The sequence below is a fragment of the Podarcis bocagei genome (assembly GCF_964188305.1).
Source record: "Podarcis bocagei genome assembly, chromosome: 16".
Lineage (NCBI taxonomy): Eukaryota > Metazoa > Chordata > Lepidosauria > Squamata > Lacertidae > Podarcis > Podarcis bocagei.
The window spans coordinates 38,086,905-38,158,993 of NC_138142.1; the positions used below are offsets into that span (position 1 = coordinate 38,086,905).

Sequence of the window (72,089 nt, forward strand, 5' to 3'; positions counted from 1 at the left end):
TCTGAAGTTTCATATGTTTTTAAAGGTCTGTTGAGGGACCTGAACACTGTGAAATTATATTATCATTGACCGTTGTACACTGTGTCAACCCCGCACCTGATGTTTCTCCTCAGTTCCACACAACCACTTCAGCAACGATGTCTGCCAAATATAACCAATGCTTCGCCAGCTGCCCTGCCTCCACCGTCACGATTCAGCCACCTCCCTTTGTCCTGACCATCCCTGGGCCAGCTCTCTACTGCCCCGACCAACCACTCTGCATTGAGCAATACAACCCCTGTGCTCGTATGATTACCTCCAATGAAGGAGCAGCCTTTGGTGGATATGGTGCAACCTCCCGTCTGAGTGCCACAGGCATCTATTCTCAGAAAATGCAGTCCGGAGGCCTGAGCGGATGCAGTCCATGCCAGCGATTCTAAGCTCCAAAACACAGAGCACAGAACGAATATTGTGAAGACCATGGAATAAGAAATCAAAATGTTAGATCCACTGAAAATTCAAGTTGTTGAAATGTGTCTCTCGACTCTTTCAAAATAAAGTATTCACTGCATCAAAACTTCCAGTTTCCTGCTGTTGTCATATATTTCACATATATACAGTGGTACCTCGGGTTACATACGCTTCAGGTTACATACTCCGCTAACCCAGAAATAGTACCTCAGGTTAAGAACTTTGCTTCAGGATGAGAACAGAAATTGTGCTCTGGTGGCACGGCAGCAGCGGGAGGCCACATTAGCTAAAGTGGTGCTTCAGGTTAAGAACGGTTTCAGGTTAAGAACGGACCTCTGGAACGAATTAAGTACTTAACCCAAAGTACCACTGTATCAAGCTTCTGTTTAAAAGTGAAACAGAAATAATCTATTTGTAGGGAACTAAATGCTAAAATACACAGTTTCTTGGAAGCCCCTAAGAGTTGATAGTGGATTGTAGAGCTGGCCCTTTCGTTAGACAGCAAAGCAATTGCCTCAGGTTGAAAGACACTCAGGGTGACAACACACCCAGCAATTCTGCCTGAGTCTCCTGAACAGGGGAAGGGCTGTAGCTCAGTGGTAGAGCATTTTCTGTACATGAAAGTGGTTGCAGGTTTAGTCCCTGATAGTTCCAGTTAGTGCTGGGAAGGACCCCTGACTCACAGTCAGCCATTGCAGGCAATACTGAGCTACATGGTCCAATGATATCACTATATATAATAAAAATATTATCATGTCATCATGCAGCCCACATTTGAGGAGCTGCAGTGCCACATCAAAATTTTGGATTTGTGTGAAGTCAGATAGCAACCTCTGCTGGAAATGCTTGCTAATCCTGAAATTGCATGAAGTTAGAGCAGGGGATGAGAGAAAAAGTAAAGGCAAGTTGTACAACAGCAGCAGTCGTGGTATGACAGTGAGAAGGGAGTTAGACTGAGAGGGGGAAAGTGGTGGTTTAAAACACCATCAGAAGTTTGAATAAAGCAGTGATGAAGGAACACAGAGGAAAACCATGGCTTTAAACAATAGCAGAGATCTGAATAAAGCAGGGATGGAGGACCATTGCAGAACTTTACAGAATTAAACAATAGCAGAATTTTGAGTAAAGTAGCATGGAGTAATTGAGGATTCTGCAAACTTTATTTCTCTCACACATGTGTGCTAGAGATGCGGGGACAGAGGTAATGAGGAAATAAACTGTCCCCTTTCTCATACTTCAAAACTTTGTTGTTGTTTAGTCATTTAGTTGTGTCCGACTCTTTGTGACCCCATGGACCAGAGCATGCCGGGCACTCCTGTCTTCCACTGCCTCCCGCAGTTTGGTCAAACTCATGTTCGTAGCTTCGAGAACACTGTCCAACCATCTCGTCCTCTATCGTCCCCTTCTCCTTGTGCCCTCCATCTTTCCCAACATCAGGGTCTTTTCCAGGGAGTCTTCTCTTCTCATGAGGTGGCCAAAGTACTGGAGCCTCAGCTTCACGATCTGTCCTTCCAGTGAATGGTTGGTGTTTTCAAGGCTACAAACATGAGTCTGACCGGACTGCGGGAGGCAGTAGAAGACAGGAGTGCCTGGCGTGCTCTGGTCCATGGGGTCGGACATGACTAAATGACTAAACAACAATTTGGAAGTAAGTTAGTGTTCATCTCATCTGAATGTCTTTAAAAACAAAATTGCTAACTAATGTGGAGACGTGTTTGGAAGGATGAGAACCTGTCAGGCTTCCAGGAACTGGCTTCCTCCCCCATGGCTGTAGATAAGCAGAACAAAGGAAAAGGAGTCTTCTTACCAGTTAAAAACTTTAATAATCACAGCGAGAGGAAAAAAACCACACATTTCCTAGTAATGGCGGTGCTCTTAATTCCCACTCCCTTCTGTCCCAATGAACCTATGTCACTTCTATGTCTAGAAATCTGAGCTTGTCCCCTCTGTGCTTTCTGTTCTGCCACTTTCTGAGCCCTTCTAGACCTTGGGGAGGGCCGTGGAGGAATGCTGTCTAGAGACTGTGAACCTGTGAACCCTTTCCCTTCCAGTGTTTCTTCTCCTAGCTGTTCACCATCCAGTATATCCCAGCTTCTGCCTTCTGAACTATGTCCCTCTGCAAACCACTGTTCCAAATCCATACTGTCCTCCTGCTCCTGGGAAGATTCAGGATCTGGAGCAGGGAGAGGCTCCCACCATTCAGTGGCGTAGCGTGGGGGGTGCCAGGGGGGCCGGCCACACCGGGCGCAACATGGGCGGGGGGCGCGCTCGCACTAGCAGCTCTCTGCCCCTACTAAAATCCACGAGTTAGGGAGCTCGCTCGCTCGGCTTGGCGAGGAGGTCGCGGAAGGGGGAGGGCGAAGCCTTCTGCTGCGGGCAAAAAAAGGAGAGGAAGCCGGGCGGGCGGGCTGGCTGGCTGGCGGGGGTCTGGCTGTGCCTGCTGCTGCCGGGCTTTGACAGCTTGGCGAAGCGGAGGGAGAGGAGCTTTATGGTAATTGCGGCTCTCTCTCCACTGGCCGCCTGGGTAGTGAGCCGAGCCGAGCAGGGAGTCTGGCGAGGGGGCGGGAAGAGACTTTTCCACCTCGCCTGGTCAAAAAGGAGAGCGGAGTCTCCTCAGGGCGCTCTCAGGCAGGGCAGGGCAAGGCAAGCAGAGCGAGGAGGAGAGAGAGGGGAAGGGGGGGGGGAAGCAGCCAGGAAACGCTGCGGTGTGGAGGAATCAATTAAGGAGAAGCCTTGGAGAAGGGGAAAAAAGGAAAGAAAAGAGGCAGCTCCAGGAGAGCGCGGGGGAAAGAGAAGCCTCGCTGCTGCTGCTTGGGAGAGTAAATTACTGTACTTGCCTTGCCCCGGGTTAGGGGGCGCAAATTAATTGCCTTGCCCCGGGTTAGGGGGCGCAAATTACTTGCCTTGCCCCGGGTGCTGATAACCCACGCTACGCCGCTGCCACCATTCCTCCTCAGTCCAGCCCTCCGCAGCATAGTCCCCGAAAGAAACAGATCCTCTCATTCCTGCCCTCCAGCCAGCTCTGCTGGCTAAACCTGCAGGTGGGCATGCAGCTGGCAGGGTACTTGCTGGCTGCAGGGAGCAGAAGGCTCCAAAACAGGGCATTCTGGAGGTTTTCCATAGATTCATAGAATCGTAGAATTGTCAAGTTGGATGCCCCACGAGGGTCACCTAGTCCAGCTCCTTGCAGTCCAGAAATCTTTTGCCAGTGGGGAGAGGTAATGCTGGGCTGAAGCCCAGTGGGTCTTGAGCCAGGCTCACTGGTATCACAGTGCCAGGTCTGATTGCTGTGCCAGCTCAAGGATGGCGGAGTTACTGCCCCCTTCTCAACCTCAGTGCATTTGGATGGCAGAGCGACACTTACTCCACCAATCAGTAAAGCCTGAGTGGTAGTAGTGTGGTTTAAATGGCAGGCTAAATTATCTGAGTAAAATAATCTTTTCTATCCAGCCTTGAGATAGACGCTTCTTTTATGATTGTTGTTTCATTAATGTTTGAGAAATTGCAGAAATTCCTGAAATAACCACTGAAGTCTCCAGAATTAGCCCCGTTAAACAAGGTGGATTGTCATTTCAAACCTCTGACTGGTTGTCATCTTGCAGCTGCCTGGCTTGCTGTTGCACAATATCGGAAGAACGTAAAGGGCTCCATGTAAGCTAATTGTTATAAACCGGTTTGGTGAGTTGATCTGGTGGAAAAATGAACAGTGAAACTGCATCTGGCTAAAGGAATGAAATAAAAAGATTCTTTTGAGGCAGAGGGGTGCTGCTTTATTGTTTATGCAAGCAAAGAGGAAACAACAGACATCTCCCCGAAGCATAGAAAACTTTCTGCCTGCTATAACATTGCCATTTTGGATTTTGATACTTCCTAAACTGATGTTTTTTTTGTTTTGTTTCATTCATTTTACCTTACACTCTCTTTGTATCCTCTCTGATATGAGGAGGGAATAGTTCTATGCTTTTAAAATGGAGTCAACATGTTTCTCTGGAGCAGTGATGTTTGTATCTGGTATTAGTAGCAGTACTATTTAGAAACTGCCTTTAGAGAGCTTTCGGTAGCATGCATATATTTTAAATGAAAAAGCAAATGCCAGTGTCAATTTTTAAAGGGGGGGGGAATTGCTCTCTAGGGCTATAAATTGCTTAAATTTATCTGGGTTGGAGAAACATGATCCACAATGAAACTTTAGCAGCCGTGTTGAAACAATGAATAAGAGTTTAAGGATCCAGGGCTGCAAGTCTTGTAATTTGAACGTGTATCTGAGAGTAAATAAATCTTAATGAGCACATTTGGCACTTTCCCCAAACAGCCAAAATGCTTAAGATTTAAAAAAAGAAGAAGAAGAAAAAGTTGAGATGAATAGAGTCTTTTGATGCCAAAAAGACACCCAAGTAAGCACCAGGTGATATTTCCTGGAAATAAGTCAATGGGTTGAACTAGTAACTTACTGTATTTGATCACCATCCTCTGCCCCATTGGAAACTCTAAGACAATGCCGGGGAATCTTTGCCTCTGCAATTGTTGCTAAACTACAACCCCCATCCGCTGTAGCAAGCATGGACAAAGGCTAGGGATGATGGGAGATGTAGTTTGGGAACACCTGCCCTAATATGATCCCTTATTAGACAAAATATTATACCATTGACTTAATAGAAATAGCAATAATATCCTGGGCTGATCTAGGAATAGCTCAGCTGTGGTCTTCATTCAGACCTTTCCTCAGTATTGTTGGTATTCATCAGAAATCACTTGTGACAAAAAAACTGGGATTGCCTTAATTGCTGTTTTGTCCTAGATAGCTCATATCTTGGGAAACAGAGTTTCCAAAGAACGGATTCTACCAATTAATGTGATGTCACATAAAATAACTCTTTTGCACCCATTAGAAAATACTAAATGCAGACCCTCCAAGTGTCCCTATTTTCCAGGGACAGCCCCAGATTTACAGAAGCCGTCCTGGTTTCAGATTTGATCCCTGAATGTCCCACTTTTCCTTAGGACATCCCTATTTTCATCAGAGAAAAGCTGGAGGCAGTGCTAGTGCGAGAGCCAGTGTGGTGTAGTGGTTAAGAGCAGTAGAGTCCTAATCTGGTGAACCGGGTTTGCATCTCCGCTCCTCCGCATGCAGCTGCTGGGTGACTTTGGGCTAGTCACACTTCTTTGAAGTCTCTCAGCCCCACTCACCTCACAGAGTGTTTGTTGTGGGGGAGGAAGGGAAAGGAGAATGTTAGCCGCTTTGAGACTCCTTTGGGTAGTGATAAAGCGGGATATCAAATCCTAACTCTTCTTTTTCTTCTTCTTCTTCTTCTTCTTCTTCTTCTTCTTCTTCTTCTTCTTCTTCCTCTTCCTCTTCCTCTTCCTCTTCCTCTTCCTCTTCCTCTTCCTCTTCCTCTTCCTCTTCCTCTTCCTCTTCTTCTATATTCATCAGAGCAAAGATGACGGTAGTGCTATTTTTTCTAGAATTTTTCAGATTTGATCCCGGAATGTCCTGCTTTTCATTAGGACATCCCTATTTTCATCAGAGAAAAGCTGAAGGCAGTGCTATTTTTCTAGACAAAGAGGTGCTGGAACTCACCATCATCACCCTTCCTTTTCCCCTTAGAATGAAAATGGTTTCCCCCGAGAGGTGCCGGAACCGAGCTCCAGTGAGTTCCAGCTGGAAAAAACAACCACTCTGGTTGGAGGGTGTGGAGTTAAATGACCACCAAGCCAAGGAGACAAGTAACTATGCAATATTTACAAGCTATCTTAAGGCAGCCCTGTCTAGGGAAGTGTTTTTTTTTTAAGGTTTAATGTTTTATTATGTTTTTATTAATGTTGAAAGCCACCCAGAGTGGCTTTGGCAACCCAGTCAGATGGCGGGGGTACAGTGGTGCCTCGCAAGACAGAATTAATTCGTTCTGCGAGTTTTTTCGTCTAGCGAACTTTTCGTCTTGCGAAGCACGGTGTCGGAAAAGTTTTGGAAAAGCTTCAAAAATCACCAAAGTCTTCAAAAACCTCAAAAAAGGCTACCACACCGCGTTCTATGAGTTGCTCCTCGAAGTCAAGTCGCAACTGTATTAACGGTGTTAAGAAAAAAGGAAACAAACTTGCAAGACGTTTTCGTCTTGCGAAGCAAGCCCATAGGGAAATTTGTCTTGCGAAGCAGCTCAAAAACCGCAAAACCCTTTCGTCTAGCGAGTTTTTCATCTTGCGAGGCATTCGTCTTGTGGGGCACCACTGTATTATTATTATTATTATTATTATTATTATTATTATTATTATTATTATTATTAAATAGGACATCCCTATTTTCATCGGGGGGGGGGGTTCCTCTTCCCATGATGTCACTTAAATCAGACTTAAATCCAAACCCAAGAGAATTAGAATCTTGTTTTACTTTTTTAAAGAGGGGCACAGCTCAGTGGTAGATCCAATGCAGATGGTCCCAGGTTCTATCCTTGACTGGGAATGTCCCCTCCTTAAAACCCTGGAGAACATCTCCCACTCAGTGTAGACAATACTGAGCTAGATGGACCAGTGGTCTGACTCAGTATGAGGCAGCTCCCATGTTCCTGGTATTGCTGTTCTGTGTTGTGGTTTATTCATTTCCCCAGTGGAACACCATCTGGGGTAGAAACCAGAAAGATCAAATGACACTACAAGGAAACTGCAGGTGTTGATACAATAGGAAGTTTTATTACTATTACTGAGAAGCAGAAGCAAAGAACCTTTCCATAGTTTCAGGTGGCAACCAAAAGCCAATCCAGGGATGGAGGTTACTTAAATGCAAACATTACTAATGAGAAAGCAAAAGATTGCAGCCAAAAGATTGGGAGACATATGAGAAGTCCATCAGATATCTGCAAGTGACCGAGCTACATAATTTGTTGGGGGGTTTTGTTCCTTTTTTATAAAGGAAATGACACACAATAGTGCTTTTCAGATTGGGTGGAACCTTGGGTGAATCAGAAGCTGCAAATATTATCAGCTGGTCTGTTCTGGCTAGGAGTAGGATTGAATACATGTGAACTTATGCTGACAAACTCAGAAATTCTGAACATCCCAGTTATGAATGAAATTTTCTGATTTTTTCCCCACAGTCGTCTTCGAATGTTCATTCTGTGCCTGAGTTGAGGGTCCTTAGAATCTTCGGCAAGGGTCACTTCTGGGTAGCGACAGCGGAGAACAAAGGCTGGGGGAGATGGCTGCACCAGCGGAGATGGAGGCACATCCCACATTTCCCTCGCAGCACAGAGCGGGAGCACAAGGGTTGCATTGATCGACGCAGAGAGGCTGGTCAGAACAGTGGAGAGCTGGGCCCGGAATGCATATAGTGAACGGTGGTGGCTGAATGGTGACGGTGGAGGTAGGACATCTGCTATAGCACTGGGTCTTTCCACAAGACATATTTTCTGAATGGATCTAAGGAAAAGCATTAAAATAACATAAGAAGAGTCTGCTGAATCAGGTTAATGGCATATCTCGTCCTGCGTCCTGTTCTACCAGTGGCCAGCCAGATGCCCCTATTTTTATCCAACAAGCAGGGCCCAAGCACAACAATATCTTTTTACTTCAAATAGTCATGACTTCCTTCAAAGGATCCTGGGAAATGGTGGTTTGTTATCAGGTTCTGAGAGTTGTTAGGAGCCCTCTCTTCCCCATACAGTACTATAATATTATAAGTGATTTGATTTTCCTCTTCCCAAGGAATGCTGGCAGGAGAAAATGTGCCCCCTATTAACTCCAAGCACCTTAAAAAGTACAGTTCACAAGTTTCCTTATTTTTCACGAGATATTATAGTGCTATAACTGTATAGTGCTGATAATTTAGGGTCAGATAATTTCATTGGAACTAATATGAATAGGGTTTAGTTAACTGAATTCTAGTACTTTGCAATGAACAGTTTGCAATGTGGTAAAAGTTATTGTCATGGGATACCATCCCCCAATGACCTGGTTATTACCGAATTATTGCTACTCATTACATGACAGTGTAATCTCCACCCATTTGCTAAACTACCTGAACCAATATTCTTGAATTTCTGCCCTCCCTTCCACTCAACAGTACCCAGTCTCAGGTGTCCCCTGGCTCCCCGTGGACACCAATACCAACCAGAGGATGAGATGGTTGGACAGTGTTCTCGAAACTACTGACATGAGTTTGACCAAACTGCAGGAAGCAGTGGAAGACAGGAGTGCCTGGCATGCTCTGGTCCATGGGGTCATGACGAGTCGGACACGACTAAACGACTAAACAACAACAATCCAAGTCATAGGGGATTCCTTACAGGGACTCCCCAGAAAACTTCAGGGATTGAGCATGGATACATTAAAATCAGTACATCAAAATCTAGATCACCTTGCCCTCTAAAACAAAGTAATCCTGTTGAATCCCTGCCTGCTTTGACCTCAGCATACATCTTCACATGTCCCTCCTAGGTCCTACCACCCATTTCCATCTTGCAGTATCCCACAAAAGAACCACCAAGAAAATTAGCATTCAGTGACTAAATTTATCCCCAAAAGCTGATGGAATTCAAAGATTCTGAATATGCTAGAATGCATCTTGGTTAAACTTACCTGATTCTTCAAAGAGCAGGATTCAACTGGAGTGTCTCAGTGTTGGAGGAGGCTGATGTTGTCTCCTGACATTTCAGGGCTTTTTATACCATTCCTTTCCAGAAGGTCCCAATTAACTGCTAGCGTCATGTCCTATAATATAATATCCATCCTGTTCCAAGGTGTGAGTTCACCATCCATACTCATTTGTCCTGCCTGGTGTTTCATCCCATAGGCAGGATCCTCCCTCCGGAAATTGCTAGAGTCCAAATACTTGCAAACCTGACTTTGGAGAATACTGAGCTAAAACAGCCTTCCTAGCTCAACAGCTCAATTTCATGGAATCATCCATTTGGAAAGGACCCCAAGACTCATTTAGTCCGAAACCCTGCAATGCAGGAGTATGCATGTGTCCCAGAATAAAGATACATGCCCATTCACAGTGATAGGATGTCTACCACCACAATCACGGGTTGGCATGAGACAGGCTAGCTGGCACTTCATAGCTCTAACCTCCAACACCATGCTCCACCAATGCATCCCCTGCCTCAACCACCTGAGCCAAACACCTCCCTCTGCTTAGGGATAGGCCCAGCTGTTCTCCCTGGTATATCAGCTTATATTCAGGATTCTCCCACTGAAAATTGCTAGGGTCCCCTGCCTCAACCACCTGAGCAAGACATCTCACTTTGCCTAGGCGTAGGACCAGCTATGAACATGAAGAAATTCACCTTATTTGGTGGAACTCCCCCATTGACACAAGTAATGGCAAAGATGATGTTGGGAAGCTATTTGCATCCCATCTCGGTTGATTAGAGTGCAGTGCTGATAGCCCCAATGCCATGGGTTTGACCCCCATACAGGCCACGTGCATATTTCTGCATTGCAGAATGTCGGACTAGAGGACCCCTGGGGTCTCCTCCAACTTTAAAATCCTATGATTCCTTGATTCTATGAAATTGGGCTGCTTTAGCTCAGTAGCACCCAAAGTCACGTATAATGGTTGGGAGTTACTCGTGCGTAATCCTGCTCCGTTTGAGCATCGGATTGCCTGGTTAAACCCTCCGGACTGCACAGCCCATCTCAGCGTGGCTGCCCTTAGTCACTCGTAGAATCTGTCTCTGTGGCCGTTTCTTAAAGCGTAGCCAACATAAGAGTTGTTTGACGCCCAATCGTCTCCGCCTCTCACTGCGCGGGAGTCTCCTGCGCAGGGTGGGCGTGGGCAGCGGGGTGCTTGGGCTCTCCTCGCTAACTTCCAACGAAGAGTCCTGGAGCCCCTGCACCACCCTGTCCCATTGCACTCCTGGATCCCTGGTGTTACACTCGTTCTCTTCCCCTTCTTCCCAGCTGAGTCTCCCTGTAGCGCTGGGACCTTCCCCTGCAGAATCAGAGACCCTCTGCTTCTCCCGTGCCTCTGGTGGCAGTTCCCTGACATCACGTTTGCAAACATTTGGACCCTAGCAATTTCCGGAGGGAGGATCCCGCCTATGGGCTAAAATACCAGGTGGAACAAATGAGAATGTGGAGTGAAATCACACTTTGGGACAACCTGGATATTGTAGGATGGGACATGATTATAGAAGTTAATTAGAACCTTTTGAAAAGGAACAGTATAAAAAGGCCTGGGATACAAGGAGACACCATCATCCTGCCTCAACACTGAGACACTCCAGTTAGTCCTCCTCCTTGAAGAATCAGGTAAGTTTGGTTAAGATAAATTACAGAATGTTCAAAACCTTTGAATTCCAACAGCTTTTGGGTCGAAGTGGATATTAGTATATATACTGAGCACAGAGGAGGCAGGGGATCAAGAGTATTATTTATTCTGTACTCTGGAATGCCTATGAACATCCCAACAATGCTATCATACCAAACTTAAATTTGATGAATCTTGAGAATGTGGTGTTTAAAAGGTGCTTAGAGTTACTAGGGGGTCCATTTCCTCCTCTCACATTTCCCTGGGAAGAGGAATTGATTGTTGAATCTTCTGCAATGTACAGTTACACCACTGTCACACCATATTAAAAATAATGACTCTTGGGAACTGTCTTATTTTGGGAGTGGTTAGAACTGTTGAGGCAGCCATTTCCCCCTCACCAGGTTCCCTGGGAAAGAGGGACTGCTTGTTAAATCACCCTGAAAACTGAAGCTCAGTGAGGGGGAGAATGGTCGCCTAAAAATTCTCACTAAATAACCATTTCCCAGGTTACTTTGGTGTTAAGTAGAAATCTGCAAGTTGAAATGTATACAACTGATGGGGTCTTAGCCATGCTCCTTAACTTGAATAGATGTGCTCTGCATATGACTGGCATGAGCAACTATCCAAGGTAGTAGGTTTGTCTATATAAATAAAAAAAGTAGGACTAGATGGACCATTAACCTAATCCACTAACCTGATCTAATATTATTTTAATGTGTTTCTTCAGATCCATTCAGCAAAGATGTCCTGTGGAAAGAGCCAGTGCTACAGTAAATGCCCCACCTCCACCGTCACCATTCAGCCCCCACCGTTCACCATATCCATCCCAGGCCCAGCTCTCCACTGCTCCGACCAGCCCTCCTGCATCGAGCAATGCAACCCTTGTGCTCCTGCTCTGTGCTGCGAGGGAATAACCCGCATGGGATGTGCCTCCATCTCCACTAGTGCAACTCCCGCTTTCATCTCCCCCAGCCTCTGCTCTCCACTGTCGCTACCGAGAAGTGACTGCAACCCTTGCCGAAAATTCTGAGTGCCACCACCAGGCACCATGAGAAGCAGAACATAAATTGGACGAAATTCAAGGAATCAGAAATCAGGAAATGTCATTGAAAACGGGGATATTTAGAATAGTTTGAATTTGTGGGAATGGGGTTGTATGTCCTGCTCTGAACAATCTGGCTGAGATTAATTGACATGATGTACTTGGCTGCATCAAATTCAATAAATCAATGCATATTAAAATAATTATGGTTATTCAGTTCATTTCTATATTACTTTATATTTTGAAGGGGGAGAAATCAAATAGTTTTACATTGAAATATCATATCAAACCATTTGGAATAAATAATTGCAGAAGAAAATCAGATATAACATACACATTCAAAGAAACATAATTAACAGCAAAGTAATGTATTAAATATTTTAAAAGAAAGAATTACAAAGGGAAGTTAGATATACAGTGCACCATTAAAATAGCAGAATTGGCCTGGGAATAAAATATTATCTCGAGTATAAAGCACATTTGCTGCTTTTGCTGCCAGTCCTGCCAATGGCTGTTCATGGTGGGTGGTGGCTGTGGAAGTTCAGGTTTGATTTAGCAGGTCTTCACTCAGAAATAGCCAAGATGGGCTCTCACCTCTTCAGCAGCCTCAGCTTTTGTAGCTCTGTCAGTCGGGGACATATCCTTACTTAGCCGGGTGAAAAAATTCTTCTTCTTCTCTGGAGATCACTTGTAGCTGAGCAAGATTGTCTTCCATGAACATGGTTTTAACAGTGAGTCCATAAGTGACTGTGGAGGCCAATTCTGGATCCACACATCATTCCACACTGGGGACATTGATTACCGGGTGGAAGTTGATCACAGTGTGGATTTGCAAAGCGTACCTTCCTCTTATCATGTTTCTCCCTTGCATCCTGAGTTCGAGTGTCTTCAAAACCCATGACACCTTTGGTAAAGGCTGTTCTCCAATTGGAGCGCTCGCAGGCCAGTGTTTCCCAATTGTTGGTGTTTATACTACTTTAATAAAAAAAAATTCCTTGAGACAGTGTTTAAGCCTTTTGTTGACCACCAGCATTATGCTTTACATTTTTAGGGATTTGCCTTGAGGCAGTCTTTAAACCTCTTTTGTTGACCACCTTAGCCAGGTGAAAAAATTCTTGCAAGAACAGAGCATCCAACTGCCCCCAAAATGCTGAGACAGTTACAAAAGCCCTTAAGCCATCATAGCTTCTCACTATGTTATGTAGAGTCCCAAATTCCAAATTTTGCTTAACTGCAATTTTTCTCATGGCCCCTTTAAGAGTAGCTTGGCTCCCCATCTTCCGTCCCTGTCCATGGATATGGTATAAAAAGGGGAGGGGGGCTAAGAAACTCTTCAACCACTTGGAAGGGTGCATTATCTCGGCTTTATGTATTTGCTTAAAACAGACTCGTTCATTTCCATATGCCTGCCTCAAGGTGTTTGGAAGGGAGATCTGCCATCGAATCTGGGGAGGAAGAGAGTGGTGGAGCCCCAGCCTAACCCAGACAGTCTTTTCATCTGTCCCTGTAATATTCAGAGGGTTTGAACTCAGCGCGCCTTACTTCCGAGTAGTCATGTATAGGATTGTATTGTAAGGTGCCCAGCCTGCCATTTTGCAAACCCACAAGGCTTACCTCAAACTGTTAACAACAAAGCGTGGGACAATTGTGGGTTGTTTTCTATCACTCCTTTTATTTAAATTATGCAGGTTCTCTTGGTTTTTAAAATGGCACAGCAGGGCCTTTTGAGGGGTCATAGAATAATAGAATCTTAGAGTGGGAAGACACTCAAAGAGTCATCTAGTCCAACCCCCTGCAATGCAAGAATCCCAACTAGAGCCTCCATGACAGACGGCCATCTGTCCAGGAAGGAGAGTCCACAACCTCCAAAGGGAGACTGTTCCACTGTCAAAAAGCCCTACCTGTTAGAAAGTGTTCCCCCCCCCCTGTATGTTTAGTCAGAATCTCATTTCTTGCAACTTGAAGCCATTGTTTCGAGTCCTACCTTCCAGAGCAGGAACCATTTACAGTAGACCATGATGGAAAAAGAATCTGCAGTAAATTCAGGTGTTTGGATAGTGATATTTAGCAGGAGAATTGGGATAGTTAAAGGCAAGACCCTTCATAACAGCTGCATTATCAGGATTTTGTGTCCCAACTGTGTCACCTAAGCAGTTAGAAAGTTTATGGATTTACAGTAGCACCTTGGGGAAAGGAGCTTCATACTAAATTTCTCTGAAAATTTGAAATGAACACCACCGGTATTTCTCATATATATATCTGCTGTGGGGGAAAATATCCTTTCCTACTTCTGATTGAGTCAGGCATCAAAGAGTGCAAAGATTTGGTGCTGAGAAATACTGGATACACTTACTAAATTAGTGAATCGCAGGCTTGCAAGAACAGGAAACAAGATCACTTGGGGAAATTGCCAAAAAAAGGCAGCGGATTTGTAGCCAAACTGCACCTTTCTGCAATGGCAAGAGATCCAACTAGTGTGTGTCATCAGTGAGGCAATCTCACTTGGGCTGCTCTGTGCCTTCAGTTGAAAGCACGATGCATTTTCCCCTCTTCTGACTCTTCTGACAAGGCTCTAATTAAACACCCAAAGTGTTCTCCAGCATGCAACTGCCAAGGCTTTTCAAGCAGTGTTTTCATTTCTTTAGCCATTCACCCTTACAGTATGTCCCTGTTTGTTCTTCCTCATCTTTCACCTCGTACGTGGAGTCCTCCCTTGGCAAGTTGCTTTTTGGCCAAAGGATTCCCGGAGGTGGCTTTGAGCACGGCTGAATCAACGCAAACTCTGGAATGTCACGTGCCATGTGAACACAAATCGAGCCAAGCTGGAGAGGGCTGTTGAGCTTCTACTTTCAGGCTTCCCAAGGGAAATTGTGTTGGCCACTGGAGGAACAGCGTTCTGGACTTGATGGGCCTTTGACCTGATCCAGAAGATTTTCCTTACATTCTTAGGAACCAGTCCAAAAGCCCCTTTGGTCCACCTTCCTCTTCTCACTTTGGCCAGCCAGATGCCTCTGGGAAGCCTACATACAAGGCATGAAGTCAATAGCCCCATCCCACTCTACTTCACCAGCAACTGATAGCCAGAGAGACCTACTGCCTCTGAAGCTGAAGGTCATATGGCCATGGCAGTCAGCAGCTACTGATGGTCTTCTCCTACACACATCTCTCTAATCCAAATGTCAATGGGATTTTACAAATTCCTGGAGGATAAGGCTTCCAGTAGCTACACATTACAATGATTATGTTCTGCCTCCACCATTGCATGCAATATACCTTTGAATGCCAGTTCCTGGGAATCCCAAGTGAGGAGAGATGATGTTGTGATGAAGCCCTGCTTCGAGGCTTCCCATAAAGAACATAAGAAGCACCCTCTAGGATCAGGCTAATGACTCATCCAGCAGTCTGTTCTCACAGTGGCCAAGCAGATGGCCCAATGTACGCTCGTGAACCACTTCTGTTTGAGAGTTTCCCACGGGAATCTGGGGGGGCACTGAGAGAGCAGGATGTTGGACTGGATGGGCCATTCATTCACATAATGAATTACACCCCCAAACACATGAAATGTATGGCCATATACCTATTTTTTAAACGTGCTACACAGAACTTCACCATACTAGACAAGTGTGAGTTTCCCCACATTGCCCAAACACCTAGGTAATGCCTGATCTCACTCAGGAAAGAAGGACAGGCGCCACAACAAAGAAGAGTAAAATGTTTGGGCAGATGCCGCTTATAAAGTCTGGTCCTGTTCTATTGACCTCCATGTGGCTACCCCTGCTCTCCCCCTAGGTAAAACCATTCAAGTGGCAAATTCATTTTCTATTGAGGGGTGGGAAGAAGCTTTCACAGCTGAGACACTAAACAGAGGAACACACACACACTGAAAATGTGTGTATCAATCTATTATGACAGAAATAAATCACCCCTCTTTGGGTATGACTAAGTATACTTCTGGCTATACTTGCCTACCCACTCTGACACACTGGCAAAGTTGGCAAATGCTCTATAACTTGTCATTTATTTTTCCAATCATCCAATAGCTATTTGGGGGGGAAACCAAACCAAACCGGAAGCACTATGGGATTCTGAATCAATTGTAGTCACTGTATCAGTGTTGTATCTCTCAGCATTAATTCCAGAGGCATAATTTGCATCCCTGCAACAATAGAAGAAAAAATTATCTATTAGGATTCCCAAGTAGCTCCCTACTTCTCCTCATGAGGCCTTCATCTCCTTTCCCAGTTTTAACAATGAGCCTTGTTCCTTCCTCAGTTGAACAGATCAATATTCAACTAATTTCCCAGTTGAGGAGCACCGGGGACTTAAAGAATATCAGGTACTGAAGGTTCTACCTGCAGAAATAACATTCAAATATTCAGATCCACTGGAATTAATGGACCTAAGTAAGTCATGTTCCTCAATGGGTCTACTCTGAGTAGGACAAAAAAATGGATTAAACTGAAAGTTATTATGAATCAGTTAGTTAAGTCCATTGATATCAATTGGTTTAACTCAGAGTAGTCCAGTATGAGAAACAACCCATAATTGTTATGATTAAGTTAGTGATTAATGCCGGAATTGAGTTCCTGTGAGTTCAACCTGAGAAAAGCCCTGGGTGGGACTGACATTGGATTCAGCCTACAAGCAGTTTCTTAGCTGGATGTCCTGGCAAGCTAGTCAGAAGAGGGGAAATAATATCGCTGTCAGGGACTGGGCAGAGGACGAATGGCGGAGACCGCCTTCCCAGCCTGACCCTTCCAGAGAAGAAGACGACGGTACAGAATCACAATGGGGCACTATTATACCACTTTACAGAGTCATGTCTTCCCTCAAAGGATTCTGGGAGCCACTTTTGAAACGCTGGACCCATAGCAATTTCCAGGGAAGTGACCCAACTATGGCATGCAACATCAATAACAAGGAAGAAGATATGTGAATCATAACAACACTCATTGAAATTACTTGGAAGTGACTCAAGGAAAATGCTATTAGGAATTAATTGGAATCTTGTGAAAATAAAACTCATCATTGTCTCAGGATATATAGATAAAAGCCCCAAGCAGACACAGCAACATCGCCAGATTCCCTCAGCACAGAGACACTCAACTCGAGTTCTTTTCACTGCAGAGCTTGGTAAGGTATGCTATAATTCATTTTAAGTCAAGGCCTTTGGGTAAACTTGGAGGTGGAAATGAAAAAGAAAAAGAAACTCTCAAAGTCCATTTCTTTCCTGTTAAGGTGCACACCTTTTTATTTCAACTTTTTAACCTGTTCTAAATCTGTTTAGGCGGAAACTTAAGGCACAGAATGTTGGTGATCAGTGCAGAAGGGACACCTTAGTGTGTTGGTGATGCCTACTCAGAATCTATGAATAGTTTTGTATGATTTAGCAGAAGGTGAACAAGCTAATAGAGGGGTTGTAGATAATAAAAAATAATAATAATAGTTTTATTATTTGTACCCCATCCATTGGCCAAGATCTTGATGGCAAGTCTCCAATAAGCTATCTATATATCTATATCTATATCTATATCTATATCTATATCTATATCTATATCTATATCTATATCTATATCTATATCTATATCTATATCTATATCTATATCTATATCTATATCTATATCTATATCTATATCTATATCTATATCTATATCTATATCTATATCTATATCTATATCTATCTATCTAGTCTATCTATATCTATATCTATCATCTATCTATCTATCTATCTATCTATCTATCTATCTATCTATCTATCTATCATCTATCATCTATCTATCTATCTATCTATCTATCATCTATCTCTCTATCTATGTCTATCTATCTATCTATCTATCTATCTATCTATCTATCTATCTATCTATCTATCTATCTATCATCTATCTATCTCTATCGTGTTACATTTAGTTACAGTGGTACCTTGGGTTACAGATGCTTCAGGTTATGCATTTTCGGGTTGCGCACCGTGTGAAACCCGGAAGTACTAGAACGGGTTACTTCCGGGTTTCAGTGCTCACGCATGCACAGAAGCACTAAGTTGTGCTTTGCACATGTGCAGAAGCGACGAATCACGACCCGCAGGTGCTCAGACGTGGCACTGCTGGTTGTGAACGTGCCTTCGATACAGATCACGTTCGCAACCTGAGGTTCTACTGTATCTTGTTTTGTTTTTTATGGGGTTTTATCCAGCTATATACTATATCATTATATTACTATATAATAATAGTTTTAATATTTATACCCCATCCACTGGCCAAGATCTTGATGACAAGTCTCCAATAATCTAGCTAGCTAGCTATCATCTGTCTATCATGTTACATTTAGTTACCTTGTTTTATTTTTTTAATGTGGTTGTATCCAGATAAGTTATATTCAAGGTAGGCCAGTTGATATAAATGAGCCAAAGGCAGCGGTAGCCAATGCAATGTTCTTCAGATGCTTCGGCCTAGAACTCTGATTGCTCCTGGCTATATTGATCAAGTTGGCTGGGACTGATGGGACTTGTAGTCCAGAAGACCTGATGCAGACATTGCTGGCTATCCCTGAATTAAATTACTCCTGCCCATTGATTTCAGTGGGCCTATTCTGAAGGAGACTGAAGCTGGACACATGGAGGGTAATGGTATCAATGGCTACTAGCCACAATGACTAGGTTCACCCTCCACTATGAAATGCAGTATAACTCCGTTTAGCAGCAGCTACGAATCACAAGTGGAGAGAGTGGCTATTGTAATCAGGTCCTGATTGTGGGCTTTCCATTGGGGCCTCTAGCCAGCCACTACGAGAACACGAAGCTGGCCTGGATGGGTCTTCGGTTCTAAAATGTCTGTTGGAGAACCAGAACACTGTGAAATTGCATTAAAGTTTACCCTTGTACACTTTGTCCACTCTCCACCTGATGTGTCCTTTCAGATCTATACATCCACTTCAGCCAAGATGTCTTCCAGATGGAACCATTGCTACGCCAGCTGCCCTCACTCCACCATCCAAATTCAGCCACCTCCCTTCCTCCTCACCATTCCTGGGCCAGCTATCCACTGTCCCAACCAACCTTTCTGCATTGAGCAACACAACCCTTGTGCTCGCATGGTTCCCTGCCATGGAGGGGCACACCATGGTAGACATGGCTCAATCTACAGCCGTCCAACTTCTGGTTTGAGTTCAACCAGCATCTACTCCAAAAGATATGTGTCAAAAAGTGAGGGTGGATGCAGCTCTTGCCAGTTAGAATAAACCCTGAAGCCACCAACCACAGAATGAATATGAGGAGGACCATGGAGCAAGAAATCCAGATGTTGGATCCACTGTAGACATGAGTTCTAGAAATTTATGTTCCAATATACAACCTTCTAACTTAAAGGACCCCCTTTCACATCTGCTGAGGCAGTCACCTGCGCATGTCCTCAATCCAAGTTCAGCACTTTTCATTCTGAATCATGTTCTAAGCCGGGAACATTGTATTCTCATTGGGCATTGATGAAACCTGTGTTCTCGTTGGTGGTGCCTCACTATTGCCCTGTTTTAGCTGAAGAGGTGCCCTATTTTAAGTGCAATGTTCCACTGTGATTGCAATTGTAGGAGAAGAAGAGTGATAAAGTCTTTATCGTGTGAGATTTGTCCATCAATACTCATCTAACAATGTTAGGCTATTATTATTATTTTTTTAAAAAAATGTACTTGTGTTGCTTAAGTTCTACTCAATGTTTGCACGAGCTAGTCCTCCATGTTGTAACATGCTGGTCCATGTTTCCATTTAAAACAAACAAACAAACAAACAAACAAACACACTATCTGTTTTTGATGCTGCATGTCTTCATGTGGAGTCTGATTTGGCACTCTGTGTTACCTGAAATTCAACATGTGGAATTGTGTGTCTCTTCCCAATCAAAATAAATGCTTTACTGCATCAAAACTCCAGTTTCCTGCTGTGTTCATGTATTCCTTTTGATATCCAGATTCTCATGTGCTGATACTTTTAAAGGTGAAAAGTAACTACTGGATTCCCCCCTCCCCCCCCAAAAAAAATTAACAATATGTGAAGTCCTGTGAGGAACAGTGTAACGACCATCTTTCTGTTGGAAGTCTCACGGGAGATGGGAGACAGATGTTGATGTTACTGGTTTCCTGTTTCTTTGTCCAGTTATTCACTGACTCTCACAGAGTGCAGATGCATATTCTTTTCTGTCCTGCGTAGTTTGAAATAAACATAGCAATGTAGCTCATATTTCTAGCTGGTCTTCTGCTGTCAGGGTACTCTGCGTAATGAGGGAACATGCCTGAAGCCTCATTAAAGGCTTAGGTCCTTAATCACTGTCAGAGGAGAGCTTGATAGATTCCAAAGTACGTCATGGGGGAGAGCCATTTCAGCTCTGTCGTGAGGAACCTCCGACATTTTCCTGGTCCTGGTTGGTGTCATCTGGCCTCCCCCTCGCTGCATCTTTTCCCCCCTCATAGGACATGCTGCTCATCACAACACAAGTCTTATTGGGATATGCCACTGTGTCAATATATCTTCTGCAATAAAGAGTCATTTTAGAGTTTCCTATGCAGCAGAGTGTGAGGGTTTAATAAGTGGGGAGGAGTTCTTCTCCAGGGAATATAATTTGATACTTACTTAGAAGACCTTGCTTATCCTGCAACGGAGGGTAGGACCCGTACCAATGGATTCAAGTTCCAAGAAAGGAGATTACGACTAAACATTAAGAAGAACTTTCTGACTGTAAGAGGTGTTTGGCAGTGGAAATGTCTCCCTTGAGGGGTTGTGTACTCTCCTTCCTTGGAGGTTTCTAAGCAGAGGTTGGATGACCATCTGTCATGGATGCTTTACTTGAGATGCCTGTATTGCAGAGAATTGGACCAGATGAGCTTTGGGGGGTCACTTCCAACTCTGCAATTCTATGATTCTAAGATTTCCTTAGGCCAAGCTTCTAAAACTCTCCAGCACGTTCACCATGTGGAAGAAAGAAGAATTCCTCTTAAGTAGACTTTTTCTGCACGTCTCCTGAGCACAACGAACCAAGTTAGTCTCTCTGTGTGCTGTGCTGTAATTTGTGAATAGTAATGCATTTGCCTGGCCCTGTAATTACTATAATTATTTGAAATCATTTCCCATGGCCATTACTTAACTCAGTCGGGTTAAGGAGTAATGTTATACCTCAAATTTAGAGTCATTAAATAATGTTATACCTAAAGGCTTCACTACTTGCCTGATCATCCTCCTTCCAGGAAGGGATGTTGCAAGCTCTGTCAATCGCATCCAGTTGCAGCATGCTGGGTCATTTATGAAAAACTGATGTCTAGTGCACATATATAATTTTCATTATGTCCCTGGCATCTAAGGGGAGACTGAAAGAGCCAATTTGGCAGGTCTCATTTGTAACCATCATTAGCAACCATCATTTGCTACTCAGGTCGGTGGGTGAGCAAAAGAGAGGAACCTGCGGTGTGCAAGAAGCACCAAGATTGGGCGGGTGGGCAGGCAAAGGAGCAAGAGCTAGGGCACGAAGGGAATATCGAAAGCTGGCGGGTGAGATAGATTCCCTGCTTTCTCTTCCCAGAACGCTGCAGCATATGCTCTTGAATCATCTCATCTCCCTCATGGCTGTGGAGAGGAGTTTGGAAGTTTTTCCTTTTCCTTTACTGTGTTTGTGTCAGGGATTCGACAGAGGAGAAATGGTGGAGACCACCTTCCTTCCAGATAAGAGGAAGACAGTTCAGAATTACAACAGGGTTTGAGGGAGGTCACAGGTCAACGGAAGATGAGGAGGAAAGTTGGGAAATAATGGGAGAGGAGGAGCAGGAGGAAGAGCAGCTGGCCGACACATTATCACTAGAAAGCATTCCAGAAAGCATTCCAGAAACCAGCGAGCCTTAAAAATAGGAGAGCAAAAGTATCAGAGACAAATGGCCCTAAGTGGCCACCGTAAGGTGGCTGGTGGTGTTGAAGATTGAGGAAGTGGAGAGAAGGGGGATGGAGATTTATTTGGAGCAACACCATTACTCAAAGAGGCTGCATTTCTCAGCCTCTCTCTGTGAAGACTGAATAAAATACTTTAGTAAGAACTTTCACTGTCTTATCTGTTCCTGGCAATCTACTGTGTGGGGATCGGATTCCTTGTTGCCTGATGGAACATCTTCCACATAGTGTAGACAATGCTGAGCTAGTTGTGTGGGACCCTGAGTGCAACAGATGGACCAGTGGTCTGACTCAGTACGAGGGAGCTCCCGTGTTCCTGGTATTCCTGTTCTGCATTGTGGTTTATTTATTTTCCTGGTGGAACACCATTTGGGATGGAAACCAGAAAGATCAAATAACACTACCAGGAAATTGCAGGTGTTGATACAATAGGAAGTTTTATTATTGTAATTGAGAAGCAGAAGCAAGGAACATTTCCATAGTTTCAGGTGCCACCCAAATGCCAATCCAGGGATGGAGGTTACTTAAATGCAAGCATTACTAATGAGAAAGCAGAATATTGCAGCCAAAAGATTGGGAGACATATGAGAAGTCCATCAGAGGGGTATGATGTTCATCAAATATCTACAAGTGACTGAGCTACGTACTTTGTTGGAGGGGGGGGTTCTATAAAGGAAATAGCACACAATAGTGCTTTTCACATTGGGTGAATCAGAAGCTGAAAATAATATCAGGTGGTCTGTTCTGGTTAGGACTAGGATTGGCTACACGTGAACCTATGCCGACAAACTCAGAAATTCTGAATGTCCCCATTCTGAATGCCATTTTCTGATTTTTTCCCACAGTCGTCTTCGAATGTTCATTCTGTGCCTGAGTTGCGAGTCCTTAGAATCTTCGGCAAGGGTTGCAGTCACTTCTGGGTAGCGACAGCGGAGAACAAAGGCTGGGGGACATGGCTGCACCAGCGGAGATGGGAGCAATTCCCTCGCAGCACAGAGCGGGAGCACAGGGGTTGCACTGATCGACGCAGAGAGGCTGGTCAGAACAGTGGAGAGCTGGGCCCGGAATGGATATAGTGAATGGTGGTGGCTGAATGGTCACGGTGGAGGTAGGGCATCTGCTATAGCACTGGGTCTTTCCACAAGACATCTTTGTTGAATGGATCTAAGGAAACAGATCAAAAGAACGTAAGAGCCTGCTGGATTTGGTTATGGCCTATCTAGTCCCACATCCAGTTCTTCCAGTGGCCAACCACTTTCCATCCTGCAGTGTCCCACCAAGGAACTGACTAGGACATCAGCATTCAATGACTGAAGCTTCCCCCTAAAGCTATTAGAATTCAAATATTTTGAATACACTAATTCATATTGCCTAAACTTACCCGATTCTTCAAAGAGCAGGACTCGACTGGAACATCTCAATGTTGAGGGAGGTTGATGGTGTCTCAATGCATCTCAGGGCTTTTTATACCATTCCTTTCCAGAAGGTCCCAATTAACTGCTAGCATCATGTCCTATAATATAATATTCATCCTGTTCCAAGGTGTGAGTTCACCATCCATACTCATTTGTCCTGCCTGGTGTTTCATCCCATAGGCAGGATCCTCCCTCCGGAAATTGCTAGAGTCCAAATGCTTACAAACCTGACTTTGGAGAATACTGAGCTAAAACAGCCTTCCTAGCTCAACAGCTCAATTTCATGGAATCATCCCGTTGGAAATGACCCCAAGATTCATCTAGTCCCAAACCCTGCAATGCAGAGTATGCAAGTGGCTCAAAATAAAGATAGATGCCCATTCACAGTGATGGGATGTCTACCACCACAACCACGGGTTGGCATGAGACAGGCCAGCTGGCACTGCATAGCTGTAACCTCCAACATCATGCTCCACCAATGCATCCCCTGCCTCAACCACCTGAGCCAGACACCTCCCTCTGCTTAGGGGTAGGATCAGCTGTTCTCCTTGGTATATCAGCTTATAGTCAGGATCCTCCCTCTGATAATTGCTAGGGTCCCCTGCCTTAACCACCTGAGCAAGACATCTCACTAGGGGTAGGACCAGCTATGAACATGCAGAAATTCACCTTATTTGGTGGAACTCCCCCATTCACACAAGTAATGACAAAGATGATGTTCAGAGGCTATTTGCATCCCATCTCGGTTGATTAGAGTGCAGTGCTGATAGCACCAATGTCATGGGTTTGATCCCCATATAGGCCACGTGTATATTTTTGCAGCGCAGAATGTTGGACTATAGGACCCCTGAGTTCCCTTCCAACTTTAAAATTCTATGATGCCTTGATTCTATGAAATTGGGCTACTTTAGCTCAGTTTCACCCAAAGTCACGTTTGCAAACATTTGGACCCTAGCAATTTCCGGAGGGAGGATCCCGCCTATGGGCTGAAACACCAGGTGGAACAAATGAGAATGTGGAGTGAAATCACACTTTGAGACAACCTGGATGGGACATGATGCTAGCAGTTAATTAGAACCTTTTGAAAAGGAACAGTATAAAAAGGCCTGGGATGCAAGGAGAAACCATCATCCTGCCTCAACACTGAGACAACTCCTCATCCTTGTTGAGTCCTCCTCCTTGAAGAATCAGGTAAGTTTGGTTAAGATACATTACAGAATGTTCAAAACCTTTGAATTCCAACAGCTTTTTTTGGGGGGGGGGGGAGTCGATTTTAGTATATATATTGAGGTCAGAGGAGGCAGGGGTTCAAGAGGATTATTTATTCTGTACTCTGGAATTTCCATGAACATCTCAACAATTTAAGCAATATCATACCACATTTAAATATGATGACTCTTGAGAATGTGGTGTTTAAAGGGCACTTAGAGTTACTACGGGGGGCATTTCCTCATCCAGTTCCTTGGGAAAAGGGATGATTGTTGAATGAATGAATGAATGAATGAATGAATGAATGAATGACTCTAAGTTAGGCCACATTAAAAATAACGAATCTTGGGAACTGTAATACTTTGGAGTGTTTAGAATCAGTAGAGCACCCAGTTCCCTCTCAGAGTTTTCCATTAAAAAATTACCATTACCCAGGATTCTTGGGGGAAAGCCATGACTGTTTAAAGAAATAAGATGCAGCTTAAAATGCTCAGTATTGATGCGGCCTTACTCATGTCCATTAGCTTGAATGAGTGCGCTCTACATAGGACAGCCATAAGTGACAATCCATGGTAGGCTCCCCTAAAGGAAAAAGAAGGTTTTCAGCAGGTGCCAACAACAATACAGCAAAGGTTTTTACCATCAAGGGGCAGGGATTTCCAGAGTCATTGACCATGCTTATTTTAATCTATTCTGTTCCACACCCTGATATTCTGAAGGAAAATGCTATCATTTGTGTTGAACCACAATGGCTGTCCTCAGCCTCCATGGCTGAAGGTGGAAGTCTTTCTGAATATCAGTTGCTGAAAACCACAGGAGGGAAGAGGGCTGTTGTGATTGGGACCGGCTTGTGGGCTTCCCAATGGGAGCATCTGGTTGGCCAGTGGGAGAACAGGATTAGATGGGCTATTAACTAATCCAGCAGGCTCTTCTTATGTTCTTCTGATGTGTTTCCTTAGATCCATTCAGCAAATATGTCTTGTGGAAAGACCCAGTGCTATAGCAGATGCCCCACCTCCACCGTCACCATTCAGCCACCACCGTTCACTATATCCATCCCGGGCCCAGCTCTCCACTGCTCTGACCAATCCTCCTGCATTGAGCAATGCAACCCTTGTGCTCCTGCTCTGTGCTGCGAGGGAATTGCCCGTGTGGGATGTGCCTCCATCTCCGCTGGTGCAGCCATCTCCCCCAGCCTTTGATCTCTGCTGTCTCTACCCAGAAGTGACTACAGCCCCTGCCGTATATTCTAAAAACCCGCACCCCAGGCACCATGGGGCACCACACAGAACGAACATTCAAAGAAGACCGTGGAAAAAGAAATCAGAACATGGCATTCAAAATTGATATATTCAGAAATGTTCCATTTGTAGGCCTAAATTCATATGCATCCAATCCTACCATGAAAGAGGCCAGCTGCTATTATTTTCAGCTTCCGAGTGACCCAAGATTCCACCCAGCCTGAAAACTACTATTGTGTGCCATTTCCTTAAAATAAAGGAATGGAAAAACCCAACAAGATATGTAGCTCAGTCACTGGAAGTCGTTTGATCAACTTCACACCCCTGTGATGGACTTGGCATATGCTTTCCCATCTTTTGGCTGTATTTTTTTTGTTTCCTTATTAGTAATATTTGCATTTAAGTAACCTCCATGTCTGGATTGGCATTTCGGTGCCACCTGAAACTTTGGAAATGTTCCTTGCTTCTGCTTCTCAATTACAATAATAAAAACTTCCAATTGCATTAACACCTGCAGTTTCCTGGTAGTGTCATTTGATCTTTCTGGTTTCCATCCCAGATGGTGTTCCACTGGGGAAATGAATAAACCACAATGCAGAACAGCAATACCAGGAACATGGGAGCTGCGTCATATTGAATCAGACCACTGGTCCATCTAGCTCAGTTTTGTCTACACTGAGTGGGAGATGTTCTCCAGGGTTTTAAGGAGGGGACATTCCCAGATTCAGGTAGGGAGCTGTGTTGGTCTGACGCAGTCTATATATATATATATATATATATATATATATATATATATATATATATATATATATATATATGCAGGTTTTGGTGTCTTCGGGTGTCTTCCCGTGTAAGAGTTGGGGTGTCTAGGCGACGTTTCGACGAGGTCTCACTCGTCATCTTCAGGCTGGTGCTTTCGGCTTCTTGTTACTGGAACAGAGCAGGATCTCAGTGTTTGAGTTCCTATAAATACTGTTGAGGGGGTGTGGTGTATAGCCTCCAACGTTCTGGGCAGAGAGGAAGTTCCCAGGTTAGTGTGTCTTTTCTTCTTTTGTTCATTAATTACTTGAGGGATATCTTGAGTGATTTCTTGAGTGATATTCTGAGTACCACTTAGGAGGGTCATTAGGTGTGGATTAGTTGCTAAAGCTTTCGTGTCTTGACCTCTTGAGCTTGTGAAGAGTTTTTTCTGAGAAGATGGCTGTACTGCACTTAGTTGTGCTCTGGCTTGGCTTCGTGTATAGGGGCGAGCTGTGGTTTTGTGCCCTGTGCCAGCCAGATCTGTGTAGGGATTGCAGGGGGGTGCAGCATCCGGAGGTGCCACTATGGTTTGGCTACTGGATGGTGTCTGTAATTTATCTGTGGAGAGGGTCTGGGTTTGGGTCTGGTGTGGTTGATTGGAGATGGCGTTCTGTGTGCCTCTGGTTCTGGTGTCGGTTTTTGTGGGGAGGGCTATTTTCCAGATGTCTGGCAGGCGGGACGTATCGTCACGCTTGTTCATGTTGTGAGGGTGTTTCTCTATCTCGATGGCTTCCATGATTATTCTCTTGTGGTGGTGTTCCATGTTAAAGAGCAATTTGGAATCTGAAAAATTAATTTCGTGTCCTGTTTCTTTCATGTGTTGGTAAAGAAAAAACCTGCATTCCTGTACCCGTGAAAATCTACGAAAGCATATATATATATATATATATATATATATATATATATATATATGCAGGTTTTGGTGTCTTCGGGTGTCTTCCCGTGTAAGAGTTGGGGTGTCTAGGCGACGTTTCGACGAGGTCTCACTCGTCATCTTCAGGCTGGTGCTTTCGGCTTCTTGTTACTGGAACAGAGCTTGTTACTGGAACAGAAGCCGAAAGCACCAGCCTGAAGATGACGAGTGAGACCTCGTCGAAACGTCGCCTAGACACCCCAACTCTTACACGGGAAGACACCCGAAGACACCAAAACCTGCATTCCTGTACCCGTGAAAATCTACGAAAGCAAATATATATATATATATATATATATATATATATATATATATATATATATATGAAGGACGCAGGTGGTGCTGTGGGTTAAACCACAGAGCCTAGGGCTTGCCGATCAGAAGGTCGGCGGTTCGAATCCCCGCGACAGGGTAAGCTCCCGTTGTTCGGTCCCTGCTCCTGCCAGCCTAGCAGTTCGAAAGCACGTCAAAGTGCAAGTTGATAAATAGGTACCGCTCTGGCAGGAAGGTAAACGGCATTTCTGTGCGCTGCTCTGGTTCGCCAGAAGCAGCTTAGTCATGCTGGCCACATGACCCGGAAGCTGTGCGCTGGCTCCCTCAGCCAATAAAGCGAGATGAGCACTGCAACCCCAGAGTCGGTCATGACTGGACCTAATGGTCAGGGGTCCCTTTACATATATATATATATGAAAATTTACTAAATAATGATATAATAATAATAATAATAATAATAATAATAATAATAATAATAATAAATACACGTTTTCTGTAAAGCAATTTCCCCTTATAGATTGCATGTTTGTGTTATTTTCAGCAATATGTGCATTTATTGGAACATTCTATTTTCACATGGGCATTTCTGTGCACGTTACTCAGCTGGTGAACTGGATTGCCGAGTTCAGGGAAGTGTGAATTTTGATGGATTGTTTTGTTTCGGATCATATATTGTGATCATAGTAGGTTCACCTTTAAATGTGAACTGAATTTTCCCGCCCATCCCATGAAGTATTATTTTCAAAATGTATAAACATGACACATTATTAGGGGCTGTGCCTTGCCCCTAATAACTTAGAAAATTTTCATGCAGGTTGTTAGTTGTTATGAGTGCTAGCTGCCTTTCAATGGAAAGCTTAAGGTCCCCCCATAGATACCTTTCATAACAACTGCATTATCAGGATTTTGTGGCCTAACCGTTTCACCTAAATAGTTAGAATGTTTGTGGATATTCCATAGCATCTTAGGAATTGGTGCTTCCCGTTAAATTTCTCTGAAAATTTGAAATATACACCACCTACACACACACACACACACACACACACACACACTGTGGGGGTGGAATATCCTTTCCTACCTCTGATTTGGTCACTCCTCAAAGAATGCAAAGATTTGGTGTTGAAGAATCCTAGTTAGGATTAATAAATTAGTGAATGGCAGGCTTGCAAGAACAGAAATCAAGATCACTTGGGGAAATTGCCCAGATTTTGCAACAGTAAGAAAAAAAGCCTTTGTAGCCAAACTGCACCTTTCTGTAATGGCAAGAAATCCAACTAGTGTGTGTCATCATTGAGGCAATCTCACTTGGGCTGCTTTGTGCCTTCAGTTGAAAGCATGATGCATTTTCTTGTCACAAGGCTCTAATTAAATGCTCAAAGTGTTTCCCAGCATGCAGCTGCCAAGGTTTTTCAAGCAGTGTTTTCATTTCTTTAGCTCTTCATCCCTATGTAGCTGTTTGTTCTTCCTCATCTTTCACCTCGTACGTGGAGTCCTCCCTTGGCAAGTTGCTTTTTTGGCCAAAGCTTTCCGGAAGTGAATTTGAGCAGGGCTGAATCAACACAAATGATGGAATCTCCCACACCATGGGAATGTAAGAAAAGCTAGACTGGAGAGTGCTCTTGAGCTGGGAATCCCAAATGGGGAAAAAGATGCTGCTTCTGGGTTTCCTATTAAAATATGAGAAGGGTCCTGTTGGATCAGGCCAATGGCTAGTGTAGTATCCTGTTCTCACAATCTCCACTCAGATGCCAATAGGAAAGCCTCAAGCACGACCTGAGCACAGTTGCACACTGGGAGACCTACTTGGCCACTCTGGCAACAGAATGCTAGACTAGGTGGGCCTGATCCAACAGGGCTCTTCATATTTTATTTTATTTTTTACATATATACACCCCAGCGCATGAGAAATGTAGGGCCATGTCCCTATTTGTGCTACATGGAAGCTTCACCATTCAGTGTAAGTTTTCCCAGATTGCCTAAACATCTGGGTAATGACTGTTCTCACCCAGAGAGAAAGGGTTATTGTGGGGATTAAATGAGGAGAGAAATTACCATGTACTCCACCTTGGGCTCCTTAGAGAAAAAGGTATGATATAAATGAAATAAGTAAGTACAGTGGTACCTCAGGTTACAGATGCTTCAGGTTATGTGATTTTGGGTTGCGCACCGCACCGAACGCGGAAGTACAGGAGCGGGTTACTTCTAGGTTTCAGCACTCTTGCATGCACAGAAGTGCTAAATCACGCGTTGCACATGTGCAGAAGTGCCGAATCGTGACCCGCACATGCACACATGCGGTGGTGCAGGTTGCGAACATGCCTCCCGCATGGATCATGTTCACAACCCGAGGTTCCACTGTACTGTAACTCATTCTGGAAACTCATAGTGAAAGGCAGGTAATAAATCTAATGAACAATAATAAAAGTGTGATAGTTCTGTTAAGAAAAAGGTTTCAATCATAACAATAGTAATAGTACACATTAATACAGAACTGAAGCAAATGGGAGTTTTGAAAAATGAAAAACTGAGAGAAGCCAAGACTGATGGATCTACTCCCCATGAGAATTAGGATTGATGAAGAAGGAGCGGAGATTACATTTATGACTCTAGTGAGAGAGCAATATATTTTCTCATATCTCCTGGGCATGTTTACAGACACAACCTGTAGCCTTGCAGCAAAGGACTTGAAGAAAACTCCTCCCTGTTCTAGACACTGTGTTCTAACTCCATGGGTCCTTAAAATCTCTCTTTCATCCAATGTTGCTGGTATAACTCAATAGTCCCTTGTACTCTGAAACCCTGTGTATCAATCTATTATGATAGAAACAGATCACCACTCTCTAGCTATGACTAAGTATACTTCTGGCTATACTTGCCTACCCACTCTGACACACCTGCAAAGTTGACAAATGCTGTACGACTAGTAATTTATTTTTTTCCAATCATCCACTTGTAAATGAAACAAACAAACAAACAAACAAACAAACAAACAAACCAGTAAGCACCACAGGATTTTGAATCAATTGTAGGCAATGTATCAATGTTGTATTTCTCAGCATTAATTCTGGAAGCATAATTGGGCATCCCTGCAACAATAGAAGCACAATACATATTAGATACATTCCTATTGTATTCTTTTTTAGATGTGACCTGTTGCCTTAATTCAACACACACACACACACACACACACACACACACACACACAAAATACACTAAATGCAGATGATGAATACTCAATGAAACCTTCTTGAATTGTTTCATAATCCTACATGAGAGCCAGTGTGGTGTAGTGGTTAAGAGCGGTAGTCTCATAATCTGGGGAACCGGGTTCGCGTCTCTGCCCCTCCACATGCAGCTGCTGGGTGACCTTGGGCTAGTCACACTTCTCTGAAGTCTCTCAGCCCCACTCACCTCACAGAGTGTTTGTTGTGGAGGAGGAAGGGAAAGGAGAATGTTAGCCGCTTTGAGACTCCTTAAAGGGAGTGAAAGGCGGGATATCAAATCCAAATCCAAACTCTTCTTCCTACATAAATCTTTCTGGGCCTGCCCAACCATCAAGGGCTTGTCTGAAACAGCTCTTTGGTTGTTGGCCAGTGATTACAAATGATGGTTGCTAATGATGGTTACAAATGAGACCTGCCAAATTGGCTCTCTCAGTCTCCCCTTAGATGCCAGGGACATAATGAAAATTATATATGTGCACTAGACATCAGTTTTACATAAATGACCCAGCATGCTGCAACTGGATGCTATTGACAGAGCTTGCAACATCCCTTTCTGGAAGGAGGATGATCAGGCAAGTAGTGAAGCCTTTAGGTATAACATTATTTAATGACTCTGAATTTGAGGTATAACATTACTCCTTAACTCGACTGAGTTAAGTAACGGCCATGGGAAATGATTTCAAATAATTATAGTAATTACAGGGCCAGGCAAATGCATTACTATTCACAAATTACAGCAGAGCACACAGAGAGACTAACTTGGTTCATTATGCTTAGGAGACGTGCAGAAAAAGTCTGCTTAAGAGGAATTCTTCTTTCTTCCACATGGTGAATGTGCTGGAGAATTTTACAAGCTTGGCCTAATGAAATCTTAGAATCATAGAATTGCAGAGTTGGAAGTGACCCCCCGAAAGCTCATCTGGTCCAATCCCCTGCAATACAGGCATCTCAAGTAAAGCATCCATGACAGATGGCCATCCAACCTCTGCTTAGAAACCTCCAAGGAAGGAGAGTACACAACCCCTCAAGGGAGACCATTCCACTGCCAAACACCTCTTATAGTCAGAAAGTTCTTCTTAATGTTTAGTCGGAATCTCCTTTCTTGGAACTTGAATCCATTGGTTCAGGTCCTACTCTCCATTGCAGGATAAGCAAGGTCTTCTAAGTAAGTATCAAATTATATTCCCTGGAGAAGAACTCCTCCCCGCTTATTAAACCATCACACTCTGCTGCATAGGAAACTCTAAAATGACTCTTTATTGCAGAAAATATATTGACACAGTGGCATATCCCAATAAGACTTGTATTGTGATGAGCAGCATGTCTTATGAGGGGGAAAGGGATTATGCAGGGAGGGGGAGAGCAGATGACACCAACCAGGACCAGGAACGTGTCAGAGGTTCCTTACGACCAAGCTGAAATGGCTCTCCCCCACAATGTACTTCAGAATCCATCGAGCTCTCCTCTGACTGTGATTAAGGACCTAAGCCTTTAATGAGGCTTCGGGCACATTCCCTCATTACGCAGAGTTCCCGGACAGCAGAAGAGCAGCAGAAATATGTGCTACATCGCTACGTTTATTTCTAACTAGGCAGGACAGAAAAGAATATGCATCTGCTCTGTGAGAGTCAGTGAACACCTGGACATAGAAACAGGAAACCAGTAGCATCAACATCCGCCTCCCGCCTCCCTTGAGACTTCCAACAGTCCGCAATGTAAACAGAGTCTTGTGACTCCAAAAACTGCACAGTGGCATAAACAGAAACCTAACAGAAAGATGGTCATTACACTGTTCCTCACAGGTCCTCACATAATGTTAATTTTTTTTGGGGGGGTGGGTGAAGTCAAGTAGTTACTTTTCACCTTTAAATGTATCAGCACATGAGACTCTTGATATCAAAAGGAATACATGAACACAGCAGGAAACTGGGAATTTTGATGCAGTAAAGCGTTTATTTTGAAAGGGAAGAGTCACACAATTGCACATGTTGAATTTCAGGTAACACAGAGTGCCAAATCAGACTCCACATGAAGACATACATTATCAAAACAGATAGTGGTTTGTTTGTTTGTTTGTTTGTTTGTTTGTTTGTTTTAAATGGAAACATGGACCAGCACATTGCAACATGGAGGACTAGCTCCTGCAAACATTGAGTAGAACTTAAGCAACACAACTACATTTTAAAAAAAAATAATAGCCTAACATTGTTAGATGAGTATTGATAGACAAATCCCACACGATGAAGACTTTATCACTCTTCTTCTCCTACAATTGCAATCACAGTGGAACATTGCATTTAAAATATGGCACCTCTTCAACTAAAACAGGGCAATAGTGAGGCACCACCAACGAGAACACAGGTTTCATCAATGCCCAATGAGAATACAATGTTCCCGGCTTAGAACATGATTCAGAATGCAAAGTGCTGAACTCGTGTTGAGGACAGGCGCAGGTGACTGCCTCAGCAGATGTGAAAGGGGGTCTTTTAAGTTAGAAGGTTGTATATTGGAACATAAATTTCTAGAACTCATGTCTACAGTGGATCCAACATCTGGATTTCTTGCTCCATGGTCCTCCTCATATTCATTCTGTAGTTGGCGGCTTCAGGGTTTATTCTAACTGGCAAGAGCTGCATCCACCCTCACTTTTTGACACATATTTTTTGGAGTAGATGCTGGTTGAACTCAAACCAGAGGTTGGACAGCTGTAGATTGACCCATGTCCAGCATGGTGTGCCCTTCCATGGCAGGGAACCATGTGAGCACAAGGGTTGTGTTGCTCAATGCAGAAAGGTTGGTCAGGGCAGTGGATAGCTGGCCCAGGAATGGTGAGGATGAAGGGAGGTGGCTGAATTTGGATGGTGGAGGGAGGGCAGCTGGCGTAGCAATGGTTCCATCTGGAACACATCTTGGCTGAAGTGGATGTATAGATCTGAAAGGACACATCAGGTGGAAAGTGGAAAAAGTGTACAAGGGTAAACAATAATTGAATTTCACAGTGTTCAGGTTCTCCAACAGACATTTTAGAACCGAATGGCCATCCAGTCCAGCTTTCTGTTCTTGTAGTGGCCAGCTAGAGGCCCAAATGGAAAGCCCACAATCAGGACCTCATTACAATAGCCACTCTCTCCACTTGTGATTCGTAGCTGCTGCTAACCAGAGTCATACTGCATTTCACAGTGGAGGGTGAACCTAGTCATTGTGGCTAGTAGCCATTGATAACAATATCCTGCATGTGTCCAGCTTCAATCTCCTTCACAATAGGCCCACTGAAATCAATGGGCAGGAATAATTTAGTTCAGGGATAGCCAACAATGGCTGCACCAGGTGTTCTTGACTACAAGTCCCATCAGCCCCAGCCAGTTTGATCATTATAGCCAGGGACAATCAGAGTTCTAGGTCGAAGCATCTGAAGGACATTGCATTGGCTACCCCTGCCTTTGTTTCATTTATATCAACTGGCCTACCTTGAATATAACTTAGCTGGATACAACCCCATAAAAAATAAAACAGTGAGCACCTTTCCGGTACTTCCAGCCTCGGTATGGTGCGCAACCCGAAAACACATAACTTGAAGGTACAACTGTAACTAAATGTAACACGATAGATAAATAGATGATAGATAGATAGATAGATAGATAGATAGATAGATAGATAGATAGATGATAGATAGAAAGATAGATAGATGATAGATATAGATGATAGATAGATAGATAGATAGATAGATATAGATAGATAGATAGATAGATAGATAGATAGATAGATGATAGATAGATAGATAGATAGATAGATGATAGATAGATAGATAGATAGATAGATAGATAGATAGATGATAGATATAGATGATAGGTATCTTATTGGAGACTTGCCATCAAGATCTTGGCCAATGGATGGGGTACAAATAATAAAACTATTATTATTTTTTATTATTACCTACAACCCCTCTATTAGCTTGTTCACCTTCTGCTAAATCGTACAAAACTGTTCATAGATTCTGGGTGGGCATCACCAACACCTTAAGGTGTCCCTTCTGCACTGATCACCAACATTCTGTGCCTTAAGCTTCCGCCTAAACAGATTTAGAACAGGTTAAAAAGTTGAAATAAAAAGGAGTGCACCTTAACAGGAAAGAAATGGACTTTCAGAGTTTATTTTTCTTTTTCATTTCCACCTCCAAGTTTACCCAAAGGCCTTGACTTAAAATGAATTATAGCATACCTTACCAAGCTCTGCAGCGAAAAGAACTCGAGTTGAGTGTCTCTGTGCTGAGGGAATCTGGCGATGTTGCTGTGTCTGCTTGGGGCTTTTATCTATATATCCTGAGACGATGATGAGTTTTATTTTCACAAGATTCCAATTAATTCCTAATAGCAGTTTTCCTTGAGTCACTTCCAAGTAGTTTCAAGGAGTGTTGTTATGATTCACATATCTTCTTCCTTGTTATTGATGTTGCACGCCATAGTTGGGTCACTTCCCTGGAAATTGCTATGGGTCCAGCGTTTCCAAAGTGGTTTTGGGTGTTTGTGTTTCTTGAGTTTGATCTCCCCCAAAGCAGAATTGGCAAAGCCTCTTGTCCTTTCCTGAGTGGCATAACAGCTGAAATATTTTGAAGTGCTGGGATGCTGAGAGTTGTTGAAGGAGCTGAGAGATGTTAGGAGAGCACGGTTCCTGCAAAGCGCTACAGTTTGTGGAGTGGTTTAACAAGCAATCCCTCTCCACAGGGACACTGGGAACTGCAGCTGTATGAGGGGAATAGGGTTCTCCTAAGAACCTTCAACATCCTCATGAAACTACAGCTCCCAGAATCCTTTGAGGGAAGACATGACTCTGTAAAGTGGTGTAATAGTGCCCCTCTTGCAATTCTGTACTGTCTTCTTCTTCTCTGGAAGGGTCAGGCTGGGAAGGCAGTCTCCGCCATTCGTCCTCTGCCCAGTCCCTGACAGCGACATTATTTCCCCTCTTCTGACTAGCTTGCCAGGGCATCCAGCTAAGAAACTGATTGTAGGCTGAATCCAATGTCAGTCCCACCCAGGGCTTTAGTTGAATATTGGTTGAATTAGTTGAATATTGATGTGTTCTATTGAGGTAGGAACAAGGCTCATTGTTAAAACTGGGAAAGGAGATGAAGGCCTCATGAGGAGAGGTAGGGAGCTCAAATTCCAATCCGCTACTTGGGAATTCTAACAGATAATTTTTCTTCTATTGTTGCAGGGATGCAAATTATGCCCCTGGAATTAATGCTGAGAGATACAGCACTGATACAGTGACTACAATTGATTCAGAATCCTATGGTGCTTCTGGTTTGGTTTGGTCCCCCCCCCCCATAGCAACTGGATGATTGGAAAAATAAATGACAAGTTGTACAGCATTTTCCAACTTTGCCAGTGTGTCAGAGTGGGTTGGCAAGTATAGCCAGAAGTATACTTAGTCATACCCAAGGAGGGGTGATTTATTTCTGTCATCATAGAGTGATACAAACATTTTCAGTGTGTGTGTGTGTGTGTGTGTGTGTGTGTGTTCCTCTGTTTAGTGTCCCAGCTGTGAAAGCTTCTCCCCACCCCTCGAGAGAAAATGAATTTGCCACTTGAATGGTTTTACCTAGGGGGAGAGCAGGGGTAGCCACATGGAGGCCAATAGAACAGGACCAGACTTTATAAGCGGCATCTGCCCAAACATTTTACTCTTCTTTGTTGTGGTGCCTGTCCTTCTTCCCTGAGTGAGATCAGGCGTTACCTAGGTGTTTGGGCAATGTGAAGGAACTCACACTTATCTGGTATGGTGAAGCTTCAGTGTAGCACATTTAAAATATAGGGATATGGCCATACATTTCATGTGGGGTGTGTGTGTATTTATTTAAAAGAATGGCCCATCCAGTCCAGTATCCTGCTTTCACTGTGCCCACCCAGATTCCTGTGGGAAACGCTCAAGCAGAACTGGAGCACGAGAGCACATCTGCTTGGCCTCTGTGAGAACAGACTGCTGGATGAGTCATTAGCCTGATCCTAGAGGGTGCTTCTTATGTTCTTTATGGGAAGCCTACAAGCAGGACTTCATCACAACACCATCTCTTCTCACTTTGGATTCCCAGGAACTGGCATTCAGAAATGTTGGAGGTAGAACATAGTCATTGTAATGAGTAACTATTGGAAGCTTTAACCTCCAGGAATCTGTAAAATCTCCTTAAAATTTAGATTAGACAGATGTGTGTAGGAAATGACCATCAATGTGCTGACTGCCGCTGACTGCCGTGGCCATATGCCCTTCAGCTTCAGAAGCAGTAAGTCTCTCTGTCTACCAGTTGCTGGTGAAGAAGAGTGGGATGGGGCTATTGACTTCATGCCTTGTATGTAGGCTCCCTAGAGGCATCTGGCAGGCTAAAGTGAGAACAGGAAGGTGGACCAAAGGGGCTTTTGGACTGGTTCCAAAGAATGTCAGGAAAATCTTCTGCATCAGGTCAAAGGCCCATCAAGTCCAGAACGCTGTTCCTCCAGTGGCCAACACAATTTCCCTTGGGTAGCCTGAAAGTAGATGCTCAACAGCCCTCTCCAGCTTGGCTCGACTTACAATCACCTGGCATGTGACATTCCAGAGTTTGCGTTGATTCAGCCCTGCTCAAAGTCACTTCCAGGAATGCTTTGGCCGAAAAGCAACTTGCCAAGGGAGGACTCCACGTACAAGGTGAAAGATGAGGAAGAACAAACAGGGACAAGAAATGAAAACGCTGCTTGAAAAGCCTTGGCAGTTGCATGCTGGAAAGCACTTTGGGTGTTTAATTAGAGCCTTGTGACAAGAAAATGCATCATGCTTTCAACTGAAGGCACAAAGCAGCCCAAGTGAGATTGCCTCAGTGATGACACACACTAGTTGGATCTCTTGCCATTGCAGAAAGGTGCAGTTTGGCTACAAATCCCCCACCTATTTTTGGCAATTCCCCCAAGTGATCTTGATTTCTGTTCTTGCAAGCCTGCCATTCACTAATTTATTAAGTGTATCCAGGATTTCTCAGCACCAAATCTTTGCACTCTTTGATGCCTGACCCAATCAGAAGTAGGAAAGGATATTTTTTCCCCCACAGCAAATTTTCTTATTATCAAATTTTTAGAAAAAAATAGTATGCAGCTCCTTTTCCTAAGGTGCTACTGTAAATCCATAAACTTTCTAACTGCTTAGGTGACGCGGTCGGAACACAAAATCCTGATAAAGCAGTTGTTATGAAGGGTCTTGCCTTTAACTATCCCAATTCTCCTGCTAAATAGCCCTATCCAAACACCTCTCCTTTCTCTGAATTTACTGCCGATTCTTTTTCCATCACGGTCTACATCACGGTCTGATGATGGACTCAAGGGCATCCTGATCAAATTTGCAGATGACACCAAACTGGGAGGGGTGGCTAACACCCCAGAGGACAGGATCACACTTCAAAACGACCTTGACAGATTAGAGAACTGGGCCAAAACAAACAAGATGAATTTTAACAGGGAGAAATGTAAAGTATTGCACTTGGGCAAAAAAAATGAGAGGCACAAATACAAGATGGGGGACACCTGGCTTGAGAGCAGTACATGTGAAAAGGATCTAGGAGTCTTGGTTGACCACAAACTTGACATGAGCCAACAGTGTGACGCGGCAGCTAAAAAAGCCAATGCAATTCTGGGCTGCATCAATAGGAGTATAGCATCTAGATCAAGGGAAGTAATAGTGCCACTGTATTCTGCTCTGGTCAGACCTCACCTGGAGTACTGTGTCCAGTTCTGGGCACCACAGTTCAAGAAGGACACTGACAAACTGGAACGTGTCCAGAGGAGGGCAACCAAAATGGTCAAAGGCCTGGAAACGATGCCTTATGAGGAACGGCTAAGGGAGCTGGGCATGTTTAGCCTGGAGAAGAGGAGGTTAAGGGGTGATATGATAGCCATGTTCAAATATATAAAAGGATGTCACATAGAGGAGGGAGAAAGGTTGTTTTCTGCTGCTCAAGAGAAGCGGACACGGAGCAATGGATTCAAACTACAAAAAAGAAGATTCCACCTAAACATTCGGAAGAACTTCCTGACAGTAAGAGCTGTTCGACAGTGGAATTTGCTGCCAAGGAGTGTGGTGGAGTCTCCTACTTTGGAGGTCTTTAAGCAGAGGCTTGACAACCATATGTCAGGAGTGCTCTGATGGTGTTTCCTGCTTGGCAGGGGTTGGACTCGATGGCCCTTGTGGTCTCTTCCAACTCTATGATTCTATGATTCTATGATTCTATGAAATGGTTCTTCCTCTGGAAGGTAGGACTCAAACCAATGACTTCAAGTTGTAAGAAATGAGATTCCGACTAAACATACAGGGGGGAAAAAACACTTTCTGACAGTAAGAGCTTTTTGACAGTGGAACAGTCTCCCTTTGGAGTTTGTGGACTCTCCATCCTAAGCAGAGGTTGGATGGACGTCTGTCATGGAGGCTCTACCTGAGATTCTTGCATTGCAGGGGGTTGGCCTAGATGACCCTTGGGGTCCCTTCAAACTCTAAGATTCTGTTATTCTATGACCCCTCAAAAGGTCCTGCTGTGCTGTTTTAAAAACCAAGAGAACATGCATAATTGAAATAAAAGCAGTGATTGTCCCATGCTTTGTTGTTAACAGTTTGAGATAAGGCTTGCTGGTTTGTAAAATGGCAGGCTGGGCACCTTACAATACAATCCTATACATGACTACTTGGAAGTAAGGCCCGCTGTGTTCAAACCCTCTGAATATTAGAGGGACAGATGAAAAGACTGTCTGGGTTAGGCTGGGGCTCCACCACTCTCTTCCTCCCCAGATTCAATTGCAAATCAACCTTCCAACACCTTGATGCAGCCATATGAAAACGAATGAGTCTTTTTTAAGGAAACACATAAAGCCGAAATAATGCACCCTTCCAAGTGGTTGAGGAGTTTTTTAAAGCCCCCTCCCATTTTCATACCTTATCCAGGGACAGGGACAGAAGATGGGGAGCCAAGCTACTCTTAAAGGGCCCATATGCAAAATTGCAGTTAAGCAAAATTCGGAATACAGTGGTACCCCGCAAGACGAATGCCTCGCAAGACGGAAAACCCGCAAGACGAAAGGGTTTTCTGTTTTGGAGGCGCTTCGCAAGACGAATTTCCCTATGGGCTTGCATCGCAAGACGAAAGCCCATAGGGAAATGCTGGCGGTCGGGAGCAAAGACTTTCGCCCACAGCCGGCCTTCAGAAGAGGACCTCTTCTGAAGGTCGGCGGGGGGCAAAAGTCTTTGCTCCCCCCGCCTGCCTTCCCCCCCGCCTGCCCCGGCGATCTTAAAATGCTGGCGGGCGGGAGCGAAGCGTTCGCTGCCGACCCCCAGCATTTTAAAATCTCCCCGGGACAGCAGAGAAGTCGGGAGCATTTTAAAATCTCCCCGTGTCCCGGTGAGATTTTAAAATGCTGGGGGTCGGCAGCGAACGCTTCGCTGCCGACCCCCAGCATTTTAAAACGCTGTTCCGAAGCGGGGGGCGGGAACATCTGCCCCAGCCGCCCCACTTCGGAACACTGTTCCGAAGCGGGGAGGGGGGGAAGCTGCCCCAGCCGCCCCACTTCGGAACGCTGTTCCGAAGCGGGGAGGGGGGGCGGGAACAGCTGCCCCAGCCGCCCCACTTCGGAACGCTGTTCCGAAGTGGGGAGGGGGGGCGGGAACAGCTGCCCCAGCCGCCCCACTTCGGAACGCTGTTCCGAAGCGGGGAGGGGGGGCGGGAACAGCTGCCCCAGCCGCCCCACTTCGGAACGCTGTTCCGAAGCGGGGAGGGGGGGGCGGGAACATCTGCCCCAGCCGCCCCACTTCGGAACGCTGTTCCGAAGCGGGGCTGGGGGCGGGAACACCTTCTGAAGGCGGGCAGGGGGCGAAAGTCTTTGTCCCCCCTGCCTGCCTTCCCAGGGGCTTTTAAATCGCCCCGGACAGCGGAGAAGTCCTCCGCTGTCCGGGGCGATTTTAAAATGCCGCCCGCCAGCATTTTAAGATCGCCTGTACAGCGGAGAAGTCCTCCGCTGTCCCGGGGTTTTTTTTAAAATGCTGGGGGTGGGAAGAAAAGCCCTTGTCCCCCCCCCAGCCTTCAGAAGAGGTCCGGGGACAGACTGTCCCCGGACCTGGTCTGAAGGCGGTTTCCCTAGGAACGCATTAATTGATTTTCAATGCATTCCTATGGGAAACCGTGCATCGCAAGACGAAAAACTCGCAAGACGAAGAGACTTGCGGAACGAATTAATTACGTCTTGCGAGGCACCACTGTATGGGACTCAACATAGTGAGAAGCCATGATGGCTTAAGGGCTTTTGTAACTGTCTTTGCATTTTCAGGGCAGTTCGATACTCTGTTCCTGTTGTTATCAAGAGAACATCTGGAACACCTGGTCCCTAGCTTGCAAAAAAATTTCACCCGGCTAAGGTGGTCAACAAAAGAGGTTTAAAAACTCTCTCAAGGCAAATCTTTTTAAAAAATGTAGTATAAACACCAACAACTGGGAAACATTTCCTACGAGCTCTCCAAATAGAGAACAGCTTTTACCAAAGGTGTCATGGGTTTTGAAGACACTCAAACTCAGGACGCAAGGGAGAATTGTGCAAAGAGGAAGGGATGCTTCGCAAATCTTCACTGTGATCAACTTCCAGCCGGTAATCAATGTCCCCAGTGTGGAATGATGTGTGGATCCAGAATTGGCCTCCACAGTCACTTATGGACTCACTGTTAAAACCATGTTCATGGAAGACAATCTTGCTCAGCTACAAGTGATCTCCAGAGAAGAAGAATAATTTTTTCACCCGGCTAAGTAAGGATATGTCCCTGACTGACAGAGCTACAAAAGCTGAGGCTGCTGAAGAGGTGAGAGCCCATCTTGGCTATTTCTGAGTGAAGACCTGCTAAATCAAACCTGAACTTCCACAGCCACCACCCACCATGGACAGCCATTGGCAGGACTGGCAGCAAAAGCAGCAAAAGTGCTTTGTACATGAGATAATATTTTATTCCCAGGCCAATTCTGCTATTTTAATGGTGCACTGTATATCTAACTTCCTTTCATAATGCTTTCTTTTGAAATATTTAATACATTACTTTGCTGTTATTTATGTTTCTTTGAATGTGTATGTTATATCCAATTTTTTTCTGCAATCATCTCTTCCGGATGGTTTGATATGATATTTCAATGTAAAACTATTTGATTTCTCCCCTTTCAAAATATAAAGCAATATAGAAATATACTGAATGACCATAATTATTTTAATCTGCATTGATCCACTGAATTTAATGCTGCCAAGTACATCATGTCAATTAATCTCAGCCAGATTGTTCAGAGCAGGACATGCAACCCCATTCCCACAAATTCAAACTATTCTAAATATCCCCATTTTCAATTACATTTCTTGATTTCTGATTCCATGAATTTCTTCCAGTTTATGTTCTGCATCTCATGGCGCCTAGTGGTGGCACTCAGAATTTTCGGCAAGGGTTGCAGTCACTTCTCGGTAGAGACAGCGGAGAGCAGAGGCTGGGGGACATGAAAGCGGGAGTTGCACCAGTGTAGATGGAGGCACATCCCATGCGGGTTATTCCCTCGCAGCACAGAGCAGGAGTGCAAGGGTTGCATTGCTCAATGCAGGAGGGCTGGTCCGAGCAGTGGAGAGCTGGGCCCGGGATGGATATGGTGAATGGTGGTGGCTGAATGGTGACGGTGGAGGTAGGGCATTTACTGTAGCACTGGCTCTTTCCACAGGACATCTTTGCTGAATGGATCTGAAGAAACACATTAAAATAACATTAGATCAGGTTAGTGGGTTAGGTTAATGGTCCATGCAGTCCTACATCCTTTTTTCACTGTGGCCAGCCAGCTGCCTCTTCCCTCCTGTGGTTTTCAGCAACTAGTAATCAGAAGGACCACCACCTCCAGTTAAATAAACGTTGGTCAGTGATGCTTTGCCTCCGTGCCCATTGGTATTCAGAACATCTGCTCTATTGTTTTTGACACTTGATAAATAACTTCTTTATTTATATAGACAAACCTACTACCATGGGTGGTTGCTCATGCCAGTCATATGCAGAACACACCTATTCAAGTTAAGGAGCATGGCTAAGGCCCCATCAGTTGTATACATTTCAAGCTGCAGATTTCTACTTAACACCAAAGTACGGTAATCTAGGAAATAAAGGGACGTGGGTGACGCTGTGGTCTAAACCACTGAGCCCTAGGGCTTGCTGATCAGAAGGTTAGCAGTTCGGATCCCCACGATGGTGCGAGTTCCTGTGGCTCAGTCCCAGCCCTGCCAACCTAGCAGTCTGAAAGCATATCAAAGTGCAAGTACATAAATAGGTACCGCTCCGGCGGCAAGGTAAACGGTGTTTCCGTGTGCTGCTCTGGTTCGCCAGAAGCAGCTTAGTCATGCTGGCCACATGACCCAGCAAAACTGTCTGCGGACAAATGTCAGCTCCCTCGGTCAGTAAAGCGAGATGAGCACCACAACCCCAGAGTCATCCGTGACTGGACTTAATGGTCAGGGTCCCTTTACCTTTAACCTGGGAAATGGTTATTTGTTAATGGGTGGTGAGAGTTTTTAGGCGACCTTTCTCCCTCTCACTGAGCTTCAGTTTTCATGGTGATTGAACTAGCAGTCCCTCTTTCCCAGGGAACCTGATGAGGGGAGAATGGGTGCCCCAACAGTTCTAACCACTCCCAAAATACTACAGTTCCCAAGAGTCATTACTTTAAGCAGTCATGGCTTCCCCCATGGTAGTTTCTTAATGGGTGCAGAGAGTTCTTAGCAGCCTAACTTCCCCTCACAGAACTTCAATTTTCAGAGTGATTTAAAAATCAACTCCTGTTCCTAGAAAACTCTGAGGGGAAAATAGGTGCTCTACTGATTCTAAACACTCCAAAGTACTACAGTTCCCAAGATTCATTATTTTTAATGTGGCCTAATTTAGAGCCATTCTTTGATTCAGCAATCAATTCCTCTTCCCAGGGAACTGTGTGAGGAGGAAATGGGCCCGCTAGTAACTCTAAGCACCTTTTAAGCACCATATTCTCAAGATTCATCAAGTTTAAATTTGGTATGATAACATTGTTGGGATGTTCATAGACATTCCAGAGTACAGAATAAATAAGGCTCTTCAACTCCTGCCTCCTTTGAGCTCAATATAAATACTAAAATCTACTTTCCCCCCAAAGCTGTTGGAATTCAAAGATTTTTAACATTCTGTAATGTATTTTAACCAAACTTACCTGATTCTTCACTGAGCAGGACTCAACTGGTGTGTCTCAGTGTTGAGGCAGGATGATGGCTTCCCCTTGCATTCCAGGGCATTTTATACCGTTCCTTTTCAGAAGGTTCTAATTAACTGCTAGCATCATGTACCATCCTACAATATCCAGGTTGTCCCAAAGTGTGATTTCACTCTGCATACTCATTTGTTCCACCTGGTGTTTCAGCCCATAGGCGGGATCCTCCCTCCGGAAATTGCTAGGGTCCAAATGTTTTCAAACGTGACTTTGGGTGCTACTGAGCTAAAGCAGCCCAATTTCATAGAATCAAGGAATCATAGGATTTTAAAGTTGGAGGAGACCCCAGGGGTCCTCTAGTCCGACATTCTGCAATGCAGAAATATGCACGTGGCCTGTATGGGGGTCAAACCCATGGCATTGGGGCTATGAGCACTGCACTCTAATCAACCGAGATGGGATGCAAATAGCTTCCCAACATCATCTTTGCCATTACTTGTGTGAATGGGGGAGTTCCACCAAATAAGGTGAATTTTTGCATGTTCATAGGTGGTCCTACTCCTAAGCAAAGTGAGATGTCTTGCTCAGGTGGTTGAGGCAAGGGATGCATTGGTGGAGTATGATGTTGGAGGTTAGACATGGTTGTGGTGGGAGACATCCCATCACTGTGAATGGGCATATATCTTTATTTTGGGCCACTTGCATACTCCTGCATTGCAGGGTTTGGGATTAGATGAGTCTTGGGGTCCTTTCCAAATGGATGATTCCATGAAATTGAGCTGTTGAGCTAGGAAGGCTGTTTTAGCTCAGTATTCTCCAAAGTCAGGTTTGTAAGCATTTGGACTCTAGCAATTTCCGGAGGGAGGATCCTGCCTATGGGATGAAACACCAGGCAGGACAAATGAGTACGGATGGTGAACTCACACCTTGGAACAGGATGGATATTATATTATAGGACATGACACTAGCATTTAATTGGGACCTTCTGAAAAGGAATGGTATAAAAAGCCCTGAGATGCACTGAGACACCATCAGCCTCCCTCAACACAGAGACACTCCAGTCGAATCCTGCTCTTTGAAGAATCAGGTTAGTTTTACCAAGATGCACTCTAGCATATTCAGAATCTTTGAATTCCAACAGCTTTTGGGGATAAATGATCAAATGTTGATTTTCTAGGTGGTTCTTTTGTGGAATTCTACATGATGGGAAGTGGTGGTAGGACACAGGAGGGACATTTGAAGATATATGCTGAGGTTAAAGCAGGCAGGGATTCAACAGGATTACTTTGAATCTAGATTTTAATGTATCCATGCTCAATCTCTGCAGTTTTCTGGGGAGTCCCAGTAAGGAATCCCCTATGACTTGGATACACAGGTCAGATCCACCCAGAGCCATGTGTTCAATATTACGGGACAATTATGGTGAACTCACTTCCAATGGAGGTCAGAATGACCTCCCTCATTTGTTGAATTTCCAGCACCTACTGAAGACTATAATAATAATAATAATAATAATAATAATAATAATAATAATAATGGAATTTTTAAAAGTCTTTAGTATACAGTGGTACCTCGGGTTACATACACTTCAGGTTACATATGCTTCAGGTTACAGACTCAGGTTACATATGCTTCAGGTTAAGAACTTTGCTTCAGGATGAGAACAGAAATCGTGCTCCGGCGGCGTGGCAGCAGCAGGAGGCCCCATTAGCTAAAGTGGTGCTTCAGGTTAAGAACAGAGTTTCAGGTTAAGAATGGACCTCCGGAACGAATTAAGTACTTAACCCGAGGTACCACTGTATTTCATTGAAGTCTGAATTTATAGCTTTTACTTTTTCCATAATGTATTTCCTGGACACCACTTGGAGATGATTGTAGTGAAACAAAATACAAATAGTTTAAATCAATAATAATGAAATGATATCATAGCATAAAGCATTTTTGTACCCATTTACATTTTTAAAAATATATAAAGGCTGCATGTTAATTGCATTCATGCAGAAGACTATTTTCGCCCCCAATTTTTGCTCCAAATGTGTTCTGGGATGTCCATGGACATTCCAACATCGCAAGGGGAAGAATCACAGAATGTAGCTGTTATACAGGTTATGCTAGGCTTCTGGTTGGTACTGGTCCCACAGAGAGCCAGGGGACACCTGAGACTGGGTACTGTTGAGTGGAAGGGAGGGCAGAAATTCAAGAATATTGGTTCAGGTAGTTTAGCAAATGGGTGGAGATTACACTGTCGTGTAATGAGTAGCAATAACTCGGTAATAACCAGGTCACTGGGGGATGGTATCCCATGACAATAACTTTTAACACATTGCAAACTGTTCATTGCAAAGTACTAGAATTCAGTCAACTAAACCCTATTCATATTAGTTCCAATGAAATTATCTGACCCTAAATTATCAGCACTATACAGTTATAGCACTATAATACCACATGAAAAATAAGGAAGCTTGCGAACTGTACTTTTTAAGGTGCTTGGAGTTAATAGGGGGCTCATTTTCGCCTGATAGTGTTTCTTGGGAAGAGGAGTTGATAGTTAAATCACTTTTAATATTGCAGCACTGTATGGGGAAGAGAGGGCTCCTAACAACTCTCAGAACCTGATTACAAACCACCATTTCCCAGGATCTTTTGAGGGAAGCCATGACTATTTGAAGTAAAAAGATATTGTTGAGCTTGGGCCCTGCTTGTTGGATAAAAATAGGGGCATCTGGCTGGCCACTGGTAGAACAGGACGCAGGACGAGATATGCCATTAACCTGATTCAGCAGACTCTTCTTATATTATTTTAATGCTTTTCCTTAGATCCATTCAACAAAGATGTCTTGTGGAAAGACCCAGTGCTATAGCAAATGCCCTACCTCCACCGTCACCATTCAGCCACCACCGTTCACTATATGCATTCCGGGCCCAGCTCTCCACTGTTCTGACCAGCCTCTCTGCATCGATCAATGCAACCCTTGTGCTCCCGCTCTGTGCTGCGAGGGAAATGTGGGATGTGCCCCCATCTCCGCTGGTGCAGCCATCTCCCCCAGCCTTTGTTCTCCGCTGTCGCTACCCAGAAGTGACCCTTGCCGAAGATTCTAAGGACCCTCAACTCAGGCACAGAATGAACATTCGAAGACGACTATGGAAAAAAAATCAGAAAATTGCATTCATAACTGGGATGTTCAGAATTTCTGAGTTTGCCAGCATAAGTTCACATGTATCCAATCCTACTCCTAGCCAGAACAGACCAGCCGACATTATTTTCAGCTTCTGATTCACCCAAGGTTCCAACCAATCTGAAAAGCACTATTGTGTGCCATTTCCTTTTTTCTTTTTAAGGAACAAAAAACCCCAACAAATTATGTAGCTCGGTCACTTGCAGATATCTGATGGACTTCTCATATGTCTCCCAATCTTTTGGCTGCAATCTTTTGCTTTCTCATTAGTAATGTTTGCATTTAAGTAACCTCCATGTCTGGATTGGCTTTTGGTTGCCACCTGAAACTATGGAATGGTTCCTTGCTTCTGCTTCTCAACTACCATAATAAAACTTCTTATTGTATCAACACCTGCAGTTTCTTGGTAGTGTCATTTGATCTTTCTGGTTTCCATCCCAGATGGTGTTGCACTGGGAAAATGAATAAACCACAACGCAGAACAGCAATACCAGGAACATGGGAGCTGCCTCATATTGAATCAGACCACTTGTGTATCTAGCTCAGTATTGTCAACATTGAGTGGGAGATGTTCTCCAGGTTTTCAAGGAGAGGACATTCCCATTCAGGGATAGAACCTGGGACCATCTGCATCAGTTCTACCACTGAGCTGTGACCCTTTCCTAAAAAGTAAAATAAGATTCTTATTCTCTTGGTTCTGGATTTAAGGCTGATTTAAGTCACATCATGGGAAGCGAAAGCTGTTTTTTCTGGTGAAAATAGGAACGTCAATAATAATAATAATAATAATAATAATAATAATAATAATAATAATAATAAAGTAGTAGTAGTAGTAGTAGTAGTACCCCAGCCATCTGACTGGGTTGCCCCAGCCACTCTGGATGGCTTTCAACATCAATAAAAACATAATAAAACGTTAAACCTTAAAAAAACCAAAACTGGCTGCCTTAAGATGTCTTGTAAAGATTGCATAGTTACTTGTCTCCTTGGCTTGGTGGTCACTTAACTCCATACCCTCCAACCAGAGTTGTTGTTTTTTCCAGCTGGAACTCACTGGAACTCAGTTCCAGTGGGAGCCATTTTCATTCTAAGGGAAAGAGGAAGGGTGCTGATGGTGAGTTCCAGCACCTCTTTGTCTAGAAAAATGGCACTGCCTTCATATTTTCTCTGATCAAAATAGGGATGTCCTAAGGAAAAGCGGGACATTCCAGGATCAAATCTGAAACCAGGATGGCTTCTGTAAATCTGGAGTTGTTCCTGGAAAACAGGGACACTTGGAGGGTCTGCATTTAGAATTTTAAACTGCATGATTAAAAATACAACAACAAACCAAAACTAAGTCCTTTCCACATTGCTTATGAAGCCTTACCAACATACACATTCCCAAATATGTGGCAATGTTCCAGGAAACTCATATCCCTTCCTTCCTGAAATGATCTTGGGCACTTTGTTGCCATTCCAGATTCATTACTTTTCCAAACTGGCATGGTCCTCATAACACCCTTTTCCATACTGCCAACTGCCCGCCCCAGTCAATGATATTGCAATCTAATGGGAGCAAAAGTGTTGTTTAATGTGACATCACATTAATTGGTAGAATCTGTTCTTTGGAAACTGTTTCCCAAGATATGAGCTATCTAGGACAAAACATCAATTAAGGCAACCCCAGTTTTTTGTCACAAGTGATTTCTGATGAATACCAACAATACTGAGGAAAGGTCTGAATGAAGACCACAGCTGAGCTATTCTTAGATTAGCCCATGATATGATTACTATTTCTATTAAGCCAATGGGATCATATTTTGTCTAATAAGGGATCATATTAGGGCAGGTGTTGCCAAACTACATTTCCCATCATCCCTAGCCTTTGTCCATGCTTGCTACAGTGGATGGGAGATGTAGTTTAGCAACAGTTGCAGAGGCAAAGATTCCCTGGCATTGTTTAAAGTTTCCAATGGGGCAGAGGATGGTGATCAAATACAGTAAGTAACTAGTTCAACCCATTGACTTATTTCCTGGAAATATCCCCTGGGGCTTACTTGGGTGTCTTTTTGGCAACAAAAGACTCTATTCATCTCAGCTTATTTATTTTTTTTTAAAAAAAAATCTTAAGCATTTTGGCTGTTGAGGGAAAGTGCCAAATGTGTTCATTAAGATTTATTTACGCTCAGATACACGTGCAAATTACAAGATTTACAGCCCTGGATTCTTAAACTCTTATTCATTGTTTCAACAAGTTTCATTGTGGATCATGTTTCTCCAACCCAGATAAATTTAAGCAATTGATGGCCCTACAGAGCAATCCCCCCCCCCTTTAAAAACTGACACTGGCATTTGCTTTTTCATTTAAAATATATGCATGCTACCAAAAGCTCTCTAAAGGCAGTTTCTAAATAGTACTGCTACTAATACCAGATACAAACATCACTGCTCCAGAGAATCATGTTGACTCATTTTTTAAAGTATAGAACAATCCCCTCCTCATATCAGAGAGGATACAATGAGATTGTAAGGAAAAATAAACGAAACAAACAAACAAAAACCCATCAGTTTAAGAAGTATCAAAATCCAAGATGGCAATGTTATAGCAGGCAGAAAGTTTTCTATGCTTCTGGGAGATGTCTTTTGTTTCCTCTTTGCTTGCATAAACAATAAAGCAGCACCCCTCTGCCTCAAAAGAATCTTTTTATTTCATTCCTTTAGCCAGATGCAGTTTCACTGTTCATTTTTCCACCAAAGCAACTCACCAAACCAGTTTATAACAATTAGCTCACTTGGAACCCTTTACGTTCTTCTGATATTGTGCAACAGCTAGCCAGGCAACTGCAAAATGACAACCAGTCAGAGGTTTGAAATGACAATACACCTTGTTTAACGGGGCTAATTCTGGAGACTTCAGTGGCTATTTCAGGAATTTCTGCAATTTCTCAAACATTAATGAAACAACAATCATAAGAGAAGCGTCTATCTCAAAGCTGGATAGGAAAGATTATTTTACTGAGATAATTTAGCCTGAAATTTAAACCTCACTACACCTAGCAGTCCATGGGGTCACAAAGAGTCGGACACGACTAAACAACTAAACAACAACACCTAGCAGTTCTGAAGCAGAGCTGGCTGAAGGGCAGGAATGAGCAGTTCTGTCAATTTTGGTTGCTCTCTGTTTCTGTCAGGGACTGTGCTGCGGAGGGCAGCACTGAGAAGGAATGGTGGGAGCCAATTGTTAAATCTTTGCTCTCTTTGCTGGTTAGCAAAGTTGGAGGTACGAATGAAGAAATAGACTCTAAAAGAACTGTTTTTCTCTCCTGTTGAGATGCTTTCTTCTTTGTTTCAGATTTATTGCCCAAATCTTCAGGAGGTAGGTTAAGGCACAGAATGTTGACAATCAGCACAGATGCTGTTGGAGGTACCTTAGAATGGTCCTGATGGCGACACAAAATCTAGGGACAGTTGTGCATCACTGAATGGAATATAAGCACTGATGGAAGCTAACAGTGGGTGGGTGCAGTTTTATAAATAACAATGAGAAATAACCTGCCAAGGTTTTCCCCAATAAACCATAACGTTTAACAAAGTGTTTCAGTTAATTATGTTGCTCTCTTTTTATTGGGTAGTATCCAACTGAGTTATAACCAGAGTAGACTGACTGAATGGACTTAAGGCAGCGGTAGCCAACATAATGCTCTTCAGATACTTTGGCCTAAAACTCTGATCATCTCCAGCTAGTGGCCATGGCGATGGGAGCTGTAATCCACAACCCTTGGCGCTGTACAGCCCAGTAAATTGGGACTCCCAAGGCAGAACCCTCAGAAAAACTCGCACCCCCCAACCCTATGCTTGCAAGATCAAAGACTTAATTTGGATCGGATTTACAATTTTACTAACAACAGCGATTTTCACCCTTAACCCACAAATCCTTTACGGGTAGCTTATATTCAAGTATTTTATTTCTCTCCCCCCCCCAATGAATTTTAAAGGTGTGGCTTATTTGTGGGTGTGGCTTATATTCGGGCCAATATGATATATTATAAGATGGGCAGGGTTTTCTCAGTGCATAAAGTATTGATCTGATGTGCAGAGATTTTTCCTATTCTGATTAATTCAGGGGTGTTCTAGAAAGGTTTCTTTCTTTGTGAAAGAAGCAAGCAGAAGAATGTGATGTTTTGGTTACAGTGGTGCCCCGCAAGACGAATGCCTCGCAAGACAGAAAACTCGCTAGACGAAAGAGTTTTCCGTTTTGGAGGTGCTTCGCAAAACGAATTTCCTATGGGCTTGCTTCGCAAGACGACAATGTCTTGTGAGTTCCTGCTGGTTTTTTCCCCTTTTCCCTCCCTTTTTCTAAGCCGCTAAGCCGCTTATCAGCTGATCCGATCAGCAGATAAGCCGCTAAAAGCCGCTAATAGCGCTAATAGCGCTAATCCGCTAATCCGTCAATGGGCTTGCTTCGCAAGATGAAAAAACCGCTAGACGAAGAGAATCACAGAACGGATTCTTTTCGTCTTGTGAGGCACCACTGTATTTCTGTTGGGAAGCGGAGTACAGCTGGTTTAGACTGGTTCTGTCATCTCTTTCTGTAAAGGTTAAGTTGACTATAATAGTCAAGCCAGAGGAGCCTAGGTCTTACTCTCTAGCTCACTTTCTTTGTTCTAGTGTTGTTTCTGTATGCTATAGTGTTCGGGTTTAAGTCTTACTGTAAGTTCTTGTCAGTTTTATTGTAAGTGCTGCAACTGGATTTCTTATGGACTGCGGCCAATCCTGAATGTACTGGGTATGTGATCGTTATGCTCATTTCGCCTTCAGCAAGTAAAAGCTCTGCTGGCTGAAGTACAATTGCCTCTGGTCTATTTTCTTGGGAATCTCTGCTACGTATTTCAGTTTTTTTCCTCCACAACGTATGTCAGGGTATAAATATTATTATAAGAAAATATATTTATACCCTGCCCATCTTATAATAAATATATTATTAGATGGGCAGTGTATGTGTGTGTGTCTCTGTGTAAATAATTGTCCAAGGCTGTTGAAGAAGAGAAGAGTTTGGATTTGATATCCTGCTTCATCACTACCCAAAGGAGTCTCAAAGCGGCTCACAATCTCCTTTCCCTTCCTCCCCCACAACAAACACTCTGTTAGGTGAGTGGGGCTGAGACACTTCAGAGAAGTGTGACTGGCCCAAGGTGACCCAGCAGCTGCATGTGGAGGAGTGGAGACGCGAACCCGGTTCCCCAGATTACGAATCTACCACTCTTAACCACTACACCACACTGTTGAAGCTGTCCCCCATGGCTTGGAAGCACAGCTCACATCCAAAAGAAGCCATGTGTATGTTTATTCATTTTCCCAGTGGAACGCCACCTGGGATGAAAACAGAAGAGATGAAAAGACACCACCAGGAAACTGCAGAGGTTGATGAAATAGGAAGGTTTTATTGTTATTATTAAGAAGCTGAAGAAAGGAGCCCTCTATAGTCTGAGGTTTAAGGTAGCATTGAAATGCAAATCCAGACATGGAGGTTACTAAGATGCAAGCATTACTAATAATGGAAGGGGTGGGGGGCAGATTGCTACCAAAAGATGAGACAACATACTGCGATATCCTCAGAGGTGTGTGATGATGGTGATCAAACATATTCAAGTAACTGGTTACATATGGGTTTTTTTGGTTTTGGAAATGACATACCAAGGGGGTAGAATCTCAGTTTCTCCTGATGGTAGATGTTTGGCTTTGCAACATATGAGTTGCACATATTGTACATGGAGTTCTAGAATCCATGGATTTTACCCAACAAAATTTTATGCGCACTTTCAAGAAACAGTTGAAGAGAGGTAGGGTCTTTACCAAGAGTGTCCACTAGGTAGGAATATAATCTTTTTAAAAAATGTATTCCTGCTGACTTAAAGGACAATTAATACATCATCATCATCATCATCATCATCATCATCATCTTTCTAAACTGAATGGACCCATTGAACCTAATAGTACTAAGTACATAATGTAAATTAATTTCATTTGGCCTGTTCTGTGGGTTTGGATAGCTCAGCTGGTAGAGCATGAGAATCTTATTTCTATAGTTTCGAGCCCAATGTTGGGTGAAAGATTCTTGCATTGCAGGAGCTTGGACTATGTGACCCAAGTGGCCCCTCCAACTACAATTCTAGGATGCTATGAGCAAGACTAAGATTGGATAACATACAAAATCATGCATACAAGTCGAACAATTCTGAATATCTCAGTTTTGAAAGCCATTTCCCGATTTCTTTTTCCATGTTCTTCTTTGAATGTTCATTCTGCATGTTATGGCACCTGGGGGGGTGGTGCTTAGAACTTGCGGCAAGGGCTGCAGTCACTTCTGGGTAGCGACAGCGGAGAGCAGAGGCTGGGGGAGGTGAAAGTGGAAGTTGCACCAGTGGAGATGGAGGCACATCCCATGCGGGTCATTCCCTCGCAGCACAGAGCGGGAGTACAAGGGTTGCATTGATCAATGCAGAAGGGCTGGTCAGAGCAGTGGAGAGCTGGGCCCGGGATGGATATCATGAACGGTGGCGGCTGAATGGTGACGGTGGAAGTAGGGCATTTACTATAGCACTGGCTCTTTCCACAGGACATCTTTGCTGAATGGATCTAAAGAAACACATCAAAAGAACATAAGAAGACAAGGATTAAATGTAAGGTATTGGTTGTGTTTAGAATAGATATATGAAAGATTTAGAAAACTTATTGATTAGAATATTTGTGTGAGATTTTATGGGGGAAATACGGTATAACAGATACAATCTTGCTTAAAATGTATGTAGGAAGTGCAGTGTAAGCGATGGAAATCAACCAATGAATTTTTAAAATTATTTTCATATTGAGATATTTGTAGAATAAACTTGGAAAAAATTCTTCCAACTTTTCTTCTTCTTTTCTCTCTATTTCTTCTTCTTTTTTCTTTTCTTCTTTTTTTCCTCTTTTGTTCCTTTTTTCATATATATGTGCTTATTTGAAATACGTATGTATGTATGTATGTATGTATTTGCAATATATTGCTTATATTTTGTAACAATTATGTTAAAAAATTAAAAATTTTAATTAAAAAAGAAAGAAAATAAGAACAGCCTCCTGAATCAGTTTATGGCCCATCCAGTCCCACATCCCGTTCTCCCAGTGGCCAAGTCAGATGCCCCTCTGGCAGTGGTTTTCAACCAGTCTGCTGTGGCACCCTGGGGTGCCTTGGAAGATGATATGGGGTGCTGTGGGCAACAATGGCCTCTGTCCCTCTTTCCCTCTGCCTCCCAAAGGCTTGCACAGCTGTTTGTTGCAGCAGCCCTGGCTATAAGCGACATAGGCAAATTGTGCCTCTCAGAGGCACCTCTCTCTGGGGTGGCTGAGTGCAGCTCAGAGAACAGGGTCGGCAGCAGTGGCTGCCTAGAGGACTCCCAAGCAGAGGGGAGAAGGGAGGAGGCCTCCACAAGGGAGGGTGTTCGAAAAAGGGTGAGAGGCTGCCAGCAGGCAAGGGGTGACATAACTGGGCTCCTGAACCCCACTGGGCTGCCACAGAAAGAATGTAGAATCATAGAATCATAGAATCATAGAATCATAGAATCATAGAATCATAGAATCATAGAATCATAGAGTTGGAAGAGACCACAAGGGCCATCGAGTCCAACCCCCTGCCAAGCAGGAAACACCATCAGAGCACTCCTGACATATGGTTGTCAAGCCTCTGCTTAAAGACCTCCAAAGAAGGAGACTCCACCACACTCCTTGGCAGCAAATTCCACTGTCAAACAGCTCTTACTGTCAGGAAGTTCTTCCTAATGTAGTTGGTCAAGGGAGCTGTGGACTCAAAAAGGTTGAAAACCTCTGCCCTATGGGAAGCCCACAAGGAGGATCCAAGCACGACAGCTCTCTTCCCTCCTGTGGTTTCCGGCAACTGGTATTCAGAAGACCCACCACCGCCAGCCATAGAGAAAGAGCATATCCATTGTGGCTGGTCAAAGTTGATAGCCCTCTCCTCCAGACAGTGGCGTCGCAATGGGGGGCGATGTGCCCCAGGTGCCTTGTTTGCAGGGGTGACAAGAAGGCACCCCACAGGGGCTTGCGGGAGCCAGAGCAGCCATCGCACCGCCGCAGCCACATGTGGAGGATCCTCCATTCCTGGCTGCAGCCGCGAGCAGAGGATCCCAGCGCTGGTGGCAAACCACTATGTACAGCGCATGTGCTGTGTTGCATGGATGTGCTATACGTAGCGATGCTGCACATGCACTGTACTTAGTGGTTTACCTCCAGCGCCGTATGGATGGTGCCTGGATCCCTCCGTCGTCGCTTCAGCAAGAGCAAGCACATGCGTACAGCACATGGGTGCGATGACACACATGCACTGTACTTAACGGTTTGCCACCGCCGGCGCTCCAGTGCCATACAGATGGTGCCGGGATCCTCTGCTCATGGCTGCAGCCGTGAATGGAGGATCATCCATTTGTGGCTGAAGCAGCGACGGATGCAGGCACCGTCTGTACAGCGCTGGAGCGCCGCCACCGGCAAACCACTATGTGCGGCATCGCTACGTACGGCGCATGCGTCATACATAGCAATGCCACACATACACCCTACTTAGTGACACCTGCCCTGGGTGTCACGATGCCTTTGTTCACCCCTGCCTCCAGAACATTGGGGAGAGGAACAGAACAGACTTAGATAAACATGGGTTATTGATTCTGGAACTCCCTGCCCCTGTCATTCATGCCAGTCCTATGGGGAGCAGACCCATTCAAACTAATGGATATGACTAAGGCCTAATCGGCTCCATACATTTAAAGCTGGATCTTACCACAAATATTCATGCATTCCCCTGGCTCTCTGTGGGTACCAACACCAACCAAAAGCCTAATATAACCTGCATAGCAGCCAAATTTTGTGGTCCTTCCCCTTACACTGTTGGAACCTCCGTGGATATTCCAGATCACATCTGGAGCAGACTAATCTTCTGCTTGAATCATTGTGCCATTTTTTTATTCATTATAAAAACGTATATAGCTGCAGAAATGGTTTGTCTCGTGAAAATACTTAATTATTCTTTAATAAAACCATTTATATATTGTTTCACTACTGTGGTCTTTAAGCCGTGTCCAAAAACTGCAATACTGCAAAGGTAAAAAAAATATTAAAAACTGTAAATTTTATTTGCCAATAAATTTGCCCGCTGGAATTTTTGGACTGTGTTCAGTGGGTGTCACAAGTTCAACAGAGAAGGAGACTCCTCTGGTCTCAGCTGAAAGGGAGGAGCACAAAATTCAGCCCATCATACTGAAAGTATGACTCTTGGGGTATATGGACTGTGGATCCAACCCATGCGATACCATGACAGTGGCTCCACCAAAGACTACAGTGGTACCTTTCTAAAAAAAGGTCTGGCACTATTCAATAGGGACGCGGGTGGCGCTGTGGGTTAAACCAGAAAGCCTAGGACTTGCCGATCAGAAGGTCGGTAGTTCGAATCACTGCGACGGGATGAGCTCCCGTTGCTCGGTCCCTGCTCCTGCCAACCTAGCAGTTCAAAAGCACGTCAAAGTGCAAGTAGATAGATAGGTACCGCTCCGGCGGGAAGCTAAACGGCGTTTCCGTGCGCTGCTCTGGTTCGCCAGAAGCGGCTTAGTCATGCTGGCCACATGACCCGGAAGCTGTACGCCGACTCCCTCGGCCAATAAAGCGAGATGAGCACCGCAACCCCAGAGTCGGTCACGACTGGACCTAATGGTCAGGGGTCCCTTTACCCTTTACCTTTACCACTATTCAATATGTTAAAATCTAGAGCTCCTTGCCCTCTAAATTAAACAGAGTAAACCTCTTGGATCCCTATTGGCCTTGATCACAATATATAACCTCATATGTCCCTGCTGCATCCTACCGTAAGCTCCAACCTGCAGTATCCATCACAGAACCTGCCTAGAAAATCGCACCCTATGATTTGTCCTTCCCCCAATAAAGCAGTTAGAATTCAGAGATTTTGAATATTCTGCAATGCATCTGAGCCAAGCTTACCTGATTCTTCGACAAGGAGGACTTGACTGATGCGTCTCAGCGTTGAAGAGGCTAATGGTGTCTCCCTGCATCCCAGGGCTTTTTATACCAAACCTTTTCAGAAGGTTCTAATTAACAGCTAGCATCATGTCTCATTATTTAGCATCCAGATTATCCCAAGGGGTGATTTCACTCTGCGTACTCATTTGTTCCACCTGGTGTTCCACCCCATAGGCTCGATCCTCCCTGAGGAAATTGCTAGGGTCCCAATGTTTCCAAAAGTGACTCCTGTCAGTGCTGAGTCAAGACTGCCTTCCTAGATTCACAGCCCAATTGGATGGGCTCTGAAATGCTTCCCAGCCTCACCTTTGCCATTGAGTGTGGGAACAGTGGAGTTCAACCAAGTCACGTGAAGTTGTGCATGTGCACAGCCAGTCCTTAAGCAGAGCCAGTGTGGTGCAGTGGTTAAGAGCGGTAGACCGGGTTTGCGTCTCTGCTCCTTCACATGCAGCTGCTGGGTGCCCTTGGGTTAGTCACATTTCTCTCAGCCCCACTCACAGAGTGTTTGTTGTGGGGGGGGGAAAGGGAAAGGGGAATGTTAGCCTCTTTGATACTCCTTAGGGTAGTGATAAAGCAGGATATCAAATCCAAACTCTTCTTCTTCTTCAGAGGGAGGCAGCTGGCTCAGGTGGTTGAGGCAGAAAGATACCTTAGTGGAGCATGATATTGGAGGATAGAGCTGCACAGTGCTACTTCACCAGTCTCATGCCAACCAATGGTTGTGGTGGAAGGGGTCCCATCACTATGAATGGGCATATCTCTCAAATTTGGGTTCTCGCAGTCCCCTCCCTTTCCCAATCTTTATTTAATTTTTCCACATCAGCTTGCAAAGTTCTTTTCTTTTCTTTCCAAATGTCCTCCTGAAAATTCATCAGCATTGGGGTGTGCATTTCTCTTCATATAACTATTTTGCTGTTTCACCTAATGCCTCCTGAGAGCATCTTCTTCTTCTTTGGTGTCCACTCGTAGTTGAGTAAGATTGTCTTCCATAAACACGGTTTTTACAATGAGTCCGTAAGTGACTGTGGAGGCCAGTTCTGGACCCACACATCCTGCTTGGCAGGGGGTTGGACTCGATGGCCCTTGTGGTCTCTTCCAACTCTATGATTCTATGATCCTTCCACAGTGGGGACATTGTTTTACTGGGCGGGAGTTGATCACGTTGTGGATTTGCCAAGCGTGCCTTCCTCTTTGCACATTTCTCCCTTGCGTCCTGAGTTCGAGTATCTTCAAAGTCCATGACACTTTTAGTAAAGGTTGTTCTCCAATTGGAGCGCTTGCAGGCCAGTGTTTCACAGTTGTCGGTGTTTATACTACAATTTGTTTAGATTTGCCTTGAGAGAGTCTTTAGACCTCTTTTGTTGACCACGAGCATTATGCTTTCCATTTTTTAAGTTCGGAATAGAGAGTTCCTGAGAGCATGGAAAGGATTCGTCACTATTATTTTATTCGTATTCGTATTATTTCATAAAGATTGTATACATTGCTTGATTGTAAAAACAAAACCCCTAAAAGCTGTTTACAAAATGAGAAAACAAGAAAATCAAGGGGGGGGGGATTACGTCAGTGCTTTAAAACATACAACATGATTTTTTAAAAATGCATTTTCACCTAAAGGCTGCTAAATGGAAAGACGGATTCTGCTGAGGAATTATTTGTTTATTTTTACTTCATAAATTTTATATATCGCTTGATTGGAAAAAAGAATGAAAGGAAAAAGAAATGCAAAAGTGGTGTGCAAGAAAACAGAAGAAGAAATTCAGGGAGGAAACATTTACAAGGGACAAAACAATGAGTGGAGCAAACATGTCTGCAGTCCCTGGTAAAAATGGCTTCTTCATTTACAGTCATACCTCAGGTTACAGGAGCTTCGGGTTGCATTTTTTTGGTTTACGGACCGCTGAAACCCAGAAATACCGGAACGGGTTACTTCTGGGTTTTGGCGGCCGCACATGCGCAGAAGTGCTAAATCACGCTTTGTGCATGCACAGAATTGCCAAATCGCAACCCACGCGTGTGCAGTTGCACCCCTGTGAGTTGCGAATGTGCATTCCGCACAGATGACATTTGCAACCCGAGTGTCCACTGTATTTGGAAAATAAAATGACATGGGATGAATGAGAAGTTCATTCCAGTTGACGTTTTTCTATTTCTGAAAACAGCATGTGATCCAAAACACAGCAATTCTTTGAGATTCACACTTCTTTGAATTTTGCAATGCAGTTCCCCAGCCAAGTGATGTGTGCAAAATTGTACACACTAGAGTAAAATGTGCCTATAAATGCATGGAGAGTGTCAAACAGAATTTTGTGAATATATAGTCTTGGCAAGACTCACGGCAGCAATAAGAGGACAAACAGACCAAAAATTGATTGAAGAATGGGACTGTGTAAAGGAATACAGTGGTACCTCAGGTTAAGTGCTTAATTCGTTCCGGAGGTCCGTTCTTAACCTGAAACTGTTCTTAACCTGAAGCACCACTTTAGCTAATGGGGCCTCCTGCTGCTGCTGTGCCGCCGGAGCCCGATTTCTGTTCTCATCCTGAAGCAAAGTTCTTAACCTGAAGCACTATTTCTGGGTTAGCGGAGTCTGTAACCTGAAGCGTCTGTAACCTGAAGTGTATGTAACCTGAGGTACCACTGTATATGAAAAAACATTGTTCTGGGATACATATATCAATATGCATGGAATGAAGTTCACAGGGTAGAAAGAAGGAGGAATTGGATATAAGTAGGTAAAAACAAAATAATAACTAATAACACAACAATTAAAATTAGATTGAGAGAAGGAGGTCATACATGGGTGAAGGGAAGCCAAGTTTCTATGTACTTTTTCATTTTTTTCTGTTTTCTTTTTTTCTTTTTCTTTTCTTTATTTTATTACCTTTTTTCTTCGTATATTTTGAAACTGTTTACTCTGTTTGTCTGACGTTATTGTAATTAACAAAAATAAAAAAATATTTTTTAAAAAAAGAGAGATCCCTTCATTGGAAGGAATTAGATGCCCCTTCCAACTCTACCAGTCTATGATTCAGTGGTTTCAAGTTATCATGCTCTCCCAACACATCCTCCTTTATCAACCACCTGAAATAGCCATCTCCCTCTGCCTACTTGAGTAGGACCCTGGCAGGGAGATGGAGGCTGGCTGGGACCAAAAATGGTTTCCAAGCCACACATCTGACCTGGAGTCCATTTTTGGTCCCAGCCAGCCTCCACCTCTCTGCCAGGGTCCTACTTGAGTGTAGGCTGACCTCCTGACAAGTATGACCTGCTGTGCAGAACTTCACCTGACTTGGTTGAATTCCACCAGCAAGGGCAAAGGGGATGTTGGGAAGCATTTCACAGCCCATCACATTGGGTTGTGGGACTAAGAAGGCTGTTTTGACTCAACGCTGACCCAAGTCACTTTTGGAAACATTTGGACCCTAGCAGTTCCCACAGGGAGGATCCCACCTATGGGCTGAAGCACCAGGCAGGACAAAGGAGTACTCAGAGTGAAATCACACCTTGCAACTACCTGGACATTAAATGAAGGGATGTGATGCTAGCAGTTAATTAGAACCTTTTGAAAAAGAAATCGTATAAAAAGCCCTGAGATGCAAGGAGATGCCACCAGCCTTCCTCAACACCCAGACGCACCAGTCGAGTCCTCCTTGTTGAAGAACCAGGTACGTTTGGCTGATATGCATTGCAGAACGTTCAAAATCTTTGAATTCCAATTGCTTTTTTTTTTTGCGGGGTAGAAGAGGTTGACATATAATGCTATTGATCTAGGTAGTTGCTGTGAGTGATCCTGCAGGATGGAAGGTGGTGGTAGGAACTAGGAAGGACATGTGGAGAGAGAGAGAGAGAGAGAGAGAGAGAGAGAGAGAGAGAGAGAGAGATCAAGGCAGGCAGGGACCCAAGAGATTCTTTTCTTTATTTTGGAAGGCAAGGAATCTAGATTTTAACATACTGAAAAGCCACAACTGCCCAAAGCCTTTTGTTGGTATTGAAACAGTATACAGTGCTACCTTGGGTTAAGAACTTAATTCATTCTGGAGGTCTGTTCTTAACCTGAAACTGTTCTTAACCTGAAGCACCACTTTAGCTAATGGGGCCTCCTGCTGCCGCTGTGCTGCCGCTGCACGATTTCTGTTCTCATCCTGAAGCAAAGTTCTTAACCCGAGGTAATATTTCTGGGCTAGCGAAGTCTGTAACCTGAAGCATCTGTAACCTGAAGCGTCTGTAACCCGAGGTACCACTGTATAAATCTAAAATGCTATCCCAAGACAAAGCACTTCTGTAGCTATTTGTATTTTGTAAAATTAAAAAAAATGAATAAAATGCTGCTTCTCTTTTCCCCTGAATACTGCTCCAAATGTGCTCTGGAATGTCTATGAACTTTCCAGCTTCTTAAGGAAAATCTCACAAAATGTGCCTCCTATTCAGGTTTTGTTAGTCTTTTGGCTGTTGTTGGTACGCTCACAGAGGAAGGCGAGAGCTGAGATTTGGTACTGTTGAGTGGAAAGGTGGGCAGAGATGCAAGAATATTGGTTCAGATAGTTTACGTAGCAGGTGGATGAGGTTTAGACTGTCAAGTAATGAGTAACAGTAACTCAGTAATAACCAGGACATTGTGGGAAGCTGTCCCATAATGATAACTTTTAACATAATGCAATGTATTCATTATTAAGTAACATATTCATAGTAGTCCCACTAAGAACATAAGTTAGGCCCCTTCTGCACTATGCAGTTAAAGCATTCTCATACCACATTTAAACATAATGAATCTTGGGAACTGTAATTTTTTTAAGGGTGTTTAGAGTTACTAGGAGCCAATTTCCCCCTCAAAACGTTCCCTGAGAAGAGGAGTTAATAGTTAAATCACTCTGAAAATTGCAACTCCGTGAGGGGAACAAAGGTCTCCTGAAAACTCTCGGTGCCTGTTAACTAACTAATATTTCCCAGGATTCTCTGGGGGAAGCCGTGATTGTTTAAAGTAATAAGATGCTTAGTATTGATGGGACCTTAGTCATGTCCATTAACTTGAATGGGTGCACTTTGCATAGAACTGGCAAGAGCGACAATCCATGGGAGGCTTTCCTCAAGAAAAAAAAATCACAAAACAATTTTCAGCAGGTGCCAAAAACAACAATACAACAAAAGTTCCTATCACCAAGGGGCAGGGAGTTCCAGAGGCACTGACCATGCTTATTTAAATCTATTCAAATTCCACTCCCTGGAGGAAAAGGCTATCGATTGTGATTAGCCACAATGGCTGTTCTCTGCCTATATGGCATGGCAGGAGGTGGCTGTTCTTCTGAATAAGAGTTACTGGAAACCAGAGGAGGGAAGAGGGCTGTTGTGCCTGGGACTTGCTTGAGAGATTCCTCTGGGGCCTCCGGTTTGCCACTGGAAGAAATGGATGTGGGACTAGATGGGCCATAACCAAATCTAGCAGTTTCTTACATTCTTTTGATCTGTTTCTCCAGACCCAATCTGCAAAGATGTCTTGTGGAAAGACCCAGTGCTACAGTAAATGCCCTACTTCCACCGTCACCATTCAGCCACCACCATTCACCATATCCATCCCGGGCCCAGCTCTCCACTGCTCCGACCAACCCTTCTGCATTGATCAATGCAACCCTTGCACTCCCGCTCTGTGCTGCGAGGGAATGACCCGCGTGGGATGTGCCTCCATTTCCACTGGTGCAGCCATCTCGCCCAGCCTTTGCCCTCCTGTGCCGATACTCAGAAGCGACTGCGGCCCTTGCCGGAGATTCTAACCAGCACCGCGACACAGAGAATGAATATTTGAAGAAGACCGTGGCGAAAGAAATCAGGAAATGGCATTCAAAATTGAGATATTCGGAACTGTTGAGCTTCTATGCATGAGGTTGTCTGTATCCAATCCTTTTCCCACTCAGAATACACTAGCTGCAATTGACTGATGCGATGTACTTACTAAATTCAATGGGTTAACTTAATAATAATAGTAACATTAATTCTATTAAATTATTATTCGCCTTTTAAACCACTGTATCAAGGCAATTTTTATACGTGTTAATGGAAACAGTTAAGAAACACAAAAAGATCAGACACAAGGCTGAATCCCCAAGTAGTGGACACTCATGGTAAATGCCCATTTATCCAGATGGGAATGCCAGCCTCTCTTCAACTGTTTCTCGAAAGTGCTGATGTAATTCTGTTAAGTAGAATCCATATTTTTCGGAACTGTGTGCTCAGAATGTACAATGCATATGTTGTAAGCTAGTGGTTAATTTCTGCCCTCATCCTTCTGCCTTCAGAAGAACTTTATTACCACATCTGCCATGGGACACTAACGTGTTCCTGACCATTCTAGGTCCTGCTATAGGGGAAACATGCAGATCACATCCTGGGAGTTGTGCAATGATCATGTGACTTCACAATTGCTCCAGCTAAGTTCAGTGTGTTTTACAGCAAATGGGGAAAACACTGCAAGTTACAAAAATGTGTGAGCTGGCATATTTCTGGTTGTCTTTCTCCACTGACCTCCTCTTTGAGAAACTGCACTTTTAAGCTTTTGAGAGACTCGAGGTTCCACCAGATCTGAAAGCTCCTTTTGTTTGTATTTCCTTTAGAAAAATCCAGCACACACGTTACCCAGTTAATTGAAGAGGTTTGATAAACCATTGCACACCTCTGAGGATCTTGCAACATGTTTTCCCATCTTTTAGCTGTTCTCTTTTATTTTCTTGTTAGTAATGCTTGCGTTTAAGTAACTTCCAGGTCTGGATTTGCATTCGGGTGCCACCTGAAACTTCATCTTGTGGAACGGTTCCTTTCTTCTGCTTCTGAATTGTTATAATAAAGCTTCCTAGTTCATCAACCTCTGCAGTTTCCTAGTGTCATTGCATCTCTCTCTCTCTATCAGCCTAGATGGAGTTCCTAAGGGAAAATGATGCAGAAACAATGCAAAACAGGAATATTAGGTGCTGTCTTATATTGAGTCAAACCACTGGTCCATCTAGCTCAGTTCACACAGAGAGGCAGAGGCTTTCCGTAGTTTCAGGCAGGGGATACCGTATTTTTTGCGCTATAAGATGCACCAGACCACAAGACGCACCTAGTTTTTGGAGAAGGAAAACAAGGAAAAAAATATTCTGAATCTCAGAAGCCAGAACAGCAAGAGGGATCACTGTGCAGTGAAAGTAGCAATCCCTCTTGCTGTTCTGGCTTCTCTGATAGCTACACAGCCTGCATTCGCTCCATAAGACGCAAACACATTTCCCCTTACTTTTTAGGAGGGAAAAAGTGAGTCTTATAGAGCAAAAAATACGGTATTCCCAGCCCAACCGGGAAATGCCAGAGGTGGAACCTGATACCTTCTGCATGCAGAGAAATGGCTCTATCACTGAGCTATGGCCCTTTCCCCCAAAAAATGAAGTAAGATCCTAGTCCTCATGGTTCTGAATTAGAGGCCAATTTATATAGGGGTGACTTTGAAAGAGGCTTAAATAAAACCATGGAGGATGGGGGCTATTGATGGCTACTAGTCACAGTCGGGGAAGTAATGTTTCTGAATAATAGTTTCTGGAAGCCACAGGAGGGGGGGAAGTGCTCTTGCACACAGGTGTTGGTGCTTGCAGGTGTCCCCCAGGCAACTGGGAGAACAGGTTACTGGACTAGACAGGCCACGAAGAACCATGAGGTTCTTCTTGTGTGCTAAGGTTCTTAAGTAATTTGTACAAATATGCATATGGTAGGGTGAAATGCACCTATAAATGCATATATTTTTGAAAATAGCATATAAAGATGCATTATGTTAAGTGAAATTGTTTTGCAAGAATATCATTTTATTTGGTTGAATTTGCATCCCACAAAGGAGCCCCGGTTAGCAAACAGGCAATTTCAAAATGAAACAAAAACATTCCAGAACAGCTAAAACATTCTAATAACGATTACAATGAGAAAGAATCTAAAAGCATCTAAAGATAATTTTCTTTTCACAGACAGCATGCAACTAGTCATCAGTAGCATCTATGTTTCAGCTCCCTGCTCTCAGCAACTAGTAGGTGAATTTCCATATAGAAACATGAGGAGAAACACACACTAAAATGTGGGTGAATTTTCATGAATATCTGAAAAAAAAAGAACTGAAAAGAACTGATGTGGAAATGTGGAGACATGAACTTTATACTGGAAATATGAGAAACGGGGAGATTTCCTCATCCCTAAACACACCCCTCTTTAAACAACGAAGTCCTCCACGGTGATCTACAAACAGCAAGGCTATGGATCTCTTGGCCACCAGAGAGCAGCACTGTGTAAGGAAGTTGAGTTTTGGCTGATGTAGCCACTGCAAAGGACCACTTCCTTTCCACCAAGTGCTCTGGGGATGAGTGAACTTTTCCCTGAGCTACACGTTGCTTAATCCCTTGATCCTATCGGCCCTGCCTTTCACTGTTGTCAGGGTTCGGTCCCACCTAGACCTCAACCCTGAAATCTCCTCAGGTGAAGATCAAGGTGATCCAGAACTCAGCGCCCTGGCGCCCCGCACCACTAGCCTCTATGGGTAAGGTGGGAACTTAGTCCTGTTCATTAGCTTCAATGAGTCTACTCTGCATAGGATTAGCATGCGGGACAACCCATGGTAAAAAGCAAAACCCAAAAGAATTTCAGCAGGTGGCTGAAGAGGGATTGATGGGAACTGTAGCTCTGTGAAAGGGTAGTTAACTACGAACCCCCAAATTTGGGATCCTCTCCAAACCTGTGCCAAAGTTTTGCAGTAGTTTGGGTTTTTTTGCAGCATTCCGCAGTGAAAACCTGCATTTTGATGCACCCCACAAACTGAGCAATTGATACATCAAACACGGGGTTTGTACTTAACATTAACTATGAACCCCCAAATTTGGAATCTCCTCCAACCCAGTGGTTGCAGATGTTTTGCAGTGAAAACATTTTGGGGTTCCTAGTTGACAGGCCCCTCTACAGGGGGAATAGGAGTCTCCCAACTTAAATCCATTAATTTCAGTGGGTCTGCCTTGAGTGCTGGCCACAAACCCATTCAAGCAGCCTGCAGCATTCACTGGGCAGGCACCAATGCATAGCTGTCAAGTGTCCCTTATTTGGCGGGACAGTCCCTTATCCCAGCGCCATGTCCCGCTGCTGTCCCTTATTGATGAGGTTTCATTTGGCCGTTGGCTGGGCTTTCTGCCTTTGGCTCAGAGGGGCTCAGACGTTGAACATACCTGTGCCTGGAAAATCCCTTATTTTGGCTGCTGATCCCTTATTTTCAAGGCTGCTGGTCCCTTATTTTCAAATCTGTAAGTTGACACCTATGCACCAATGACTGGGAGGCCTCTGTGCAAATCAAAGAGAAAGAAAGCTCAGAAAAGTAGGAGGTGATAATGGATTGCTCAAAGAGGCAAGCGGCAAGATTGCTTTGCGGAGGTTCAAAGTGGAGCAGTGATTAAGATCCGGGGCATCAACAACTGATACCGATACAAGAGGAGAAGATTGTGATGTTGACACAGCCCCTGAGTCACATCAGGTTGACCTGAAGGGCGATTCCTTCTGATGAAAGGGGTGTCCCCTGATCTTGTGCCATCAGAACGGGAGGCCAGTCCCAAGGGTGGAGCTTCTACTTCAAAGGCAGGTAGGCCAAGGTGATAAAGCAAATGGTCCTAAACAAGGCAATAAATTTAACAGTGGTGTTAATTTGACGATGTGCAAAGGCTTCAAATGTTGGCTGGTTGTGAAAGTGGAGGTCACTCCCTCTCCAGCTCAAGGGCACATTAGGTAGCCTCTTCATAGAACTGTAGAGTTGGAAAAGGCACCCAGGCGTCATCCAGACCAACCCTCTGCAATGCAGCAATCAAAGCTAAAGAATCCCTGACAGATGGCCCTACAACCTCTGTTTCGAAACCTCCAACCAATGAGAGTTTGCAACCTTTTGAGGTTGTCAATCAATCAATCAATCAATCTTTATTACGGTCCAGAGACCCAACAAATTGTTACAAAGCAATGCACAATTCAGACAGCCTACCTCCAGGTTAAACAAGCATTTTGTTCCGACTTAAAGTTAGGGATCATTGGTTCTCGCAACCACCGATAAAAACTTTGCCACTGCTAATGTTCTAGCGTTTGTCCGGTCTTCCAATAGGAACCTGACATAGTGAGTCTCTGATTTTCCCGGGGAAGGTACCAGCAAGGGTACCTCAGTTCAGCCCTGGCTTGCTCATATTTCGCACAGTGCAGCAAAATATGTTTTATAGAATCGATTATTGAGCACACGAGCAAAGTCTGTCCTGGGAGGGAACTCCTCTCAACCTGCCATCGAACACTGCAGAAGGAAAGACGTTTAGTCTGGCTTTGGTGAATAACCTTCGATAATTTGGTACTGTCACGTTTTTGATGTTAACTTAGGTGTTAACTTAAAGACATGCCCATATTGTACTCCTACTGCCAGCGGACTACAGACTGTGTGTGAACGAGATCGCAAGTCACTGTGTGTATTATCCCATAATCTTTGCTTTAACGTCTTTAGTTAGACAAAGGCTAAGCTAAGGAATCCCTGACAGATGGCCCTGTAACCTCTGTTTCGAAACCTCCAACCACCTTTTGAGGTTGTCCATTCCACTAACCATATCAAAGTTCTTCCTAATGCTTAGCTGGACTCTCCATTCTTGCAAGCCGAATCCATTGCTTTAGGTCTTACCCTCTGGAGTAGGAGAAATAATAATAATGATAATAATAATAACAACAATAACAACAACAACAATAACAATAATAATAACAATAATTGTATTATTTGCACCCTGCCCATCTGACTGGGTTGCCCCAGCCACTCTGGGCAGCTTCCAACATATATAAAAACATAAAACATAAAAAGCTTGCTCCATCTACCATGCAACAGCACTTCAGATATTTGAAGGTGGCTATCAAATCACAGATGCGGGTGGTGCTGTGGGTTAAACCACAGAGCCTAAGATTTGCTGATCGGAAGGTCAGCGGTTCGAATCCCCGCGACGGGGTGAGCTCCCATTGCTCGGTTCCTGCTCCTGCCAACCTAGCAGTTTGAAAGCACATCAAAGTGCAAGTAGATAAATAGGTACCACTTTGGCAGGAAGGTAGACGGCGTTTCTGTGTGCTGCTTTGGTTCGCCAGAAGCGGCTTAGTCATGCTGGCCACATGACCCGGAAGCTGTATGCTGGCTCCCTCGGCCAATAAAGAGAGATGAGCACCGCGACCCCAGAGTCGGCCACGACTGGACCTAATGGTCAGGGGTCCCTTTACCTTTAACTATCAAATCACATCTGAGCCTTATTCAGCCTAAACCCAACCTGGAGATGCAGCTGAATGACTTCTGAACATTCTGCATGAAAAGCAGATGCTCTAAAACCAGGTTACAACTGTTCCCCATCTTTCCCTTGGCCCCAGGGAGCAAAAAAAGTCTCAGGCTGGACCTGCTCATAAACCAAACCCACAAAACATCCCCTATCTGTGGCAAGATACGGCAGCTTTGTTGTCCCATCAAATTTCTTCCCCAACGGGATAAATTTCAACACCCGTTTGCTGTAAAGCGACAAATTGATGGGCATTAAAGAAGAGAAAAGGTAATTAAACTGTGCATTTCCATGTGGTTAAGAACTTCCTTCCGGCTCCTGAAACAGATGCTTTCAACAGTAATTATAAATATCTGTCTCATTTGTCTTCATAGCCTTTGAGGACATGTCTGTGGCTTTTATTATCTATAATCTGAAAAGCTAATTTTTTAACGACAATAAACCAGGCCTGCTAGATTTTGACTCTCCATTAGTACTGTCATGAAATTCATTGGGTGTGGCCCTGTGCCAGTCATGGCCTTCCACCATAACCTGCTTCACTAGAGAGTTGTGAGGAGAAATTAGAAAGGAAGAAAGAGAGCAATGCACACCCTTTCTTGGTTCCTTGGGACAGACCCAGGGGGGTGTAGCCATTAAAGACAGGGATTCAAACCCCCAGCCAGCCATGAAGCTCACTGGGTGTGACATTATTTCACAGTCACATTATTTCAGCCTAGCTGACCCTATTGGGCTTGCCAATCAGAAGGTCACCAGTTCGAATCCCCGCGACGGGGTGAGTTCCCGTTGCTGTGTCCCAGCTCCTGCTAACCTAGCAGTTCGAAAGCACGCCAGTGCAAGTACAATAGTACCTCGGGTTACATACGCTTCAGGTTACAGACTCTGCTAACCCAGAAATAGTGCTTCAGGTTAAAACTTTGCTTTACGATGAGAACAGAAATTGTGCTCTGGAGGCGCGGCAGCAGCAGGAGGCTCCATTAGCTAAAGTGGTGCTTCAGGTTAAGAACAGTTTCAGATTAAGAACTGACCTCCGGAACAAATTAAGTACTTAACCCAAGGTACCACTGTAGATAGATAGGTACCGTTGCTGCGGGAAGGTAAACAGCATTTCCATGCGCTTTGGTTTCCATCACAGTGTCCTATTGCACCAGAAGTGGTTTAGTCCTGCTGGCCACATGACCCAGAAAGCTGTCTGTGGACAAACACCGGCTCCTTCAGCCTGAAAGCAAGACAAGCGCCGCAACCCCATAGTCACCTTTGCCTGGACTTAACCGTCCAGGGGTCCTTTACCTTTCACCTTTACCTGCCTCCCTGGGTTTCTGTGATAATAAAATGGAGAGTGGGGTGGGAAAATAACAATGCATGCCATCTTGAGCTCCTTGGAGTGAAAGGTAGGAGCTAAAAGAAATTTAAAAATAAAGGGGAGAAAAACAATTAAAAATGATTGATTCCCAAGCATGAAAATGTTAAAAGTGCAGTATACACAAGGAAACATAGAATTGTAGCATTAGAAGGGACCCCATGGGTCATCTAGTCCAGGCATAGGCAAACTCAGCCCTCCAGATGTTTTGGGACTACAACTCCCATCATCCCTAGCTAACAGGACCAGTTGTCAGGGATGATGGGAGTTGTAGTCCCAAAACATCTGGAGGGCTGAGTTTGCCTATGCCTGATCTGGTCCAACCCCCTGCAAGGCAGGGATCCTGCCCACAATCATCTCTTTGTGGGCTGAAACCACCAACCTTCTGGTTAACAGCCAGATGTGCTGATTCACTGCACCACTTGAAGGGAAGAATAATGCCATATTCCAGAGTTTGACACTGTGTACTGCGAGAGCCAGGGTGGTGCAGTGGTTAGAGTGCTGGAGTAAGACCTGAGAGACCAAGGTTCAAATCCCCGCTTGGCGCACGGCTGTCAACTTTTCCCTTTTCTTGCGAGGTATCCTATTCAGAATAAGGGAATTTCCCTTAAAAAAAAGGAAAACGTTGACAGCTATGCCATGAAGTTCACTGAATGTGACCTTGGGCCAGTCCCTATCCTTCTCAGCCTAATCTACCTCACAGGGTTGTTGTGAGGAGAAAATTGGGGAGGATAAAGATGTATTCTACCCTGAGCTCCTTAGAGGAATGGTGGGATATAAATGCAATGCAATGCAATAAAATAATAAATAACTCATTTCTTGTTCAGGGATCCATGAAACAGGGGACATGTTTGCAGTTTGCAGGTGTGTCTGTTTGTCAAGAGCTCCCTTGTGCAATTAAGATAGGCACTCTAGTTTTCTCCCAGTATAGCAGACAGATGTCTTCCTAACCTATCAGGAAGAACGTAATAACCAGCAGCATTTAATTAATGGCAGAGGAGTAATTAGCTGACGGTGTGCCTACGCCTCTCAACCTAATACCAAAACAAAACAAAACAAAAATCAATGAATCTTCTTCCTTATTTAACCCTCCCAATGTTTATGGCATTGGTTTTATCAAATCACGTTGAAACCAGCCCTTTCTCAGCAAGAGGTGAGAAGCATCTGAAATCTGGTTAGCAGAGCTGGTCAGACCGCACAATTTTGAGTCATCCTCCGGCTTTGTAATTCAAAAGCCACACACACCCCCAGCTAGTTTCTTTTTAATCTCTCTTATGTTTGAGAGGATGTGGAAAGAGAGGAGGTGGGTGGATGGAAAATGAATAATCAGTCCTTGGGAAAACTTCGGGCAATGGTTTGAAACTGCGCCAAGCCACACCGTCAGCAGGAAACCCGGTACGATGGGATGTGCCTTTCTCGGTTTCTCTCTTTTTGCTTTCTCTTCTAAGCTCAGTTTTCCACATCGCTATGTAAGCATAGGGTTATTATTTTCTTAAGTCCTCATGAAAATTCACCATGAACGTCGGAAGGCTCAGGGCCAAGAAAAAGAAAGTACTTCTTCATTCAGCACGTAGTTGAACTACATAATAATAATAATAATAATAATAATAATAATAATAATAATAATAATTGTACTCCACCCATCTGGCTGGGTTTCCCCAGCCACTCTGGGCGGCTTCCAACAAAGACCAAAAATACACTAAGATGTCACACATTAAAAACTTCCCTGAACAGGGCTGCCTTCAGATGTCTTCTGAATGTCAGGTAGTTGTTTATCTCTTTGACATCTGATGGGATTTCCTCCCATCATTTTGGCAACCAAAATGGTCAAAGGCCTGGAAACAATGCCTTATGAGGAACGGCTAAGGGAGCTGGGCATGTTTAGCCTGGAGAAGAGGAGGTTAAGGGGTGATATGATAGCCATGTTCAAATTTATAAAAGGATGTCACATAGAGGAGGGAGAAAGGTTGTTTTCTGCTGCTCCAGAGAAGCGGATACGGAGCAATGGATCCAAACTACAAGAAAGAAGATTCCACCTAAACATTAGGAAGAACTTCCTGACAGTAAGAGCTGTTTGCCAGTGGAATTTGCTGCCAAGGAGTGTGGTGGAGTCTCCTTCTTTGGAGGTCTTTAAGCAGAGGCTTGACAACCATATGTCAGGAGTGCTCTGATGGTGTTTCCTGCTTGGCAGGGGGTTGGACTCGATGGCCCTTGTGGTC

At 44.1% G+C, this 72,089-nt stretch overlaps 3 long non-coding RNA genes across 3 annotated transcripts in view; 2 read left to right on the forward strand and 1 right to left on the reverse strand.

Annotated features, from left to right (window-relative positions):
- The window catches only part of LOC308575317, a 1,950-nt gene extending 1,394 nt beyond the window's left edge, over positions 1 to 556 (forward strand). Inside the window, exon 2 of the long non-coding RNA XR_014002765.1 lies at positions 114 to 556. This is a non-coding gene — a long non-coding RNA (uncharacterized lncRNA). The remainder of the gene's footprint in view (positions 1 to 113) is intronic.
- A 16,227-nt stretch (positions 557 to 16,783) lies between these two features.
- LOC308575313 lies at positions 16,784 to 19,647 on the forward strand. The gene is made up of 2 exons (XR_014002761.1): positions 16,784 to 16,873; positions 18,648 to 19,647. It is a non-coding gene; the product is annotated as an uncharacterized lncRNA (long non-coding RNA).
- A 13,003-nt stretch (positions 19,648 to 32,650) lies between these two features.
- On the reverse strand, positions 32,651 to 35,034 carry LOC308575332. The gene is made up of 2 exons (XR_014002779.1): positions 34,946 to 35,034; positions 32,651 to 33,659 (listed from the first exon to the last, which is right to left on the reverse strand). It is a non-coding gene; the product is annotated as an uncharacterized lncRNA (long non-coding RNA).
- Positions 35,035 to 72,089: the final 37,055 nt, after the last annotated feature.